Source organism: Aegilops tauschii, chromosome 6 (genome assembly GCF_002575655.3).
Source record: "Aegilops tauschii subsp. strangulata cultivar AL8/78 chromosome 6, Aet v6.0, whole genome shotgun sequence".
Lineage (NCBI taxonomy): Eukaryota > Viridiplantae > Streptophyta > Magnoliopsida > Poales > Poaceae > Aegilops > Aegilops tauschii.
This window is the reverse complement of record NC_053040.3, coordinates 464,624,075-464,695,366: the sequence shown is the minus strand read 5'-3', so window position 1 is coordinate 464,695,366 and position 71,292 is coordinate 464,624,075. Positions and strand designations below refer to the sequence as shown.

The 71,292-nt window shown below is 48.4% G+C and overlaps 4 protein-coding genes across 4 annotated transcripts; 2 read left to right on the top strand and 2 right to left on the bottom strand.

Moving 5' to 3' along the window:
* Positions 1–18,045: 18,045 nt before the first annotated feature.
* LOC109736546 (disease resistance protein RGA5-like) lies at positions 18,046–24,109 on the top strand. Its single transcript, XM_073502185.1, has 5 exons — positions 18,046–18,478; positions 20,414–20,921; positions 21,668–21,820; positions 21,926–22,394; positions 22,881–24,109. The coding sequence occupies exons 1-5, from the start codon at positions 18,046–18,048 to the stop codon at positions 23,790–23,792; spliced, it is 2,475 nt and encodes an 824-aa protein (XP_073358286.1). The 3' UTR covers positions 23,793–24,109.
* Positions 24,110–26,897: 2,788 nt separating this feature from the next.
* LOC109736549 (malonyl-CoA:anthocyanidin 5-O-glucoside-6''-O-malonyltransferase-like) lies at positions 26,898–29,227 on the bottom strand. Its single transcript, XM_020295762.2, has one exon. It carries the CDS (start codon positions 29,116–29,118, stop codon positions 27,715–27,717), a length of 1,404 nt encoding a protein of 467 aa, XP_020151351.1. The 5' UTR covers positions 29,119–29,227; the 3' UTR covers positions 26,898–27,714.
* Positions 29,228–47,920: 18,693 nt separating this feature from the next.
* Positions 47,921–53,215, top strand: LOC109736547 (serine carboxypeptidase 24). The gene is made up of 9 exons (XM_020295760.4): positions 47,921–48,502; positions 51,066–51,173; positions 51,267–51,362; positions 51,461–51,553; positions 51,724–51,809; positions 51,914–52,353; positions 52,448–52,543; positions 52,636–52,741; positions 52,820–53,215. Exons 1-9 carry the CDS (start codon positions 48,205–48,207, stop codon positions 52,961–52,963), a joined length of 1,467 nt encoding a protein of 488 aa, XP_020151349.1. The 5' UTR covers positions 47,921–48,204; the 3' UTR covers positions 52,964–53,215.
* Positions 53,216–53,306: 91 nt separating this feature from the next.
* Positions 53,307–53,762, bottom strand: LOC109736548 (cytochrome c oxidase copper chaperone 2). The gene has a single exon (XM_020295761.3). It carries the CDS (start codon positions 53,737–53,739, stop codon positions 53,509–53,511), a length of 231 nt encoding a protein of 76 aa, XP_020151350.1. The 5' UTR covers positions 53,740–53,762; the 3' UTR covers positions 53,307–53,508.
* Positions 53,763–71,292: the final 17,530 nt, after the last annotated feature.

Below are 71,292 nucleotides of genomic sequence, written 5' to 3'. Positions count from 1 at the left end.
GTTCCAGTAAAAAAATAAAAATCACGCACTACAGCCAAAGTTTCTGTCCTGCACCGCACAAACCAACAAGCATTGTAAACATCCTAAAGGCAAACCTTGGCACATTATTTTTTTAATACAATGGAATTGTACAAGGGGATAATTATTTTTATTGAAAAGTTTCTGTAATCAAGATTCACAAAGTTTCCGTGAGCATGAACAAAGTTCAAGGCTAGCTCCCACTTTAACAATGCTCGTCTTTCTCACTTTCGCTTTTCTTTTTGAAAAGTTTCGGGTTCCCCTCTTTATTTTTGTTGTTTTTAAACTATATAAAAGCACTCAACAGAAATAAATGACTCTCTAAAACTTCCGGGTTGTCTCCCTGGCAGCGCTTTCTTTAAAGCCATTAAGCTAGGCATATAGTGCTCAAGTAATGAATCCACCCGGATCCCAAGGTATATCAAAGCCAATTTTAATTAACAATGATTTGGCATTTAGTAGTGAGCACAAAGTAACATATATCATGCAACAGCAAAGTCTAACTCTCTTCCTATGCACCGGCATGTCATAAAAGAACAATTCATGCACACATAGTAAAGGCCAATGCATAGTATAAACAGTTTCTTGCAATTTTATCGTGTTGGAAACATAGAGAGGTGGAGATATAGTTCCTCTCTCATAATAATTGCAAGTAGGAGCAGCAAGCACATGCATATTATATTCATCAAAATCATCATGTGCAACGGTATAAGGCAACCCATCAATATAATCCTTAATAAGGGTAAACTTCTCCAATATAGTGTAGTTGGGAGAATTCAAAAAGATAATAGGACTATCATGCGTGGGTGCAATAGCAACAATTTCATGTTTAACATAAGGAACTATAGCAAGTTCATCTCTATGAGCATAATTCATATTGGCATCTTGGCCACAAGCATAGCAAGCATCATCAAAAAAGGATATTTCAAAAGAATCAACGGGATCATAACAGTCATCATAGCAATCATCCTTCGGTAAGCACGAAGGGAAATTAAACAATGTATGAGTTGAAGAGTTACTCTCATTAGAAGGTGGGCACGGGTAGCTAATCCGCTCTTCCTCCTTTTGTTCTTCGCTCTCCTCCTCATCGTTTTCATCCAATGAGCTCACAATGTCATCAATTTCTTCTTCCATAGACTCCTGCAAAATATTAGTCTCTTCTTGGACAGCGGAGTAGTCCTCAATATATGGTTCAACATAGGCATTAGCAACATAATTATCATAGCAATATTTAAGTATGGCAAAATTTTCAGATTTGTAAAGAGTAGCATCATACTTTTCAATCAAAGAAGCAATTTCGTAAGCACCCTTAAAAGCAACAAATTCTTCAATTTGTTGAACATCATAGTAATTATAAACACCCTTAGCATACGAAGATACGATTCCATTATCAATAAACTCACATTGGTAGGGAAGGTGTTTCTTAGGGTTTTCAGAACAACAAGTAACATCATATATTTCACATAAATTCCAAGTATAGCATTGCAAACGATGAATTTGATCCAGTAAACGTTTCCCTTTTTCAGATATACGGTGTCGCACATAACAAGCATGCTCATCTAAAGATTTGCCCTCAACTAAGCTAGTTGGGGTTTCAGCACGAGCACATAGGGATCGAAGATGATCCAAGTAATAAGCTTCAGGAGTGTGATAGATTTTGAGGGGTTCTTCAACCATTGGTTCAGTAGGTACAACTAATTTTTTTGGTATTTTGCGTTTCCTACCCATAACTAAAGATACAAAAAAACTAAGAACAGCAAATAAAAATTACTTAGTGATAAAGCAAACAAGCACACACGAGAATATTCACCCCACGCTATAACTCCCCGGCAACGGCGCCAGAAAAAGGTCTTCATAACCCACAAGTATAGGGGATCAATTGTAGCCTCTTTCGATAAGTAAGAGTGTCGAACCCAACGAGGAGCTAAAGGTAGAACAAATATTCCCTCAAGTTCTATCGACCACCGATACAACTCTACGCACGCTTGACGTTTGCTTCACCTAGAACGAGTATGAAACTAGAAGTACTTTGTAGGTGTTTTTGGATAGGTTTGCAAGATAATAAAGACAGCGTAAATAAAAAGTAGGGGCTGTTTAGACAAAGACACAACTAAATTAGTTTTAGTAAAGAGCTTTTTGTCACGAGAAAGTTATTTGTCCCTAGGCAATCGATAACTAGACCGGTAATCATTATTGCAATTTTATTTGAGGGAGAGGCATAAGCTAACATACTTTCTCTACTTGGATCATATGCACTTATGATTGGAACTCTAGCAAGCATCCGCAACTACTAAAGATCATTAAGGTAAAACCCAACCATAGCATTAAAGTATCAAGTCCCCTTTATCCCATACGCAAACAACCTACTTACTCGGGTCTGTGCTTCTGTCACTCACGCCACCCACCATAAGCAAATCATGAACATATTGCAAACCCTACAGCGGGAATCCCTCACGCTTGCGCGACACGGAGAGCACCATAGGACAGCACCAATAATAAAACATGCAACTCAAACCTATCACGATCATCAATTAGCCCATAGGACAAAACAGATCTACTCAAACATCATAGGATAGCCATACATCATTGGGAAATAATATATAGCGTTGAGCACCATGTTTAAGTAGAGATTACAGCGGGTAAGAGAGAGGTTACACCGCTGCATAGAGGGGGAAAGAGTTGGTGATGATGGCGGTGAAGTTGTTGGTGAAGATTGCGGTGATGATGATGGCCACGGCAACGTTCCGGCGCCACCGGAAGAGAAGGGTAGAGGGGGCCCCTTCGTCTTCTTCTTCCTTGACCTCCTCCCTAGATGGGAGAAGGGTTTCCCCTCTGGTCCTTGGCCTCCGTGGCGTGGGAGGGGCGCAAGCCCCTCCGAGATTGGATCTGTCTCTCTGTTTCCCTCTGTTTCTGCGCTCCGTTCTGCTGCCCTTTTACCGTTTCGTATATATATATGGAGATCCGTAACTCCGATTGGACTGAAATCTTCGCCGTGATTTTTTCCTAAAAATTAGCTTTCTTGCGGCCGAAGAAGGGCATCAACCGCCTTACGGGGGGCCACGAGGGTCAGGGGCGCGCCCCCCTGCCTCGTGCCTCCCTCGGGCACCGTCCCGCGTGGATTTTCCTTCCCATATTCTCCGAATATTCCAAAAATAATCTCTGTCCGTTTTTATCTCGTTTGGACTCCGTTTGATATGGATATTCTGCGAAACAAAAACATGCAACAAACAGGAATTGGCACTGGGCACTGGATCAATATGTTAGTCCCCAAAAATAGTATAAAAAGTTGCCAAAAATATATGAAATTTGTAGAATATTGGCATGGAACAATCAAAAATTATAGATACGACGGAGACGTATCACTCCCACGGATTGATAAACCTTAGGTCATCCACTTGAGGGAAATTTGCTACTGTCCAACAAACCTCTGCACTTGGAGGCCCAACAACGTCTACAAGAAGAAGGTTGTGTAGTAGACATCAAGCTCATTTCTGGCGCCGTTGCCGGGGAGGTGAGTGCTTGAAGGTATATCTTTAGATCTTGCAATCGAATCTTTTAGTTTCTTGTTTTATCACTAGTTTAGTCTATAAAAGAAAATTACAAAAAAATGGAATTGAGGGTGCCTCATATGCTTCATCTTTTTAATGTCTTTCGTGAAAATAAGGATTTTGATAATTGTGCTCAATTGCTAGAGGAAGAATGCATTAAAATGTTTGGTACTAAATCTTTGAATGATGAGCATGATTGCAATGTTGTTAGTATGAATTCTTTGAATACCCATGATGCTAATGATATGCAAAGCCACAAGCTTGGGGATGCTATGTTTGATGAAGATGATATGTTTAGTCCCCCAAGTTTTGATGAGCAAATTTATTATGATGAAAGCATGCCTCCTATTTATGATGATTATTGTGATGAAATTTATGCTATAAAGAGTAATGATATCCATGAAACTTGTCATCATGATTTTAATGCTCAAATTTATTATGTGAATAAAGTATCACATGATAGTTATTTCGTTGAGGTTGCTCCCACTACTATTCATGAGAATAAATTTGCTTATGTGGAGAGTAGTAAAATTTCTATGCTTGTGCATCATGAGAATAATGCTTTATGTGATGGTTATATTTTTGAATTCATTCATGATGCTACTGAAAATTATTATGAGAGAGTAACATGTGCTCTTACATATTGCAATAATATCAAGTTTCCTCTCTATGTGTTGAAATTTTTGAAGTTGCACTTGTTTTGCCTTCCTATGCAAGTTGATTCTTGTTCCCATAAGTTGTTTGATCACAAAATCCCTATGCATAGGAAGTGGGTTAGACTTAAATGTGTTAGTCATATTCTTCATGATGCTCCCGCTATGTTTCAATTCTTATCTTTTATGTGAGCATCATTGAAATCATCATGCCTAGCTAAAAAAGGCATTAAAGAAAAGCGCTTGTTGGGAGACAACCCAATATTTACCCTTACTGTTTTTGTGTGTTCACATGATTATTCTACTGTAGTAATCATGTTTTATAGATTTTGTTTCAATAAAGTGCCAAGTAAGACCTTTAGGATAGCTTACGGTGATAGTTGTGTTGATCCTGCTGAAAATCAGAAACTTTTGCGCGTACGAAAATAGTTTTCATAATTCACAGAAGCGTGCTATTGATCTGATTCCTTTTGCATCTGATTTGTACACAAATTTCTTAGGTTTTCCTAATTTGGTAGATGTTTTGGAGTTACATAAGTATTCGCGAGTTACAGATTACTACAGACTGTTCTGTTTTTGACAGATTCTGTTTTCTATGTGTTGTTTGCTTATTTTGATGAATCTATGAGTAGTATCGGAGGGTATGAACCATAGAGAAGTTGGAATACAGTAGATGTTACACCAATATGAATTTAGAATGAGTTCGTTACAGTACCTTAAAGTGGTGATTTATATTCTTATACTAACGGAGCTTACGAGTTTTCTGTTGAGTGTTGTGTAGTGAAGTTTTCAAGTTTTGGGTAAAGATTCGATGGACTATGGAATAAGGAGTGGCAAGAGCCTAAGATTGGGGATGCCCAAGGCACCCCAAGGTAATATTAAAGGACAACCAAGAGCCTAAGCTTGGGGATGCCCCGGAAGGCATCCCCTCTTTCGTCTTCGTTCATCGGTAACTTTACTTGGAGCCATATTTTTATCCACCACATGATATGTGTTTTACTTGGAGCGTCAATTTATTTTGTTAGGATTTGCTTTCTGTTATTTAGAATAATGTTTTGCATCTTTATTTTCAATAAAAATGTCAAGGATAGCCTTTACCATGCTTATTTTGCAAGTATACATGTTGCTGTTTCAAAACAGAAAGTTTATCGCTATTGCAAAATTCTCTAGAAAAGTCAGAATATGATAAAATGTTGAAACTTTTTGCATATTGAGCTCTGATAAATTTTCTACAGTGTGGTAGAATTTCATAATGTTTGGAGTTAGGGAAGTATTGATAATCTTGCATTCTTTACAGACTGTATTGTTTTGGCAGATTGTTGTTATGTCTGCATTGTTTGCACATGTTTGCTTGTTTAATGATTCTATTTGAGGATAGGAGTATTAAATAGGCAGAGGCATTTAGTATGCAATGTTGAATAATAATTTTTGTGATTTTTTACAGTGGAGAATGATAAGGTTTTTGCATTGGTTTATACTAACTTATCTCACGAAATCTTGTTGAGTTTTGTGTGGATGAAGTATTTGAGATTTAGGGAAACCGAGATATAAAAGGAATTAAGGAGACATAAAAGCTCAAGCTTGGGGATGCCCAAGGCATCCCAAGATAATATTTCAAGGAGTCTCAAGCATCTAAGCTTGGGGATGCCCTGGTAGGCATCCCACCTTTCTTCTCCAACAATTATCGGTTAGTATCGGTTGAACCTAAGTTTTTGCTTCTTCACTTGATGTGTGCTATCCTTGAAATGTCGTTTTGTTTTGTTTTGCTTGCTGTTTGAATAATATCCCAAGATCTGAAATTCTTAAATGTTGGAGAGTCTTCACATAGTTGCATAATTATTCGACTACTCATTGATCTTCACTTATACCTTTTGGAGTAGTTTGTCATTTGCTCTAGTGCTTCACTTATATCTTTTTAGAGCACGGTGGTGGTTTTATTTTGAAGAAAAAGATGAACTCTCATGCTTCACTTATATTATTTTGAGAGTATTAAACAGGATGGTAATTTGCTTTGGTTATGAATTTAGTCCTAATATGATGGGCATCCAAGGGATATAATAAAAACTTTTTTATAAAGTGCATTGAATACTAAGAGAAGTTTGATTCCTTATGATTGTTTTGAGATATGAAGATGGTGATATTAGAGTCATACTAGTGAGTAGTTGTGAATTTGAGAGATACTTGTGTTAAAGTTTGTGAGTCCCGTAGCATGCACGTATGTGTGGAGGTCGGGATCGCGCGATGGTTAACTCCTACCAACCCTTCCCCTAGGAGCATGCGCGTAGTACTTTGTTTTGATGACTTTTAGACTTTTGCAATAAGTATGTGAGTTCTTTATGACTAATGTTGAGTCCATGGATTATACGCACTCTCACCTTTCCATCATTGCTAGCCTCTTCGGTACCGTGCATTGCCCTTTCTCACCTCGAGAGTTGGTGCAAACTTCGCCGGTGCATCCAAACCCCGTGATATGATACGCTCTATCACACATACACCCACCATATATCTTCCTCAAAACAGCCACCATACCTACCTATTATGGCATTTCCATAGCCATTCCAAGATATATGGCCATGCAACTTTCCACCGTTCCGTTTATTATGACACGCTCCATCATTGTCATATTGCTTTGCATGATCATGTAGTTGACATCGTATTTGTGGCAAAGCCACCGTTCATAATTCTTTCATACATGTCACTCTTGATTCATTGCACATCCCGGTACACCGCCGGAGGCATTCATATAGAGTCATATTTTGTTCTAAGTATCGAGTTGTAATTCTTGAGTCGTAAGTAAATAAAAGTGTGATGATCTTCATTTTTAGAGCATTGTCCCATGTGAGGAAAGGATGATGGAGACTATGATTCCCCCACAAGTCGGGATGAGACTCCGGATGAAAAATAAAATAAAAATAAAAAAAGAGGCCAAAAAAGAGAAGGCCCAAAAAAACAAAAAAAGAGAAAACAAAAAATGAGAGAAAATGAGAGAAGGGGCAATGCTACTATCCTTTTACCACACTTGTGCTTCAAAGTAGCACCATGATCTTCATGATAGAGAGTCTCCTATTTTGTCACTTTCATATACTAGTGGGAATTTTTCATTATAGAACTTGGCTTGTATATTCCAATGATGGGCTTCCTCAAAGTGCCCTAGGTCTTCGTGGGCAAGCAAGTTGGATGCACACCCACTTAGTTTCTTTTGTTGAGCTTTGATACACTTATAGCTCTAGTGCATCCGTTGCATGGTAATCCCTACTCACTCACATTGATATCTATTGATGGGCATCTCCATAGCCCGTTGATACGCCTAGTTGATGTGAGACTATCTTCTCCTTTTTGTCTTCTCCACAACCACCATATTCTATTCCACCTATAGTGCTATGTCCATGGCTCACGCTCATGTATTGCGTGAAAGTTGAAAAAGTTTGAGAATACTGAAGTATGAAACAGTTGCTTGACTGAAACCGGGGTTGTGCAAGATTTAACTATTTTGTGTGATGAAGATAGAGCATAGCCAGACTATATGATTTTGTAGGGATAACTTTCTTTGGCCATGTTATTTTGAGAAGACATGATTGCTTTATTAGTATGCTTGAAGTATTATTATTATTATGTCAATATTAAACTTTTGTTTTGAATCTTTTGGATCTGAACATTCATGCCACAATAAATAAAATTACATTGTGAATTATGCTAGGTAGCATTCCACATCAAAAATTCGGTTTTTATCATTTACCTACTCGAGGACGAGCAGGAATTAAGCTTGGGGATGCTTGATACGTCTCCAACGTATCTATAATTTTTGATTATTTCATGCTATTATATTATCCATTTAGGATGTTTTATACGCATTTATATGCTGTTTTATATGATTTTTGGGACTAACCTATTAACCTAGAGCCCAGTGCCAGTTTCTGTTTTTTCCTTGTTTTTGAGTATCGTAGAAAAGGAAAACCAAACAGAGTCCAATTGACCTGAAATTTCACAGAGATTATTTTTGGACCAGAAGAAGCCCACGGAGTATCGGAGATGGACCAGAAGAGTCCCGAGGCACCCACGAGGGTGGGGGGCACGCCCTACCCCTCTAGGCGCACCCCCTACCTCGTGGCCACCTCGGAGACCCCCCTGACTTGTTCCCGACGCAACACCTCTTATATATACCCAAACTTCCAGAACATAACCTAGATCGGGAGTTCCGCCGCCGCAAGCCTCTGTAGCCACCAAAAACCAATCGGGACCCTGTTCCGGCACCCTGCCGGAGGGGGGGATCCATCACCGGTGGCCATCTTCATCATCCCGGTGCTCTCCATGACGAGGAGGGAGTAGTTCGCCCTCGGGGCTCAGGGTATGTACCAGTAGCTATGTGTTTGATCTCTTTCTCTCGTGTTCTTGATTTGGCACGATCTTGATGTATCGCGAGCTTTGCTATTATAGTTGGATCTTATGATGTTTCTCCCCCTCTACTCTATTGTAATGGATTGAGTTTTCCCTTTGAAGTTATCTTATCGGATTGAGTCGTTAAGGATTTGAGAACACTTGATGTATGTCTTGCATGTGCTTATCTGTGGTGACAATGAGATATTCACGTGATTCACTTGATGTATGTTTTGGTGATCAACTTGCGGGTTCAGTGACCTTGTGAACTTATGCATAGGGGTTGGCACACGTTTTCGTCTTGACTCTCTGGTAGAAACTTTGGGGCACTCTTTGAAGTTCTTTGTGTTGGTTGAATAGATGAATCTGAGATTGTGTGATGCATATCGTATGATCATGCCCACGGATACTTGAGGTGACATTGGAGTATCTAGGTGACATTAGGGTTTTGGTTGATTTGTGTCTTAAGGTGTTATTCTAGTACGAACTCTATGATAGATCGAATGGAAAGAATAGCTTCGTGTTATTTTACTACGGACTCTTGAATAGATTGATCAGAAAGGATAACTTTGAGGTGGTTTCGTACCCTACAATAATCTCTTCGTTTGTTCTCCGCTATTAGTGACTTTGGAGTGACTCTTTGTTGCATGTTGAGGGATAGTTATGTGATACAAGTGCAATACCGTTTACGCTCACTTTTATCATTAGTTACCTTGCTGTTTTTATATTTTCATATTACAAAAACCTATATCTACCATCCATATTGCACTTGTATCACCATCTCTTCGCCGAACTAGTGCACCTATACAATTTGCCATTGTATTGGGTGTGTTGGGGACACAAGAGACTCTTTGTTATTTGGTTTCAGGGTTGTTTGAGAGAGACCATCTTCATCCTACGCCTCCCACGGATTGATAAACCTTAGGTCATCCATTTGAGGGAAATTTGCTACTGTCCTACAAACCTCTGCACTTGGAGGCCCAACAATGTCTACAAGAAGAAGGTTGTGTAGTAGACATCACACTCCGGGGTTGCCGGATCCTAACACGCAGTAGGTGACTATAATTTGCAAGATCGGATCAAGAACACAAATATATTCATGGAAATATAAAGGGTTCAGATCTGAATTCATGGCACTCGGACCCTAGTGACAAGCATTAAGCATAGCAAAGTCATAGCAATATCAATCTTAGAACATAGTGGATACTAGGGATCAAACCCTAACAAAACTAACTCGATTACATGATAAATATCATCCAACCCATCACCGTCCAGCAAGCCTACGATGGAATTACTCACGCACGGCGGTGAGCATCATGAAATTGGTGATGGAGGATGGTTGATGATGACGATGGCGGCGATTTCCCCTCTCAGGAGCCCAAAACGGACTCTAGATCTGCCCTCCCGAGGAAGAACAGGAGGTGGCGGCGGCTCCGTATCGTAAAACGCGATGAATCCTTCTCTCTGATTTTTTTTCTCCCCGAACATGAATATATGGAGTTGGAGTTGATGTCGGTGGAGCTTCGTGGGACCCACAAGCCAGGGGGCACCCCCCACCCTTGTGGATTGGTGGTGGGTCCCCCTCTCTTGATTCTTTCGCCAATATTTTTTATTTATTCAAAAAAATATTCTCCGTGAAGTTTCGGGTCATTCCGAGGACTTTTATTTCTGCACAAAAATAACACCATGGCAATTCCGCTGAAAACAGCGGCAGTCCGGGTTAGTTCCATTCAAATCATGCAAATTAGAGTCCAAAATAAGGGCGAAAGAGTTTGGAAAAATAGATACGATGGAGACGTATCAGGCACCATAGCAACACATCAATTTTGTGTTGTTGCTATCCATAGGGCGTAGCAAACACACGGGCACTAAATTAGTCTGATTAAGATGGAGTACGTGTTTCGGTCTTATATAAGCCCTAAGAGCAACTCCAGCACATCGACCCAAACGGACATGCGATTGTCCGTTTTTTGTCCGTTTGGGTCGGCCGCCCGCTCATCGTCCGCCCCTTTTGAGTTTGGATCGGCCCTACACCCAACGCGCAGACGCATTTTCGTCCTCATGACGGGCCTGCCGTGTTTTCTTTCGAACATATCGAAATTTGACCATAGTTTACATAATTCAAACAAAATACAAACATCTTATATAGTTTCACAACCAAACAAATATATCATAGTTTATAAGCCAAATAAAATTTAAATTGTCTCAAATACATTTAAAAAAAGATACAGTAGTCAACGTGAGCCCACATATGCTCAAGCAAATCATTTTACATCTGGATGTGAGTTTTCCAAAGACGCATTTTGATGTGACCTCATATACCGTCGCTAATAATGTTGTTAATATGGCTGACAAGGGAAGAAAGGAGAAATATGTAGTACCTGCACTGCGCCATAATAGAAAGGAATATTTTCTTCATAGCGCCAACCGGGCTGTACACGAGTCGAGCAAGTTTTATCATGACAACAAAAGGGTGACACATATTTTTATTGGAGAAATTGCAATCCAAATTTTAACTACAGATGAAGTTGAGCCCAAGTTCAGAACACCACCATGTTGACGTGACGGAGTACTGTAGGTGCGTGTGCTAGCTATGCAATTCAAGAGTACTAGTTCGTTTGGACTTTTGTGATCAACGTGGCCGAATTTTTTTAAAGTTTGTTAATTAGAGATTAGTCAAGGTAGTAGAAAGAGTCCTGGTATTTCTCTAGTGTAAGTCCGTTTCGTAACCAACTTAGAAAATCTCTCAGGTTTACCGCGTCGTGTGCCTGCGTGCACCATAATAAAAGAGGCTGCGCCTCATGTAACGGGGGTACTTTTTGGCTATCAGGTTATTTTTCCATGGCATGGACAGAGTCAAGTCGGGGTATCTTCCCGTGACTAGTTGATACAAGTTGAAAAGCTGAATTCTTTGTGTGTTTCGGCGAGGAGGTTGGAGGCGAGGCCTCTAGTTGGCTGTTGGTTCTTTCAAAACCGTCTACGTTCTTCCCGCAGGGGGTGTGCGTGTTGTTTGATTAGGTTTGCATCTGGTAAACCTAGTTTTTAATTTGTTTAGTGTTGTTTTGCTACTTGATTGTTTGGAAAGTTAGACGAGGAAGGATTGCATCTAAGATCAGTGTACCGTGAAAGATTGGGAAAATTATTCGCGCCGTCGAATTTCTGTCGAAGGTCCCATCAAGTTTATTTGCTCGTTGCTGCAAATGCCCATGGTTTCGATGGCATAAGCACCCTTATTTTCTTCTCATCCTTTTCCCCAGTACCAAATCAATCGCTCATCACCTATGAACTAGATATTTTCTACTTGCAAGCACTCTACATCACTCTCCATCCATCTTACAAGGAAGGCTAGGCATGACGCTGCACATCGTCAGTTCACGGAAGCCATGAGCCTTCAGGATTTGGGCAATGGCTTCCCAGCCAGGAATGACACCAACATCCTGAACGTCCTCCTTGGCTGGAACGATGGCACCTCATGCCCTGCGCCTCTCACCGACGCAAATGTCAGCCCTTCATACACCTCAGACCATCCTCCTACCTTCAAATGCAAAGACGATACAGTGTCACTGCAATATTATTATTGCATAAAGTTCAAGTGCAGAACAGCAATGGCATCACAAGTACCAGACCAGCAGAGAACCATGGGGACCAGCGGATCTTAGTCTTCAGACCAAGGGGTGGCTGAGCAAAAACCTCGTCGCGGTCACCGGGACAATCGAATCCGTGTCGCCGCTGCACTTGGCATTGAAAACATGCTAGACCGACTTGATTGCATTGTGTGCTGCATCGGAGGAAAACTTTGCCGGTTTCAGACTCTTGAGCTTACCTGAACACCCATATTCTGATCCCAGCCTTGATCAGCATCCTGTACGTCGGCAGCATCGACAACTCAGAGTCGCTCCATGTCTTGAAGAGCACATCATTGTCAATGTCAAAACATCCCCTGCTTGTTAATTTATCTTCAATGACCCAGCCATAACAAGAACAGAGAAGAAAGTTTGTCTGAAACTGAACCTGCAGGCAGTCCATCTGTAGGGGATCCTTGTACTGCTGGCGTGCATAGCTCTGCACGTGGAGCCGGTTGTAGTACTTCTCGGCGTAGGTCTCGGAGCAGGGGGCGTAGCTGCGTATGAGGGTGTCCTTGAACCTGAGCACTGCACGGCAGTGCCTGCGGGGTGCGGTGGAGTTGCCAGAGGACGACGACGAGTCAAAGGCGGCGTGCCAGGAGGGGGTGTAGATGTTGTACTGTCGATGTTCCCGAACTCGTGGTTCATGGCATAGGTCACTCATGGTACGGTTGCAGGCATTCAAATCATCGGTGCTGGTGAAGTTGCAGAGCTTGGCTGGGTACCGGATGGATCCCGCGAGCTTTGGCGACGCGCTGGGCGACCCGGCGGCTCCGCCGCTGCCCCGGCCCCCAGCCGCTCGCCGGCGCCCTCCCCGGCCGCTCCGCCGTCGACTCCCCCCGCCGCCCCGTCGCGCGTGGTATGGGCGGACCTCGCTGAGGCCGACGACCTCGCCGCGGGGCGCCCCGTAGTCTGCCGCGACCGCGTCCCCCCCAAGGCACCTGCTCGGCCGCCTCGGTCTGTCCCTGCCGGTGGCCCGACTCCCAGGGGTGGGAGTTCGGCCGCTCGCGGGGCTGCCCGGCGCCGGCGCCAGCCTTCGGGCGAGTCTCGGGCGGCGGCAGAGAAAGGTGCGCCCTTGGGCATGGGCCCTCGCCCTCGGGGGCGCCGCTCCGGTGGATGGGGTGTCGCCGGCCGCGCCGACCGCGGCCTCGAGCGCGCTTCCTGGAGGTCCTCTGCGACGGCTTCGTCCTCCCCTGCTCCGGCCTGCGTTCCGGCGACGTCCCCGACGGCGCTCTCGTTGGTGGTCTACCGGCGGTCCCCCTTTCGCCCGTTCATCTCGGCCTTCGGCGCCGCCGTGCCACCGCCTCCTGGTGCCCTGCGCGCCCCGCCGGCGACCTCCGCGACGGCGCCTGGGGAAACCCTCGCCCCTCGCCTGGTCTCCCCTGGCTGGTCCTACCGGGCCGCGCTCGTGGTGGGCCGTCCTGTGGGCCGCCTTCCTGGCGCCTCCCCACGGGCTTCGGCTCCTGGGCCGCCGCGGGACGCTCGGGCCGCCGCTAGGGTTTCCTCGCCAGCCAGTCTCCCTCCCGTCGCCCCCCGCTCCCCCCGACGTAGTCCTGCCCGCCGCCACCCCCCTGCTCGTCGGCCCCGCCGGTCCCCGCTCGCCCTCCCCTCCTCCCTCGTCGGCCATGACCCGAGAGTGGGGTGACGGGGCGGGCCGCCCCAAACGCCGTGCGAACGACCGCCGCGCGCCTCCTCGTCCATCGCCTGATGCGCTCCGGAGGGAGGCTGACCTCCGACAGGAGCTTGACTCCAGCCCGGCTCGGCGCTCTCCGGACCGTGACGCCCGCCGCTCCCCCCCCCCCCCCGCCCCGCCCGCCGGTCCCCTGCCCGGGACGATCGCCGCTCCCGGTCCCCGGCGCGCCGCTCGCCCCCTCGGGCCGACTCGCGGGATCGCGGCCGGTCGCCGGCTGGGGGGTCCCGGCAATCCTCCCGGCGGCGGTCCCCCTTCCCGTCTCGCCGTCGAGACCGTTCCCCATCTCCCCGTCAGCAGTCCCTCACCGCCGCCACCACCGCCCCGGCCACCCGCCGCTACCAGCCCCCCCACTCCCAAGCTGCGTTCCCGCCGTCCAATGGGGGCAACGGGAACCGGGGGCGCCAGGGCGCCAAGAAGAAGAAGAAGGGACCTCCCCTTCCCCCGGCAGCCGCCTCCTCCGCCGGTGCGGCAGCTCCACCTCCGGGCTCCACTCCCGCCTCTGACGGTCCGCCGTGCTTCAATTGCGGCCTGACCGGGCACTTCCAGGTGGCTTGCCCCAACCCTCCGATGTGCTACCTCTACAAGGACGCCGGGCACCCCGCAATTCTCTGCCCGGACCGCCCGGTGACGGAGGAGATCATGATGTACGGCCATGGCATCGAGGACATGGGCTTCTTCCACATCGAGGTCCCGGAGATTCCCCCTCCCTCCCCCTCGCTCCTGGCTCTCGTGACTATCGTCGGTGAGGGCGTCGCCACCCCGGAGCTGATTGAGGCCGAGCTCAACCACTTGTGCAGGTGCAAGTGGGATTGGCAGGTGACCTCCACCACTGCTAACGCCTTCACGGTGATCTTCCCCGATGCTCTGAGCATGGGCTTCTGTACCCGCAGCAACAACATCACCTTGGCCCTCAACGGGATTGTGGTGAACATCTCAGAGCTGAAGTGGGATCCCAAGGCCGTGGCGGTCCTCGACACTGCTTGGCTCCTCATCGTCGGCCTGCCGGATGTGGCCCGGTCTGAGCGGGTCATTCGCAGTATGTCCAGGATCCTGGGCAAGGTGGTGGTGGTCGACGAGCTCTCTCTTCGCAAGGAGGAGGAGGTCCGGGTCAAGGTGAAGTGCGTGGACTCCTCCAAGCTCCATGCCACGATTCGGGTCTGAAGGAAATATGCCCTAGAGGCAATAATAAGGTTATTATTTATTTCCTTATATCATGATAAATGTTTATTATTCATGCTAGAATTGTATTAACCGGAAACATGATACATGTGTGAATACATAGACAAACAGAGTGTCACTAGTATGCCTCTACTTGACTAGCTCGTTGATCAAAGATGGTTATGTTTCCTAGCCATAGACATGAGTTGTCATTTGATTAACGGGATCATATCATTAGGAGAATGATGTGATTGACTTGACCCATTCCGTTAGCTTAGCACTCGATCGTTTAGTATGTTGCTACTGCTTTCTTCATGACTTATACATGTTCCTATGACTATGAGATTATGCAACTCCCGTTTACCGGAGGAACACTTTGTGTGCTACCAAACGTCACAACGTAACTGGGTGATTATAAAGGTGCTCTACAGGTGTCTCCGAAGGTACTTGTTGGGTTGGCGTATTTCGAGATTAGGATTTGTCACTCCGATTGTCGGAGAGGTATCTCTGGGCCCTCTCGGTAATGCACATTACTATAAGCCTTGCAAGCATTGTAACTAATGAGTTAGTTGTGGGATGATGTATTACGGAACGAGTAAAGAGACTTGCCGGTAACGAGATTGAACTAGGTATTGAGATACCGACAATCGAATCTCGGGCAAGTAACATACCGATGACAAAGGGAACAACGTATGTTGTTATGCGGTCTGACCGATAAAGATCTTCGTAGAATATGTGGGAGCCAATATGAGCATCCAGGTTCCGCTATTGGTTATTGACCGGAGACGTGTCTCGGTCATGTCTACATAGTTCTTGAACCCGTAGGGTCCGCACGCTTAAAGTTCGATGACGGTTATATTATGAGTTTATGTGTTTTGATGTACCAAGGGTAGTTCGGAGTCCCGGATGAGATCGGGGACATGACGAGGAGTCTCGAAATGGTCGAGACGTAAAGATCGATATATTGGACGACTATATTCGGACATCGGAAAGGTTCCGAGTGATTCGGGTATTTTTCGGAGTACCGGAGAGTTACGGGAATTCGTATTGGGCCTTAATGGGCCATACGGGAAAGGAGAGAAAGGCCCCAAAGGGTGGCCGCACCCCTCCCCATGGACTAGTCCGAATTGGACTAGGGAGGGGGGGCGCCCCCTTCCTTCTCCTTCTCCCTTCCCTTCTCCTACTCCAACAAGGAAAGGAGGAGTCCTACTCCCGGTGGGAGTAGGACTCCCCCCTTGGCGCGCCCTCCTCCTAGGCGGGCCGCCTCCCCCCTTGCTCCTTTATATACGGGGGCAGGGAGGCACCCCAAAGACAACAGCAGATCTCTTGATCTCTTAGCCGTGTGCGGTGCCCCCCCTCCATCATAATCCACCTCGATAATATCGTAGCGGTGCTTAGGCGAAGCCCTGCATCGGTAGAACATCATAATCATCACCACGCCGTCGTGCTGACGGAACTCTCCCTCAAAGCTCGGCTGGATCGGAGTTCGAGGGACGTCATCGAGCTGAACGTGTGCTGAACTCGGAGGTGCCGTGCGTTCGGTACTTGATCGGTCGGATCGTGAAGACGTACGACTACATCAACCGCGTTGTGCTAACGCTTCCGCTTTCGGTCTACGAGGGTACGTGGACAACACTCTCCCTTCTCGTTGCTATGCATCACCATGATCTTGCGTGTGCGTAGGAATTTTTTTGAAATTACTACGTTCCCCAACAGGGTCTTCTTCAACGACGACGGCTACGACCTCAAGATCTGCCCCGAGCCTCCGAACCACATCGGCCGCCCTCGATTCGTCGATGACAGCCACCTGGGGGGCGGCCCAGCCGACGCCGACGACTCCCGCCGCCGCCGGTCCCACCACTCCCGCCTCGAGGACCCTGAGGATGACGAGGACTTGTCTGAGCACTCCCGCTCCCCATCCCGCGAGCCCGTCAACCCACCTTTGGGTCGTGGCGGCTCCGGGGCGGGATGCACCCGCGTGTCGGCCACTGACCTCGCGGTGGCCCTCCACTTGGCCTCCACGCCGGTCGCGCCCTCTTCGCCTCCGTCAGAGTCGGCCAGTGACACCTCCAGTGTGGGCCTGTTCGTCGTGCCGCCTTCGTCGCCGCGCTCCCCCTCCGCCGACTCCGCCCCTCGCGCCTCGCCGTCGGACCCGGACCCCCCGGCCCCCTGGTTCGACCTCCCCGTTCCACACGGGTGGCGGCGGGTGCGCCCCCTTCGGCGCGCCGGCTCCGTCCCTCCCACCCGCGGGCATAGTGGCTGGCGACATCCTGGAGCTCGCCGCCCCGCTCCCCTCGCCTGTGGCCCCCGACGCTCTCCTCGCTCCGCCTGCCTCCCCGACCGCGGCGGTGGCCGTGGTCGTGACCACTCCGGCCTCCGCTCACCCTCCGCCGACGGTGGCGTACGCCAGGCGGCCCCGCTCCACATCGACGCCGGTGACGGCGTCCCGCCGCAGCGCCCGCCTCGATGCGACCCGCCCGGCGGACTCCCCGGCTCCGTCCATCGCCGAGCGTGCGGAGCTTCGGGCGGCGGTCCGGAACCTCGAGTCAGGTGTGGATCCTGTCCTCCCCGGTTCTTCCAGTTGTTCCTTTTCCGCGCTTGAGGCCGTTCCTCTTGGCCACCTCGCCAAGGTGGCCACTGACTCAGCCATCGTTTTCAGAGGGGAGGTTGGTCCCCCCTTAGAACAGATCGCGGCCATTAGGGCTCGTGAGATCTTAGATGGCAAGCTGGCTGAGACTCGGGCGCGCTTGCTCCGGCCTCCCCAGGATTCGACCGCGACCCCCGCGGGTCAGGTCCTTCCAGTGGCCGACCGAGTGATCCGTGGCCGCACCCGCTCTCGCACTGTTGCTCTCCGCGCGCAAAGCGCCTCCCGTGTCCTGGGGTCAAGCAGCCCCCCTATGGGGGCTTAGATGCGGGCCCTTTTCTGGAACATCCGCGGCTTCGGTCATGATGGCCGTCGCCGCCAACTCATCGAATACATGCGAGACGAATACATCGACATCACTGAGTTCTCCCACCACGAGCTTGAATGTCTTAGTTCTCACCTCTTCGCTTGGCATTGGCTCCCTTCTAGTGGGACCACAGGCCACTCCGGCGGCATCCTTTTAGGGGTAAAGGATGCCACCTTTGAGGTGGGTGGCATGGACCGGGGTGAATTCTTCGTTAGTATGGAGATCTTCGAGCGGGCTCTCAACTTCAAATGGCAGGTCGTGATTGTTTATGGACCGGCGGACCATCGCCGCTCCCCGGCCTTCCTAGAGGAGCTACATCTGAAGATCTCCAACTCCCTCCTCCCAGTTGTTGTGGGCGGAGACTTTAACCTCATCCGATCCCCGGACGAGAAGAATAATGACCGGATTAACCTCCCCTGGATACATTTATTCAATGACTGGATCACGGAACTGGGTCTCCGTGAGCTGGATCGGACGGGTGCCAGGTTCACTTGGACAAACCGTCAAGCTGACCCGACGCGATCCGTCTTGGATCGCGTCCTAGTTTCCCCGGAATGGGAATTATGTTGCCCCCTGGCCTCGCTTCGTGCGATCACCCGGATCAGGTCTGACCATGTCCCCCTCCTCCTCTCCACCGCTGACGAGCGCCCCCCCCCCCCCACCCTGCTGCGTTTTCGGTTCGAGCTCTTCTGGCTCAACCAGGCCGGCTTCCGGGAGGCGGTCGCCGCTCGCTGGATCTCCGCCCGCTCTTCCCCTCATCGCGCCATGTCCGCAGTTGACTCGTGGCACTTCTGTGCCAAGCTCGCCCGCCAATTCATGAAGGGTTGGGGTGCCAACCTTGGCCAGGATCTCCGAGAGCGAAAAAAGGCCCTCCTGCTGGCTATCCAAGCCCTGGATGCCCGTGCTGACACGTCCGGAATCTCCCCGGATGAGTGGATGTTGTGATATGACCTTGAAGACCAGCTCTCAACCATCTACACAGATGAAGAGGCCTACTGGCGTCTGCGTGGTACCCAGCGGTGGGTACTACGGGGTGATGCCAACACCGCCTATTTCCAGGCGGTGGCGAACGGCCGCCGGCGTCGAAATTCCATCCACTGCCTTTGGGATGGAGATACGCCTCTCGTTCGCCCCTCGGCCATCCGTGCCTCAGCCTGGGCGTTCGGTCTTTTCGGTTTGTTCGGTTCGGTCTTTTTGGTCTTTCAAGAATTCGGTCTTCCATAATTGAAGACCGAAATAATTTCAGTCTTTTCGGTTTTCCACTATTCGGTCTTCGGTCTTTACATACCAATGTTCGGTCCCGACCAAACAGACCAAATTTAGTGACACAACTCAGATTCATATACATTACTTCCAGTATTTGTACATATTTATTTATGCAAAATTGAGACAACAAATGTATGTACAGAGGTGCGTGTGTGTATAAGAAAAATTAGACAAGTGTTAGACAACAAAAGTATGTAACAGGCTAACATCACAAATTCTGAACAATATAGCTTTGCACATACATAAGTATGCGTTAACATAGGTACGCACACACATTCAATAATCTGGACATGACACAAGGCTCTGCACTTAGGCATTATTGGCCGATCTGATGCACTCATGCACACACATAAGAGTCACTTGCTCATCTTCAAGCTTCAGTTGTGAGGTAAAGCACCGGAAAATGACAGTAGGCGGCGGCCAGCTTGGAAGAGACGATGGCGACGGATTGACGCCAGTGCAGCAGCGTGGAAGGGGACGGGATCTGAAGCACCACTGGCGGATGCGATTCGCAGGCTATGGAGCGATGTACGGGAGGTTGGGTTGCCGGGCGGTCGTCACCGGTCACGGCAGCGGATCGGCGCGGATCTCACCGGTCACGGCCGCGGATCGGAGCGCTCCTTGGGGAGGCGGTCGTCATGGGGCCTGGTCTCTTAGCGGTGGCTAGGGTTGGTCATTGGCAGAGAAGGGGGAGGAACGAGAGTGAGGCTGCGGTTCGTGCCTCTGTGTCGCTCGTCGTGAGGAGGTGAGGTAGTGTCTCGCTCGTGAGGATTGGGCTAGCCAGTTGGGCCTTAGGTAAACATTGTTGTGCGTGTGGGCTTTTAAAATAGATCGGTCTATATGGTCTTTTCGGTCCTGCAGGGTAGAGGACCGATTTGACCGTATTAAATTCGGTCATGTAGTTTTGCAGACCAAAGTTTATTCGGTCTTTTTTAGTTCGGTCTTTTCGGGTTCGGTCTCGGTCTTTTCGGGTTCGGTTTTCGGTCTTCGGTTTTTATGCCCGGGGTGATCCGTGCCCATGTAGATGGCTTCTATAAAGCCCTATTTACCCCCACCCCTCGGGGTGGGGCTAGTCTCGCCCCCGACATTTGGTCGGGTGCTCAATTGGTCTCCGATGCGGCCAATGCAGCTTTAGTGGCCCCCTTCACCGAGGACGAGGTTCTCGCGACTATTAAAGGGATGAACCCCTCCTCGGCCCCGGGACCGGATGGTCTGCCCGTAACGTTCTTCAAGATGTTCCGGCCGACCATCAAGCCGGAGGTCATGGCCCTGTTTGAGGAATTCTCTGTGGATATTGATCCACGGATTTCAGTGATCTACAAACACGCTGCTGCACTTGTGGGTACTGATGGACCAAAGAAGGAGGTTGTCAGTTTGTTAACGGTCACCGAGAAGAAGCTCAAGGTGGTGTCCATCGTGGGATTCGGGGGACTGGGGAAAACTACCCTTTCTAATCAGGTGTATAATGATCTCGATGGGCAATTTGACTGTAAGGCATTTATTCCCGTCTCTCAAAAACCAGACATGCCACGTCTTCTCAATAGCCTAAGATTAAAGCTTGGGATAAATGATTCCTCTGGTATTTGTGAGGTCCAAGACATCATCGATCAACTTAGAGAACACCTTGCAAACAAGAGGTACAGTTACATCTTTAGTTCTACAAGCATTCTTGCATTTCTGCAGGATAGTTTTGAGTAATAGTTTAACTGGAGTTAAGTTTACACCCTGTGTTTCCAAACGTATTTTGGTTGTTCACATATGACTTTACTATGATTTTTTTTACAACGAAAGACAAATCATTATAAAATCATCAGAATTGGAAAGTGTGTTTCAACACTGATCCAACAGTATCAATTGGTTGTATCATTACTCACATAATATTAGATTAATTGTCTATAAAGAATTTGAGAAGTCAAAATGTACCTGACATACGGAGAAACCAAGGGAGGAGTGCAAGAATGCCTTACGGTCAAGTTGCCCTCCAAGATCATGAGCCAACCGAAGGGTCATGTATACAGAGAGAGAAGTCCATATTACAACCTTAACTACCACCAAAGTTTAAAAGACAACCCTGAACTACGAAACCATCTAATTTACAACCCTCTACTTCCAAAACCGGACAGGAAACAACCCTGAGGTGGTTTTTGACTTTTTCTAACTGGTTTCGACCGGTCAACGTCTTAGTCAGCGCCTAGTCATATGCCATGTAAGACCTGCTATTTTGAAAGTCAATTTTTAACACGCACACAGATATGTCTAACTTATCCATAAGAATGGCATTTGTGTGGCATGTTTTTCCCAAGGTTATTTGATTTTATTGATTCTTTAACCTGCAATATTTTTAGATGCCTTCTAATGCAATTTATAACACCATATTCAACAGGTATTCTATTATAGTCGATGACTTGTGGGATGAAGAAGCATGGGACATTATAAGATGTGCCTTTCCAGAAAATGGTAATGGGAGTAGAGTAATAGTAACCACACGAGTGGAAGCCGTTGCAATCTCAGCATGTTCTTATCACTATGAGCACATCTACAAAATGAAGCCCCTCAGCTCTGAAGATTCAAGAAAGTTATTCATGGGCAGAGTATTTGGGTCTGAGAACAAATGTCCATCTAATTTTGAGGAAGTTTCAAATGAAATTCTAAAGAAGTGTGGCGGATTGCCACTTGCAATCATTACTATAGCTAGCCTATTGGCTTCCCGTCGAGAGAGATCAAGGAATGATTGGGAGAACATACAGAATTCTCTAGGTGCCCAGTTTGCCATAAACCCCACTCTGAAAGGGATGAGGAATATATTAAACCTCAGCTATATGAATCTTCCTCTTCATCTCCGCACTTGTTTTCTTTACCTTGGTATGTATCCAGAGGACTATGAGATTATGAGGGATGATCTAGTACGAAAATGGATAGCCGAAGGCTTTGTCAGTAATTCACATGGAAAAAATTTGGAGGATGTTGGGATAAGTTATTTCAACGAGCTAGTCAATAGAAGCCTGATTCAGCCTGTAATTGACAGATTAGGGCGGGTGTGTTACAAAGTACACGATATGATGCTGGATTTGATATTAAGCAAGTGTGCAGAAGACAATTTTAATAGTGTGGCATATACTCCCTCCGTTCCTAAATAGTTGTCTTTCTAGATGTTTCAAATGGTGACTACATACGGAGCAAAATGAGTGAATCTACACTCTAAAATATGTCTATATACATCTGTATGTGGTGACCATTTGAAATCTCTAGAAAGACTTAGGAACGGAGGGAGTACTTCTGAAGAGATGACAAGACCGACTAACTGCACATACATGATCCGTCGATTATCGCTGATCTCAGCTATTGATAGAACAAGTGAGACATTATCATGGACAGTTTCGGATAGCACATCACAACTTCGGTCATTGGTGTGGTTTGGAGATTGCCGGTCCATATCTCGTCTCATTCAGTTGAAGTATATCCGTGTGTTATCCTTTGAAAATTCATATTTACCTTGGGGTTCACATCTGGACCTCACTGCTATCAGCCAATTATTTCAACTGAGGTATTTGAAGGTTTCATATGATTGCTATGCAAAGCTTCCCACTGAAATTCAGGGGCTTGTGCATTTGGATACGTTGGATGTAGGATATGGAAGCATCCCGTCAGACATAGAGCACTTGCCCCGCTTGTCTAATCTGACAATGGGTTTGAATGGGAAGATAGGGCTACCTGAAAGGATCGGGATCATGGAATCACTTCGCACACTCCATGGTTTCCAACTGCAGAGCAGTTCGCTGGAGGCTATTGAGGGCCTTGGTAAGCTGACTAATCTGAGGAGTCTGAAGCTTTCTAACTTTGATGGTGATGATTCCAATCTGCTAGAGAAGGCGAAGTTTGATGCTTGGGTCTCTTCTATTTGTAAGCTACGAAACCTCAAATATCTCCGGATGATAGGCTATCATGATGATAAGGACGACATTTTAGGCTCAGTTTCAGATCCTCCTGCCCTTATCGAGGAAATGTACCTTGGTAGCTGGAAGATGTTGGGAGTTCCTAAATGGATCGGTGATCTCCATTGCCTGCATAGCCTGGAATTATCTGTTTGGGAGACCAGAAATGATGCGATTACTATTCTTGGAGGACTGCCATCCCTCGTCTCCCTCGATCTTACAGTTGTGACATGCCCTAAAGAAGGGGCTGTAATCGTCAGCAAGGGATTATTCCCAGTTCTGGAGCACCTTAGATTCTACTCTAAAGAAGATGTTACAGCATATCTGGGGTTCGAGGCAGGAGCTATGCCCAAGCTACAGAAGCTCATTCTGCAACATAATGAGCGGTCGTGGGGTGGAGCTGCACCAGTTGGCATGGAGCACCTCTTAGCCCTCCAGCAAATCAGTTTATTTGTATTTGGCAACGAGAAGGAATCTCGTGAACAAGTGAAGCTCAAGGTCCAGTCTGCGTTGAGGAACGCCGTGCAACTGCACCCAAGGCGTCATTCCTTGGATATTAACTGTGGCTGCTACTGAGTGAAGCATCAACTGTTTGAGAAATGGCCGGCAAAACGGTTAGTTTGTTACTACTAGCTATAGAGGGTGTTTGTTTCCAGGGACTTATTGGTTTAGGGACTTAAAAAAGTCCCTATAAGTCCCATCTAAACCAAACAGGAGGGACTTATAGGGACTTAAAGTGGGCATTTGGGACTTATGAAATAAGACTCTCAAGAAGAGTCTTATAGGGACTTATAGTTGTAATATGGTATTTTAGTCTATGTTAAGTCCCAGGAACCAAACAGGTAGGGACTTTTTAGGGACTTGGGACTTATAAGTTGGGACTAAAAAAAGACCTAGAACTTATGAACCAAACAGGGCCTAATTTGCACGGACAACCTTAGAACTGGTCTTTGAAAAGCCTGAAAGTGATTTGAGTCTGATTATTTTCCAGTCTTAGTTTCTGTTTTTATATCTTCCACTTGTGCTAAAGCTAACAAGCTGTCACCTGCCTACTGATTACTTACTGCACATTGATGTCTGCACTTACCTCGTCAATAAGATGTCTCTGCACTGTGCAGCTCATCACTAACAAGGATGGGATAGAAAGTCGATCGAGCGGTCGAGTGACGAGTAACGATTACTGGAAGCTACTATAGTAGCTAGCGTCTCCCACGAGTGTTCTCTGTTCGCTGACTAACTGAATTAGCAATTGAGATACATACATGACCGTCAGGCTCTCAACGCAAAATCAGGGGAAACCATGCCGAGAAGCAGTGGGCATTGCGGCCGTTGTAAGTGCTCTTCAGGCGGCGAATGCAAGTTTGCAGAAGATTCAGAGTGTTGGCCAGGTCAGGCACAGGATTGAAGTGGTGGCGTGTTTCTGAGCATGGCTGACTCAAGGCAAAAAAGTATGGCTCATTTCATCCGGTTACATTCAAGCTGTCGGCGAGACCGTCCATGTCGCCGCCGTCGCCGATGGTGATGTACACGGACGCGCGGCGGTCCTGGGTGTCACGCATCTCACCGTCCATAATGTTGTACCTGACGTTGGACACCCGGTGGACGGTCCACTGCTCAAACTGCGCGCGCATCGCCAGGTAGTGGAAGCTGTAGCTCTTGTATCACGGCGAGTGAATGAGTACGACGGTCCACGGAGTCAGTTTCCCGGTCAGCGTGCGTCCTGCAGCCACATCCACTGCGGCTTGTACTTGCCGTACGCCGAGTAGGATGCCACAAAGACAATATGCGGTCTTGCTACTATTTTCCTTCCAAAATAAAGGTCAAAGGCCTTGATCTATTCATTACAAAAATTGTTTAAATACTTGGAGCAAGTTTAGCAGAGTGGTCGTATGTGTTGGATAATAACCACGCGCATACCGATTTCGGTTTAAAAGGTTGATCCATCAAAGTCGCCAATCACTGACGATTTCCACAACTCATTGTAGCACCGCGTCCGGCCGTCCCCTGTCCCCGCCGATGACGCCATGGACATCGCATCGACCCCCGCAACTCATTCCCTTGGTTTGGAGGTGGATCTCACGACTTCCTCGTCTGTCGCGCCTCTTGCTCCTCCATGGGCCTCAAGGGCAGGCCACCACTGCCTAACTTGTAGTATGTGTTATCACCGATGTCGTCAACTTAGGGCGATGGCCTCCCCCGCCAGCGCCGCAATGCCCCACAACGAAGAAACATAGGTAGAAGACGGCGGCGTCCCACATCCGCCTCCTCCATCCTTCATCTCGGTGGAGGGCGAAACTCAGGCGCCTACCCAGCCGGACGCACTCGAAGATTTGCTGATGAGGTTATGAAAAACATCCACCATTGTCTTTTGTTTCGATTGGTTTGATTGAATGCAATGTGACCATGTAAGAATGCTTGTGTTTAACGATGATTTCACGCATTTTGGAGTATCGGTGGCGGATAACGAGTCATTCCTGATAGTATGATGCGCTATTTTTTTGCGACTAATGATGTCTATCTTGATGGCCCAATGGTGTAGCACTTTGAACAATAAGATGTCGAGGGCAAAGACACCAAATTGGATCAATCCCAGCCCTCTAGTTTGTCAAGGAAGAAGAAATTTGGGTCGCAAACTACGCCACGGAAGTAGAAATTTCTCTTGTGAGGGCATGGCAAGGCATCACTCTTGAGAGATCAAATGGTGCAAACTATTGGGGGTACATCGAGGAGCATTTCCATCAACGCCTTGGGCATAACTCGAATTGTACCCTTAAATCTCGCACAAACCAATGGGGTATGATTGAAGTGATGTACAACCATTTGGCGGGTTGTTTGGACCAGGTGAAGCACGCTCCTCCTAGCGGTGTCACCATTGACCAATATGTTAGCACTCACTATTTTGATCGCCACATTTGCATCACTTTGAATATTTTATTTTATTTAGCATTTGTATGTTGTATGGTAATATAGCGCAAGAGAGGTGGTGGCAAATGGCCAAGTCGAAGGGCAAATCATTTGTCCTCCAACATTGTTGGAATGTGTTGGAAGAATGAGAAGTGGAAATCAAGGAATGATGAGGCTCCTCCAATCATAGGAAGTAGTAGAGCAATTTCTCTCTTGATTTGGATGACGCCTAGGAAGATGACGGTGATGGAGAGAAAAGGTGAAAGTGCAACTCTCTTCCAAAGTGTGTTAACAAGCCCATCATCATTCTTGAAGTAGTTACATCACAAAAGCTCTAGATTTGGCACGCTTTCTTTGGCATGTCCGGGTCTCACAATCACAGTGGTATCCGGTGTTTGTTAGGTTGACTGAAGGACAAGCTTACCTATACAATTATACTGTCAATGGTCATGACTACAACATAGGCTATTTTAATGATATTTGTCCTCTATGCGCGACCTTTATCAAGACCATCTCTAAGCCAGTTGGTTAGAAAAAGCTCACTGATAAGGAGGTAGAAATGATGTGGATAGGCATTTGGAGTGCTCCAAGCATGTTTTGTAGTTGTTCGAGGACCTGCAAAGATATGTTGTTTCATCATGTATAACATGATTGTGGAGGACGACGGTGAAGGAGCTGTAGGAGGTCTGAAATTTGAGATCACTGGTCTGGAATTTGAGAACACGAGTGATCATATCCAACTTGCAATTCAAAGTCCGGCAATGTTTGAGGAGTTGCTTTTTCTTTTTGCAGTTAACGTTTGAGGAGTTTGTCCAGATAAATCAACAGATTTGACGTCGAGCAACTCATGAGCAGTTTAAGAAATGAATAGACGAGCATTTGTGGACGATTAAAGGGGACAACTAGAACATAAGTTGGATTCAAGTTTAGTTATTTTATTTGGAACTTAATGTTTGGTTTGTAATATTTAAATTTGAACTAGTTTTGTACTTAAATATTTGTTGCTTCAAGAATTATGCTCATGTATAGTTATTTTGAAGTGCCGCGGACTTAACAAAAAAACAGAGACAAACATGGGCGAAAGTTTGATGGATAGGATACATGTCCGACTTTCGTATTCGTGTCTGCGAACCCATAGTGAGTCCGATTCGAAGGCGGGGTTGAAGATGGACTTAGACTTAGATGCTTGAACCATTTGACAGTAATCTTGGAGTTTCGAAGTGCTTCCTGCAAGTACACCCGGTCGTGCATTCATGAAAAGTTCAGAGACGAAAGGAGAAACGATCTACACTAGCAAAACGCCTTGCAACCATATTGTGTACGATAAGTGCTATGGCAGTACATGATTGATATTCACAATCGACACAGCAGTTCGTACGCTCTGCACCACACAGACAGGAGTGTCCCCGCGGAGCAGGAGCTAGTGGAGCGCGCAGGAGACGTCGCGTCCATCCACCTGCTCCAACTCGTCATGTCTTTTGTTTTGTGTCCCGCGTCGAAAAGGTGGCGAGCGGTCTACCGTTGCACTCGACGTCGCCGCCCCGCCCACCGTGTCGCTTTCGCGTAGTACGTGCCCGCGCGGTTCTCGTACGCTTCACCGGAGGCCGGCGACGAGGTCGCCGTAGAACGCGCGGAATGCCTCCATCTCCCCTCGCGGCAGCGCCACCCCGACCTCGATGCCGCCGCGGCCGTCGTGGTTCTCCGCCAGGGCCAGCGCGCCCGTCCGTTCCACGGAGACGATCTCCACCTTTCGCGGCCGGCCCCAGGGGGCGCCCATGTCTGCTGCCGCGTAAATCCCAAGCTTCGGCGACCCGGCCACGGTCACCGCCCGCGCCGCCGCGCACTCCCGCACGAGCCGCACCCACCCGCGCGCGTCCCGCAGCGCCCGCCCCTGCTCCGCGAGCTCCTCGATCGCGTGCCAGATGGCTGCCGATGCCGCCGACGGCGTGAGGCCGACGCCGTGACCATCCTCCGCCTCCTCCACGCAGCAGAGACCCAGGCAGTTGCCGAAGTAGTTCCCCGGCACCGGCGGGCTCGCGCGGGGCTTGCACCCGGTCACGAACCCAAACTGATGCCGTGCATTGCAGTTGCTGCCGTTGCCACCGCGCGCATGCACGATACCGGCCCACGCGGCGCCGCACGCCACCGCGTACGGCGAACACCGCCGCGCCGAGGTCTCCGACTCGACGCGCTTCCCCAACCGGCCTAGCAGCTCCTCCGTGAACCGGAACGTCGCGAGGACGACGCCGCCGCTGCCCGGTCGCCTGCTCAGGTCCCAGTCATCCAACCGCTCGTCGCCGGCCTCCGCGAGCTCACGGACGAACACCTCCCGGAGACCGGAGTCGTCGCGCACGACGCCGCGGTCGAACAGCGGCGGAACAACGTCCACCACCTTCTTGTCAGCGCCGATGAGCCGGCGGTGGATGGCCGCCCACGTCCTGAGGAAATGCACGTAGCTGGAGCCGTCGGCGACGGCGTGGTGCAGCGTGGTGCCGACGCAGATGCCGGCGCGAGGGAACACGGTGACCTGCACGGCAAACACTCCCCAAGACCCCCGGCCGCGGCTCGGCAGCGGTGGCAGCAGCGGCCGGAGCCTCGCTGTGTCGCGCGGGTGGTCGCCGGCGAGATCTCCAAAGTCATCGCCTCCGACAGCCACCGTGAGACGAACAGAGTCGCCGTCGGAGCACGCGACCTCGGGCTCGGCGGGCAGCTCGCACGGCAGCCTCCCGGCCAGCGGGTAGAAGTGGTGCAGCGCGGCGGCCAGGGACGCCTTGAACAGCGGCAGCTCGCGGCGGAGGAAGCCCGGGACGTCGAGGAGGTCCCGCTCCGCGCTGCCGTAGAAGAGGACGCGCTGCACGGGCGGGAAGTCCCAGAAGACGAGGTCGAAGTACGTGAGCGGCAGCGCGCGCGGCTGCCCGGGCGCTGCCGGCGGCGACGGAGAGACCTCGCACCGGTCCAGGACGGTCACGTGCTGCAGCGGCGCCGGCGCCGGCGCCATCGGTGCCTCGTGGTCTGCTACCTCGAATCGTACTGGGGTGGCTAGTGCTACAGCGCGAGGCGGGACACGAGGTTCACGAGAAGGCCAGCAGAGCAGGAGGCGTGGACGCGCAGACTGTACGAAATTGACGTTATGTTTGTTTTCTTGGCGCCACCTCAATAATTTTACTGCCATTAATTTTCAATGCGGCAAGCTCCTGGCGCTTTGGATGCAGTAGACAAAGTGCACCTTGTCGGTAGCGTACATTTGATTTCAAAAAATGCAGAGAGATACAAACACGAAGGAATGGCTATAAAACAGTCCACTGAAAAAATTTAAGCGGTCAATCTCAACCGTTAGACCTTGATTCAACGTGCACAACTTCATCTTCAACCTCGATCTATCCCCGATCCGCCGGCCCCCGTCGCCCGCGGCCCGCGGCGCTCCCACGACTGCCTCGCCGCCCCGCCATTCCTTGAACCTCCTCCCACCATCGTGCTGTCGTCGCCCCCGGCCATCCCTCTAGCTCCTGGGATGACCGGATTTTTTTTCTTCGGCGAATCCCCACCACCGCCATGTTGCCTCCCCCAACCCCAATCCTAAGATAGATCGTGGGATAGCCTGCCAGCGAGCTTCTTCCTCCCCTCTGGTTGTTTCTCCCTTCAATTAAATTCGATTGACCCGAATTCGAAAGTCAGGCGACTGACCTGCATGTATTGCGAATGCACAAAGATAGCGTACATATTTTTGAGAAAATGTAGAGAGATACAAACACGACGCATGAAGTGCACCATGCAGCAACCTTGTCTACATATTTTTGAAAAAACTGTTTTTTAACACATGAACAACTGCTTTGGATGGGTCCCACCGATATAGGACCCTCTTAGCTGACGGGCATTCACTCTGAACAATCATACTCTCTATTTCGCACTGTGCACAATAACCTACCTATATACAATGATGTACACTAAACTGATGATAAAAGCTTTATGTAAACAAGTGGCTCAACATTGATTTTCGTATTGTTCGAAATTATGACCATAATTTTTTGAGAAACACCTTGAGTGCACTTCAAAAATCATCCCTCCTTTATGTTTTTGCGCAACATCATTTATCATGTTGTTTATTATGTGGCATCGTGTAAGATTTCAAGAGATTTGTTGATGTCGTCGTGTGTGTGCCTTTTCTTTTTCTCCATTTTCTGTCTGAATTCTTAGCAGATGGAGTGCACAATGGCATTTTCGCCCTAGTAACTCTGTTTAATCTTGCTCATTTTGTATTGGTCAGATTTAATTATTTTTAATTAATCATATCTTTCAAATCCTAAATCCAAATCTAACATTTCGTTTATGAAAATCCCTCGGAAAAATGTGTAGATTTCAAATATGTTATTATCCTGCATGTTACTCATTTATAAAATTATGTTTAGGGTGTAACCTTAATTAATACCTTCTTATATGGGGTATTTTGAAAATGCCTATTATATATGTTTCCAGACCCATTTAAGTTGAGTAGATATATATGATATTTGATCCTCTCATAAGATATTATTGGCATCATAAGGGATGTTTATTCCTACCAGCTACCATATGCTGGTTATATTAGGTACATAAGAATCTCTTTATTTGCACAGTGCATAATAACCAACCCATACGATGATGTACATTAAACTGCTGATACGAGCTTTAGGTAAACAATTGTCTTAACTTTAATTTCATATTAAAATTGTGAACAGAAAAAAATTGGAAACACCTTTATTACACTTCAAAAAAGCATCCCACCTTTATGTTTTTGCGCAACACCACTTATCTGTTATTTGTTATGTGGCATCGTGAAAGATTTCAAGGGATTTGTTGATGTCGTTCAGTGTGTGAATGAGTGGTGATTTTTTTGTCCCATTGCAGCGCACGAGCATGTTTGGTAGTAGAAGAAAATAACACAATTCATCCAGCATGTTTTTGCAAATATTCCTAGCACACCAATAGTTCAAATGTAAATATTACATTCGAGATAACCGGATGTTCACCAAGTTTTTTGAATTTAATGATACTCTAGTCAGTCGACAAAGGTCCTCCCACACACTGTTGCCCTTGAGCTTCATCCAACAATGTATGAGCGTAAATGACCTGTCCTCGGTCCTGTAGTACTGTGCGCTCGGGCTATACAATGTAATGATTATCAAGTTGGAACACTGAGTGAATTAATGAATTGACCAACATGTCGAGCAACAAGAAGCAAAACTTAAGATTTTCATGGTAGACGAGACTGATGGTCACATTGCATCCACTCGTGCAGTCGCAACGCAAACCTTCATGACCGCACATGCGACATCACACGAGGAGGGTGCGAATGCAAAGCAAGGGGGCAGGGGCAGAGGGGTATTTGACTGGGATGGAGGCGTCGGACTCCTACGTGGCGGCGGTCCAGACTCCCGCAAAACCCTCCTCAGTTTCGCGTCCGGTTTGCGGGAATCCGGACATCTGGACAGTTAACGGACCAATGGGGTACCGCGTTGGATGGCAAATTACGACCGGACAGCTTGATCCGGACGGTTGCGGCGTTCCGAGAGTCGATGGTGGATATGCCTTACACCTAGTTCTGTAATGAGAATGAAATGGAGTCCAGTCCACCCAAATCATGAAACTCTCGCATGTAGCGCCCGTCGGGGCTATATCTCGCTTATTGCGAGATATAACATGGTGTCTCCTCCGCCGATTGATTAACAGGCTAGGCCTAACACTCTAGCTCATCTGAGCTGGTTTCACCTGTCTTTTTCTTTCTTTTGTTTTGTTGTGTTGTTTCTAATAGTTTTCAACCGGTTTTCTTTGTTTTCTGTTTTTCTTTCTTTCTTTAATTGTTTTATTTGATTTTTATTTTTCTGTGTTTCTTCATCGGTTCTATTTGTTTTTTTCCTTTTCCTTATTCTATTTTTTTTCAACACATGTATTGTGCATTCTTAGGACACACGAGGGAAAAAAATGACGCACACTGAACATTTTCAAATACAACATGTATAATTTTCAAAATAAAGGATATACTTTTTTTACATTATATGTTAAACTTTTTTCAAGTACACATTGAACATTTTTTAATCGCACGAAACAATTTTAAAATCCGCATGAACAGTTTTTGACGTTGTATATTTTGTTAAGAATTTTTTGAGTGGTACGAAACAGTTTTTGTACAATCAAAACATTTTCTTAACAATTTATTAATTTGGAAAAACTCACGTACATATTGTTGAAACATGTAATGATATTTTTTTTAATGCCACATACACTCTTTTGAGTTGTATGAAACGTTTTTGAAATGTGTGAACAGTTTTTACATTATATAATATATTTTTAAATCGCATACATATTTTTCAAACACTTAATTTTTTTAATGTCATATATACTCTTTAGAGGGTCATGGTACTTTCTTCTGAGTTATGCGAACATATGTTTACACTATATAGAAATATTTGTATTTCCCAAAGAAAAGTGGGAAGTATGTGAATATTGTTTCGGAAGTGCTATCTCCATTTTTTCTAAGGTTGTGCGAACATTTTTAAACACTGAATGAATATTTTATATATGAGCGATTAATATTTTTTAAGATTGAAATAAGATATGTTTCCATTTGAGAAATATTAAAAAATATATAAAAATCAAACAAAACATGCGCTAGGAGCCAGAGCTCCCTCCCATGATGGGCCGACCCATTTAGGGGCGCCTAAGGCTAGGGGTTATTTCATCTCACAATAAGCAAGACAAAGCACCTCCACGGTCATCGCTATGCAGCTGACGGCTATATAATCTCCCATGGCTAGCAAATGTAGGTGGTGAATCAGATGTGGCTGAAGATAACTGTCCATATATTGCTTCCTTACTTTTTCTGCAAGATGAACTAGACAGAGGGAAACGAAGTCAAAAGGAAACTAGACACAAGGAAACACTACCATTCTCGTTGCATTTACCAACTAATCCATGCCAACTCATTCGAATTCATGTATCTAGAACTAGGCCGTTAATAGTAGTAGCATAGGTTCTCGTGATTTTGGATCAACTGTTGGGCGTAATAACCCATCCGCAAAGATGTCATTAGAACTAGTCCTGAAACAGAGCCCAATCGGCCCAAAATTATGAAACTCTCGAGGCCATACTGGATGGAACCGCGAATGCCATATCTCTCCTATCGGACCTCCTATGCGCCTTAAGTGGTGGTTGTCCCGCTGGCGTTCACATGCTTCGTGAGTTGGTATAGCCCATTAACACGAACGCTCACTCGATCCCTCTGTTGACAAGCAGGTTCCCTTGCTCGCTCGATTCTTTTACAGGTTCAGTCGTTTGTTAAGCACATGACCCTTAACCATTGACTTTTCCAAAATTTGATAAAATACAGATATTTTAAAAAATGTTCATCCAATTTGCAAAAAGGTTTACTGAATTTGGAAAAAGGTTCATCAAATTTTGAAAAAAATTCTCAAATTTGGAAAGTGTTCATCAATTCTGGAAAAAGTTAATCGATTTTAAAAAAATTCATGGACACTGAAAAAGTTCGTAAATTTTTAATAAAGGCAAAATGGAAAATTAAAGAAAAGGCGAAGAAAAATAAAAAATAAAAAATAAAGATTGAAAATGAAATTAAAAGGAAAAATATAAAATAAAAGTAAAATGGAGATAAATTAAATAAAATGAACAAGAACGAAAACACTAAACAAACCCGGTCCAAGAAAACAAAAAATCTATATCTATACCTACTAATAAAAGAAATAGGTATTCTTAGTCCGTTTTGCTATTTTATAGAAAACCCCCTAATGTTTCCGACATTAAACCTGCAGTACATATCAAATGTTTTTTTAAAATACTCATATCTTCTAAATCGTAACTCCTAATTTAACATGTTACATATGAAATTTGATTAGAAAATGTGTAGAATCTGAATATGATGTTATTTTACCTATTAAAATTAAAAAATACTATCTAGGCTGCAATGTTAATCAACAATGTATTATCCGTCTTTCCTTCATACCGGTACTGATTCAGATTGGGGATGAACGCCTCAGCAAAATCAGGATTGGACATGAAATTGAAGATAAATTTGCTAGAGACACCCAATAAATAAGGACATGCATGACAAGAAATAAAAAAAAGGACCCAATAAAGATGGGATGTCCACTATAAAACAAATAAAAGAGAAAATGCAGAGAAGATCTGATAAAGGTGAGATGTTGAGAAAATGCAGAGAAGATCTGATAAAGGTGAGATGTTGCGCTATTCTCCTATATATAAGAAGAAAAAGGAGAGGACATGCATGAAAAAAGAAGTAAAAAGGGGGCATGGATGACAAAAAATAAAATAAAAAGACAAATTTGATAAGATATAAATAGTGATAAAACAGCGACCAATACCTATGACATGTATGGCAAGAAATAGTGATGAAATAGGGGCGCAAATACCTGCGTCCACAGGAGACCATACAGAAATGTTTTTTCCAGACAAAAAAAACTCTTTTGATGATTAAAAAAATCATGTATCTTTTTAACAACCTTTTTAACAACTCTTCAAGTATTTAAGAAATATGCATGTGAAAAAAGTGTTCAAGAGTTACCCTAAGTTGGTGATTCTTAAACTGAAAACTGCCATTGATGCACACATGTCTCCGTTGTGTGCTAATGTGTCATCGTTTGTTTTTGTCGTTTTTCTTTACTCACCCGTAACAACACTCCATTCCGAACATGACATAAATAAATGCATGATCACTTGCCTGTTTCTTTGTACGGATTAAATCTACATGCACGCCATGCTGAAATAGAACACCTTTAGAATCTTAAATTGCGCTTTTATAGGTTAAGACCATTTTTGTTTGGGCCGTAGCTACAAATTCTCATATTATAAACCATTTTTTGTAAAGGGAAAGTAGTGGCTGCACCACCTTCGATGCACCCATGATGCACCCACGCAAGAGAACATAGCAAAAAATATCAAAAAATTCTGAAACTTTATGAGAATGATCATCAAAAAATGTTATGCGGGCTTGCCAAGTTTGGTGGTCAAATAACATTCGAGAAGCTCTCTACAAAAAAGACAAAATTACAAAATCTGCTCAAACAGTGCACTTACATTTTGACTAATTTTCAGTGAATTTGTCTTTTTTGTAGAGAGCTCCTCGAATGTTATTTGACCACCAAATTTTGCAAGCATCTCTAACATTTGTCGATGATCATTTTCACAAAGTTTCATATTTTTTCAAAACGTTTTGATATGTATTCTTGCGTGGGTGCACCGTGGGTGCACCGAGAGTGGGTGTAGAAGAAGAGCGTTTGCTATCTTTTTCTTCCGTTGCAACGCACGGGCCTTTTTGCTAGTAAAAGAATAAAAACGGTTGGCAAACTTCTGGAAGCTTCCCAAAGCCGGTGATCGAACTATCTAATATACCTTTCAAATGGGCCAGCCCACGCAGCACCGATGGAGATGGGGGTGTGCTCCCGTTGCCGCCGATTCCTTTAACCGGCGCAACGGACGCCGAACAGGAAATACCCTCGCCTATGAGCCTACCATATGTCTCGCGTCAAGGGCTCACGCATATGGGCCGCCCATTAGCAGTGTTGCTCGGTCGCTAGTTTAGCCGTTCGCTCGCTTGTTTTTGGGCGCTCCTATGTCTCGCATTAACACACAGAGGGAACCCTTGTTAAAAACGTGCTGCAAGTTGACCGTGTATTAAAAAATGATAAAACAAATTTGATCATGTATATAAAAATGTTAATGAAGCATTTAAAAAAATGTTGAACAAGTACTTGAAAAATGTTAAATGTGTATAGTAAAAATTATGATCATTTATTAAAAAAAGGTGGTATTTTTTTATCGATGTATATAAAAATATTAATCATGAATTTCAAAAAAAAAAACTTGAACAAGTGTTTGGAAAATGTTGATCAAGCATTTGAAAATGTTACGTGTGTTTAGAGAAAATGTTGATCATGTGTTCAAACATATTAATATTAAATTTGAAAATATTAATCAATCATTTGAAAACTTAAATTTAAATAGAACCAATGTTGACCATGTATTAGAAAACTATTAATGAAGCATTTGAAAAGGTTTGAAACGTGTATAGAAAAAATGTTGACAGTGTATTAAAAAATGTTAATTAAGCATTTGAAAATGTATGTGGAATAAACGTTCACTATGTAATAAAAAATGCTACATTCATATTGGAAAAATATTAAACATGTTGTCGAAAAATGTTGTTGACATATGCTAAAATGTAGAACAAAAACCAAAAACAAAGACACGAAAAAAATAAAAAAAATAAACTAAATAGATCAAAGCGAAAAAAACAAAAAAAATGTAAAAAGAATGAAAAAAATGAAGGAAAAAAGAATAGAAAAAGTAAAAAAGCAAACAAAATAAAAGAGAAGAAATGGAGAAAGAAAAGATAAAAGCATTGAAAACCAAGAAGGAAATAAAAACCGAAGAAAATAATTATAACAAAATGTGCAAAAGTCGTCTCTTTTTATTGTAGTAGACCGTGCCCTATTAATTGTAAGGAACTCGAAGTCAGCGCTAATTGTGCCGCTATGCAACGAGTAGATCCTAGGATCGGTCCCTTGTGGGCTCCTTTTTCAACTCCGTTTTCCGGTAAATATACGCTAGCGGGATAGCCTGATACCATAGCCTCAACGCGAGAGGTGCTTCGGTCTCACTTAATGCGAGATATAGCACTCGTGCTTGTTTAATGTATGGTCTCGTCCGTTTATTTCCTTCGTTTTTCTATTTTTGTTTTCTTTTCCTTTTGCTTTCAATCTTTTTCTCTTTAGTTGTTTACTTTAGTTTCTATTTTCATCTTTTTTTCACATTTACCATTTTTTCTATTATCTCATTTTTCTTTCTTATTTGGTTTACTGTAGTTTTTTATAGTCCTTTTTGTTTACTTTGTATTTTTTTTGTGTTTCCTTTTTGGGATTTATAGGTTTTCTTTGTACATTTGTTGTATGCACCAGGTTTATATTTTGAACTTACATGATTGCAATTTTTCAAACATATATTGTTATGTCTTCCGTAAACATTGTACATTATTTGTATACATCAGAAATATTTTATATATACATGTTTATCATTTTCAAAATTCATGATTAAATTTCTGAAACTTATTTTTATCTCTACTTTGTTCGTATACATTCCATTATTTTTTCTATACATTAGGACATTTTTATATACACATTAACATTGTCTAATACATGATTAACAGTTTAAAAAACTTATATATTTTTGATGTCTACTTTTATCCATGCACATTGTCCATTTTTTTTATACATTTTTCGTATCATTGGAGGCATCTTTTCTATACACAAGTAACAGTTTTTAAATGCATGATTAACATGTTTTAAAATAATGCAAACCTAGTTTTTTTATTTATATTTTTTCCATACGCATTGTACAGTTTTTTTGTATGTCTGACTAACTTTTTCAACTTTTTTATATAAAGTGAATTTATAGTAGACATACTCATTATATTTCGAAATGTAAGTAATTGTAGAAAGAATACAACAAAAAAGAATAAAAAAGGAAAAAATAAAGAAAGGAAAAACGTTGGAGCCCCGTGTCCGCGCTGGGCTGGCCCAATCCGACGGCTGCCTTCAGTGTGACATCCATCGAGTCACTGGAGCCCGTGAACGATCTAGAAATAATAAAAAAGCACACAAAGTAGTAAGTAAAGAGTTAATTCCATTACCGAGCTAATGACGATGACAGAGCGCGAGCCCCGACCCTACTGGGTAGTGGCTACTGGAGCCAGTCCATCCTGCACAGCTGTAGTGCACTAAGTTCTAAAAAAAATAGCTTTAGTGCACTAGCGATTCTCGAAAAAAATAAGTTACAGTGCACTAGCTTGCCGAGAAGCGCCGAGTCTTGTTAGGGCATCTCCAACGTTGACCCTCAAACCGCCGGCATCCATTCAGACCCTGTTGTCCGGATCGCGGAAGCCATCCAATACGGTCCTGTGTCAGTCAGCAGCGCGGTCCAGACGCACTTTCTCCCGTAAATTGAAGACAATGTGGGGAGTTCTGCGGGAATCCAGAGATCAGACACATAGAACTCTGACATACCCGGTCCACCCAATCCCCCTCCCCGTCCTATTTCCTTTCACTCCGCCCATTCTTCCCCTTACTTTGCATCTGCACCGTCCACATGCGTCGCAATTGCTGTGCGCCTCTGGCCGCCACATAGGCATTGTCAGACGTCCGCAACCAGCAACGACGCGCCCGCTCGCCTCTACGACGGCATTGTCCGCCCTAGAGCTGTTTGTACCCAGGTACACAACGCCCCCCTGTCGACGACCTCCATGGTGGACACCACGCTTAGCGGGTATTTGGTCAAACACCATTGAGCTTATTTTCGATCGCTATGTCGTTCTTCAGAGTACGAAGGATGGCGAGCTACTCGAACATGGAGGATGAGTTCTTGTTTGATGCATGGTTGGTCGTATCCGTGGATTTCGTAGGTACGAGCAGGGGGGGGGGGGCTTCTGGCTGCAAGTGCATGAATGTGTACATCATTCAACAACACAACGTCAGGTTGTTGTCGCATCACTGGTACGCAATCCATATCAGTGTCACCAAGTTTTGTGACGTGGTTCGTCAGCTAGAGGCAAGGTGACCATTGCACGTGGCAGAGGACAAGATTGTAAGTTTTGCTTCCTTTTGGTCAACTTGTCGATTGATTCATTCACTCAATGCCGGTCTACACATTACGTAGTCCGCACGTACTGTCGTGGTGTATCACGGGACAGAGGGACGACCATTTACGTAGACACACTGTTGGATGAAGGTGAAGGAGGAGTATGTATGGAAGGGCATGATCCGTTAATGAAAAACTTGTTGAACATCCGGTTAATCTAGTCGAATTTGAGGCATTGTTGTACTAGACTTAGTTTGCATGCTATGTATGAAAGATTCATACTATTTTCGATTCAAACTTCGATGAATATCAGTCGGTTTGCATAAATTTCGTTAGTTTAGTTTAAATGTGGGTTAAAATGTAAGCGACCAACATTGAATGCCGGTTTCTTGCATCCATTTCCGCGGACTGGTCTCACCTTATCCACGGACGGCTCCGCGAGGAAATTTGTGGATTGCCGTTAGATATGCCCTTACCGTTCTAGACCTACGTCGATTCACATCTCCTTATACTGCGTGCAAGTTGCGACTGGCACTCGAGAAGCAAGCATGAGCAGCAGCTACGGCACCGTGTTATGACGCGAAAAAAAAGGAGAGAAGACCTTGTCGCGCCATCGGTCAGTCGCATTGTCGTCATCGAAATTGGAATGGCGGCAAAGTGTCCTTGAACGGATGCGCACCACGAACACGATATCTTTATCCGCGTGGCACGAGCGGTTCGCTATCTAAAAAAGAAGACGTATCTTTTATCTCCAAAATGGCATCCAGATCCAGGCATGCAGGCACCACGAGCGGTGCCGGCCGGCCGGCCTTTTGCTACGTTGGGACCGGACGACGAGAGGGTTCGAGACTTTTGATTTGAAACGTACGTGCTTTGCATGGTCGCGGCGTGCAGGGCCGAGCAGAAAGACACTAGTGGCGGTGCGAGCCAGCGAGGGGCGCACACGGCCGGCCTCGCCACTGGCCCTCGCCATCATGGTTTCTTCTCCGTGAGTCCTTGGCGGCCGTCCATACGCGACGACATGTCAGGCAGTACCGTCCGTTCACCCACACCGTACGTACGTCCACCGCTCGATCCGGGGCATGGCAAGTTGGCTACGTGCTAGAATAAGTTCTACCAGCCGGTCGTCGGGCATGCGTACATGCCGGATCGCCGACATAGACCACCACCACGAGGTCCAGACGGACGATCAGATCGATCATCGGGTGGCCGTCCCGTCCCCGTCCCCGTCAACCCCCACACCCCCAACAGCGCTAGTTGCTGTCTCCCATGCATGCATGCGTGCCCTCGTGTGAACCTCACGACCGGCCGATCAATGCAACTTGGAGCCGAGTTCCGTCCCGTTTCGACGTCCGAAATGATGCCGCATCCGAACAAAACAAGTACTCCAACAGTCCCTAGCACCTCCGACATGGTCACCACACGGCCATTATTCACCGGCGAGTTCAGTTGGCATACTCGGAGAAAGCCTCTTTTTCAGGATCTGGCTAGCCCGGGTGCGTGCTCTGCTTGCACAGTCGCATGTCATGTGGATGGTCCTGTCGATCTGAGCCATGTGTGTTTGTGGGCACAGCCCGCACTGCTTATTAGCTGGGGCGCGCGCTCCTGTGCGCGCGGTGCGTGCATCCGGTCGAACGCGCGTGCCGCACACCTGCTGGCCCGCTTCATTTTGAACGGCAATGGTACGTACGCCATGCGTACTTCCGTTCCGTGGCCAGGCATGTCGTCCTTCCTCTGAAGAAATGCTCATCGGTGAAACTTCACGCATGGTTGGTGGTACGTACGGCTGAAGATTGACGCTTCGGCGTGGCAGTGCTAATCAAACCTATATTTCCAAGTGCATGCATGCACGATCTACTTATGTCAACCACCCAACCTCGGCCCCTCTCTTTCGTTTATGTCATCCAATAATGATCAATGATCATGGGAAATATGGGCGTATCGTGCAAGATGCATAGATCTGCAAACAGTGTTGCTCATTATCTCAGGGCTCCTTCATGAGCTACTTTTTCTTTTCTTTTGGTTTATATATATGTGGGGCCTCGCAGGTACTCGTTACGTAGATCACATTTCTAAAATGCAGGTTTGCATGGTATGAAAAAAAAATCACTAATGTAGATTGTGATACATTATTTGTATTTGTAACTACTCCTTCCGTCCCATAATATAAAAGCGTTTTTTAGGGTCAACGTTGCTGCCTTTTATTAACTAGGTGGCCTCAGGCACTATAACGCCGCAAATACAATCCGGAGGAACAGAAAATCAAGTCTTACATAATTTATTAAGGTAGCCGTATCTAGCTAGATTAGGCGCCGCACGGTTGAGGGAGCGTCTAGCCCAAACCGCACGGAAATCATCCTGAGAGGCGAGTAGTTCTTTGATCTCTTCGACGAGAGGACCATGCCGGGATCTCAACAGCTCTGACCTCGACAAATCTTGCATCGCACCCTGGTTGTCCATCTCGATGAAGATCTTCCGGGCGCCCACCTCCAGTGCAAGCTGGATCCCTCTCCGACATGCCAACAACTTTGCGTGTTTAAAAAAAAGGAGGAATCACCCCCGGCCTCTGCATCTGGGAGATGCATGCGGTCATATTATATATTATTCACAAAGATCTTGCAAAGTAATACAATAGTAGGCCCGAGGCCACCATCTAGACGACACCTGTCGCTACTTCTATCCTCTTGATGAAGGGGTGCCGAATGTCTGGGCCAAATACCAAACAGACATCGCACAAAAGTCTAACATCTAACGCCGGATGCCCCATCCAAGCCACATAGACGGGACTGAGTAACACTCCGGTCTGGCGCACTCTCAATGAGTACCACAGGCACACGCTGCAAAGGGCCGTCACCTCCGTCTTCCCTCGGTCCATCCTCAAAGCATGCACTGACACATCGACCTTGTCAGGCCTCCACTGCACTCTCAATGAGCACCACGACACCAGACAACGTCGACCTCCTGCGCGTGTCCATCGCCACACATCTGACGCCAAGCCTCCACTGCACCATGCCGCCGAGAACCGCCGCCACGAATATGTAGAAATAAACACCGCTCCACCGAAGAAGCCATCCGCTGGTCCCTCGAGCACGAGTGCATCTCCAAGAATGCCGCCCCCAAGGGGGCAACGACACATGAATGCCGCCGTCATCCGATCAGCTGATCTAGGGTTTCCCCCGGAGGTATTGGGTGGGGTTGGGAGCTTCACCTCGATGATGCCTTCATGAAAGAAATGATGATAAGGGCATCGTCATCACCGGCTCTGGCCAACGACCGAAGACCAAGGTTTCACCCGGATCCGTCCCAAGGAAACCACCCGACAACCTGTGCACTGTCTCGACCGCCTTCAAAGCCCTAGATCTAGCCGCCTAGATCCGGCGACCAACCGCAACAGCAGTGCCACCATAGGAGCCCTGGCGCACCGGCCACTGCCTGAATGCGCCACCACTGGAACCTGGGAGGAGGGCTCCCACCCCACCTCGCCAAACTGCGAGAGCCGCCGAGATGGATCCCGCACGCTCACCACCGTTTCTGACCTGAACCAATCCGCGGCAAAACCACGAGATCGGTGATGCAGATCCGCCTTGGATAGGTACAGCACCACGCCATGCCGCCGCGGGAAGCCCGAGCTTCACCCGCCATCACCTTCCAGGGCCGCCGCCCCGGGATCCAGCCGTCGCCGACAGGCCGCGCCGCCGGCCACCGCGACCAAGGCCGCCATGAACCTGCGAGCCCATCGAACGCCCGGCGCCACCAGATCCTCCTCGAAGCCTAGCAGCTCTGCCGCCCCTGCCCAGCATCGCGCCGCCACCTTGCGCCATCGCCCAGGACGAACAGCCGCGCTGCCGCGACGCAGATCGGGGGAGAAAAGCGCCCCGGCGCCATGGGTGACCCGCCTCACCTGATCTGGCGCGGGGGGAAGAGAGCCTCCGCCGCCACCATCAGCCGCCTGGGGCTTCGCCCGACGACCTCCTCTAGCGGCGGCGGAGGGGAGGGGGAGGATGGACGTGCCCGGCGGCGGGGGCTAGGGTTTTCACCCGAGCCGCCCTAGCGGGAGGGCGACGCGGGGGCGCCCATCTATGGGGATATGTCAAAAATAAATAAATAAATAAAGGGTAAAAATGTTGACAACAACAAACCGAAATCCGTAAGTCCACGTTATAAGATGCAATGCATTCCCACCGACAAGAGTTTCATGTAACATGGTTGCGATTTTTTGAATCATCCCACGTTTCTAGCCCTTCAATTAAGAGGTACAGCAGATCACCCGGCCCTACCTGACAGCTATACCCATACCAGTTGACAGGTGGGCCTGAACGCAAGTTATAGAATGGTCCTCGTGTCAGTCAGCTATGCCAATTCCTCGCAAGCTGCATCTTCTTGCCATGAGAAAGAGGAAAACATTGGCAGAGCAGTAATAAACCGGCATTAATCCGTGCGCCAAACGCCTGCCGATTTGTTCATACGACCGGGAGGGAGGTGCGGCTCCCACCCTGCGCCACCGGAAATGGAACCGCCATTACTGCTCCCTCGGCCCTCCCAACCGGAAAGCCTACCACAAAAAGGTCTCAGCTAATCGGAAAAGTTTCAGCGCGATATCTGTACTGCAGGGTCCTATCCTATCTTCCTAGCTAGGCCGGCCAAGCCGCAGCGGCTGCCCGGTCCTCCTCCTTCACAGGTCGGGATCACACAAACCATCAATTCCCATTGCCATGCAACGACTTCAATTCCGCCGGGCAGCTACGTGCTACGAGTAGTATCACTCTAGCTACCACAGTAGCTCACGGCTGATAAACTATTACTACGGCCTTCGTACAGCGATCCGTCTTATCAGCCTGACACCGTTGCCGGCCCTGTTGTGCTAATTCGTCGCACCCACAAGAGCTGAGCACATTTGATTAGTACCTAGCTTGCTATACTAACTCGGGATTGCTAGTTTTGGCTCTGCGCTGTTATAGAAATAATGCACCATACCCCATGGCCGGTGCAGCAGCGCGCAGGGGCATCTTCTGTGTTCTGTGGATCATCGAAATGGCAGGGACATAATTTCCAAGTGCGGCGAGTGAGGCCAGGCACCGGCGTGTGTATCAAGGAAGGAAGGAAGGTGGCACTGCTGGCTATAACTATATGCTTTCCCGATCTCTGTTGCTTGCGAATGCAGACACGCCGTGTGTAGATAGCACTGTTTACAGAGAGCAACGCAACACAAACATGGTAACGGGGGCCAGGGCCAGAGGCTTCTTGGAGCCGTGCGACAGTGAGAGAGAGGCCCGGGTCCGCAACTCTGCATGCATAGAGGGTACGTACAGTTACACAAACGGAAATGCGTGGTGCTTGCTTGCTTGCTTCAAGGGAAAGGGTGTGATCAATGCGGAGATAATCCTCTACGGCTCTACCCTAGCGAGGAGATATACTAGGTGCAATAAAAGTGTAGCGGGGTCATGTTGGGGCGGGGACTGCTCTGTTTGTAGCCAGGCAGGCGCGGTTAATCAAGCATGCATGCATGCGTAAAGGAGCTGGGCATGCATCCCGACAAGACTCCGCAACAGAACAGAGATGCCGCGCGCCTACTAGGTGCGTACTTCCACGCAACGGACTGCGTAAGCTTAGTCTAGGCAATAAATTAGGAATGTTAGCATCCATGGAAAAACACCGTTATAGAAAAACATTCAAATTTATTCGAGGTGCCGAAGTATTCTTCCTCGTGCAACCATTGGCGATGCGTCCGTGAGTGAAGTTCGTCGTCGTTTTGGGGGGTTTTGGTTCCGGCGAACAAAATAACCCATGAGCTTGTAAAAGGAATAACAGGAAAGTTGTCGATGTAGACGAAAAGATGCTGGGGACCATGATCTGTGTAGCAAATCGCCGTCCCGGAGAAGAAAATGTCGAAGAGGGCTTGTATAACGCCCTAGATCCGGCCACAAGGAGTCGAAGAATGCAACTCCCACATGCTCCATGACGAGGTCGAAACTAACCAATCTTCATTGGTCGAAGCTGGTCTCAGACCAAGATGCACACAACCGCGCCATTCACTTCCTAGGACAACATCATATAGACAAGCCTGAAGAAGCATCGTCAAAGCAATGAGGACCAAGACGCACATCAGCAGATGGACACCTAAACCTAAATTAGAAATCTCACCCTACCATCATCGGTTCAAAACAGCGAGGGTCCTCGCCCCCCACCGCCGCCCTACATCCTAGGGTTTCGCTGGAGGAGAGTGGGAATGGAAACGCTTCGTCAATAGGAGGTGCATCTGACCTGAACCCCAAGTCTTAGAAGAGGCCATCATCTTCCTAGCTACGTGTACAAGGTAGTGTGGTTCATCTCATCGCCAAAAAAAAAAGTACGGCTCATCTGCTGGGTGCGCGGTTTCATTCGTTATCAACTCCAATAATTATGCTCTCTTTTCAGGATGAATCATGGCGCGGGACAAATGGTAAAACTCAATAATTGTACGGGCACACCACGGGAGCTTTCTTCTTGCCATTTATGGGTTAGTACAGCGTGAGAGCTTAACAAATGATATCGTACGTTTACGGAGAGCGAGACGTGACGGGCATCATTCTCGCCTGCCTCTCGCCAGGGGACAGGCGAAAATGATCCTGCCAGACGAAATTATTGGGCCCTCATGGCCGCGGGACACACGGAATAACTTTGTTTAATCGATCCGGCGGTCAAAATTGTCAAAACGTCAGATCATGGATAGCTAGCTGCTGCCCCTGATTCCCCTGAGCTGTACGTACGTGACGCGAAATTAAATATTTCCCGCGCGCAGGCATGCAGCGCGCCGTACGTGTCAAACATCCTCCCGATCCTTTGCGCGCTCCGGCCGCTACCTGCAAAGCGCCATTGACGAAGAAATTTGACGGGTTGTGATTGAATAATAAGCAGGGTCGTAGCGTTTGTCTAGCTACGAGCAGTGTGGACAAATCAGTGGTTGGAGTCACAGGAATGGGAAGATTCGAGCTCGGAGCTCGACCGTGTCCGTGTGTCGTCGTCACTGCAAATCCGGCTACGCACGCCATCGCCAACGCGCGCGCATGTGAGCCTCTTGATATTATCTTCCAAGAAATTCGACGGTCCAGTTTACATGCATGCATGTGAGCACGACGACGTGGAGTACGGGGGCATGGCATGGCATGGTATGGGCTCCTTGGTTCTCATCGATCGGTCCGTCCGTATGCGTCGGCACAATGCACGTCGGAAGCAATGATCGGCTGATTTCCAGGTGCAGGTGCAGGGACAAATTTGACAATTTTAACATGTGGATGAAATCATTTCACGAAATGAACTGTTCTTAAAAAGAATCACTCAGCTGATTTTTTTAGTGGCGCCCGACACGAAGGCGTCACACTACACTGTGCAACGCCTCCCAGATAGGCGCTACACGCCTGGCCAGCGTCGCACCCCGGACTACCTAAAAATTACTAAGTCAATGTGCAGCGCCTAAGAGCTAGGCGCCACACTATACAATGTAGCGCCTAGCCTCTAGGCGTTGCACTAGTGGTTGCTTCATTGGGTAGGCAACCACTAGTGCAACGCCTAGTGGCTAGGCACTACACGCCTGGCCAGCGTCGCACCCCGGACTGCCTAAAAATTACTAAGTCAATCTGCAGCGCCTCAGAGCTAGGCGCCACATTATACAGTGTAGCGCCTAGCCTCTAGGCGTTGCACTAGTGGTTGCTTGCAGTGTGGCGCCTAGCTCTCAGGCGCTGCACTAGTGGTTGCCTAAGCAACCACTAGTGCAACTCCTAGAGGCTAGGCGCTACACTGCATAGTGTGGCGCCTAGCTCTCCGACGCTGCACACTGACTTAGTAATTTTCGTATCACACAGGTGCGATGCTGGCCAGGCGTGTAGCGCCTATCTGTGAGGCGTTGCACAGTGTAGTGTGGCGCCTTCATGTCGGGTGCCATAAAAAAGGTCAGCTGAGTGAAAAAAAATTTAGAGGCAGTTTATTTTATGAAATGATTTCATTCATAAGTCAAATTTGCCAGGTGCAGGTGCAATAATACACAGTATACGATCGAGCAGGACGAACCCAACCCAGTCAGACCCTCGACTACTCTATCGCTTGCTTGCTCCTTACCAAGGCGACTGATCGAACCCATCCGGTACACGCTTCCCTGCTGTCCTCGTGCTGTCAATGTTAGCATGTTGCTTGCCACGTACGATCCGATGCTGTCTTCATTTGTCCTGTGTACGTACGGGCCACCTGGCCAACGAGTAACGCTACATCTACAAAGGTTTATTTTAAGATTTTATGTAGAAATGAATGTGGAGGATTGTGATTGGCAATAGGGAGGTAAGGGGCTCATCCCTACCTAAAATCAGGGGAGACAGAAAACAGAGATGCTACATCGACAGAGCCTTACAGGGTTTTACAGTGTTCGTTCAAGGTGGCAAATTGTGATTGGACAGAGGGATGGGAGGGGCCTCACCCATCTGAAAATTAGGGGAGGGGGGAGGGGCATGTTTAGTTGGTTAGAAAGGAGTCTGTAGAAGCCTGTATGACCCCGTACGTCTAGCATTCTTGGAGAGAAAATTACTTTGAAAGGTTAAGTAAACCTTTGTAGTAGGTTTTTGTAGCTCTAGCATTATTGACCGGCCAACCACCCGACGCCACGTACCTACCACGCATCAACGGAACCCATCATGTTGTGCACTCGTCCTACTAGTAAGACAAGGGTTAGTGTGTCACTGTGTCACACAGACACAGTGACTTTTATTTCGCTTGTCCCACACAGAAAGCTCGTAAAACCTTTCCACTCGTAAATCCCATCTGCAGCCGGGCCACCTTTTGCCCTGTTTCATAGCGCATGGAGCATGCAAGAAGCACTCATCAACAGTGAGGAATCACCCGGCGCCGTAGAAAGCGACCGAGAGCCCGCAGTGCACCAGTGCAGTGCCCAGTGGTAGCTGGAGTGTGCAAGCCACCGCATTAATGCCCTCCCGTGGTCAATCTCTAGCCAGCCAGCCAGCCAGCCTCCCCCCGCGCCCCGTCTCAAGCGACGCACTCTACGTAGGGGTATACCCAAGGTCGTCGACGGGACGGAGGGGTATTAATGGCGGCGTAGGCTCCCCTCAGCTACCGCCCGCAGCGCACCGCAGCGTAGCTCACCCTCACCTCACTCACCTGCCCTCCGTCCTCTCCCCTGCCCACGCCATGAACGCTCACACCGAGCTGCTGCTGAGCTCCCGGGCTTAAATGCTCCGCAGAGCCGCCCATGCCCGTCCGCCCGTCGCTCTCGCCCGATCCGATGCCGCATTATTGCGTCTGCATGCGCGCCACCACCCCCACCAGCCACCTCTCTCAGAGCTGAGCTGAGCTCGCGCCACCACGATAAATACCACTGCGCCCCGCGGCCGCGGCCAGCTCGTCTGCACGCGCTCCATCCCGTAGCTAGTACCACTACCACGACATTCCGACAAGAGCTGTCTTGTCAATGGCGACCCGGCGTGGAGTGGCGGGCGGCGGCGGCGTTGTGGGCGCCGTGGCGAGCGTCCTCGTGCTGTGGCTGGCGGCTGGAGCCGCTGCCGGCCTGGTCGCCGCCGACCCTGGCGCGGAGCAGCGGGCGCGGGACCGGGTGGAGGCGCTGCCGGGGCAGCCGGCGGTGGCGTTCGCGCAGTACTCCGGGTACGTGACGGTGAGCGAGCGGCACGGGCGCGCGCTCTTCTACTGGCTCACCGAGGCCGCCGGCGGCGACCAGGCCAGCAAGCCCCTCGTCCTCTGGCTTAACGGCGGTAAGCAAACCAAGCACATTCCTTAATTCCTTCGTATGCTTGTCCCATGATTTCGTCTGGAAATCACTGTGTGCTTGTTTAGTTTAGTCCTTTCTTCACTCACTCTCACGGTCGGTTCAGAGTCTGACTGATCGTGTTGACCGAAACCGTTCCTGCGGTCTCCCGATCATGATGAGCATCCTACGCTTACTTTCGCCACCTTTTGGAGTTTTTAAAAGGATGAAACTTTCCGGGGCTTTCGACACCAACTTCAAAGTTGTTCAAACTCGTTGCCAACACGCCTGGGTAGCCACAGTAACCAAGGGAAAGCCCCATGATTCTCCTCTGCCTCTCCAACAAATTACAATATACTACTCCAAGTCCAACCTTAATGCACAGTTGCATTGCACACACACAGATTAATGTAAGCAAGATCCAACGGCCACAAGTGTACGAACTGAAACTTGACATAGTTCCAGGCTAGCTTGGCCCATTCCTTCCTTGGTGAAGGACAACGTACTGGCGATTTTTTTTTCGTTTTGGGAGTTTGGGGCGGCTGTACATCCGTATGATGGGGATGGCACGTACGTGGTAGTGAATGCGCGCGCAGGCGGGTAGTAAATGTGCGAGCGAGGACATGACCGATGCCTGAAACACGAGCATGGATCGCAGTCGCAGAACGCAGGGTGCCAGCTTGGCCTTTGCCCGTGCAACATGCATGACAAGTTCTATCGTACTACTACGTTTTGCTTAGCTTTTTTGATATGAAGCTTGAGGGGAGAGAGTCAGAGAGAGAAGGAACATAGACCATTAGGCATTAGAGGCCAGGCAGACTGACAATGGCTGTAATTAAACTCCATTCTTGGATGCTTTTGCCGTAGGAATGAGGCAATAAATAAGCCCACCTCAGAGTAGCTTACTGCGATTTCTGAACGTGGTCTTCAGTATCTTGGTCACACGCACGTTCCATTATCAGTCGTAAACAACTCGTCTTACATAAGTAAGTACCCACTGCCTGCACATGCTACCGCAGAGAGAGTTGTCCTATGCACCTGCACGCAAGGACATGGTGTTTAGCCTCTCCTAATCACGCCGCCACCACTGCGTACAAAATCCAAATGGCTCTCCAGACGGCTGCGTGCCTGCATGCATGCCTCTGCCTTGCAAATGCAGTCCCGGCTGTCCTGCGCTGCTGAACGGAGTACCACACTACACTACACCACACCACACCTGCGCGACAGCGCGGCGTCGTCCTCGATGACGCAGAGGCCAGCCGGCCAGCCGTCGCCGATGCAGAGCCGTCCAGAGCTCGATCGGGCCGGAGCCTGATCCCTGATGAATGAACCCCGTCCTTGGAGATCCGCGCGATCTTAGCCACAGGGCTGGCTGCTTCCTCATGTGAGCGTACGTGACTGGTGCATGCGATGCGATGCAGGGAGGGCGGGGGCCAGCCAGGGCCACAGCAGGAGCCATGGACGAAATGATGAGCTACGTTGTGGTGGGCGTCGTGCAGCCAGCCGGCAGATACGTGTTTGGTTGGTTGCGAGCGCGTGCGTGCGTGACCACCGGAAAGGAAAAAAGGCTGCGCCGGCGAGCGGCAGGCCAGGCCACCACCTTTGTTTCCTCCAGTGTTGTTTTACGCTGCATGCTAATCCTTTTGTTGCTAATGCTACAGTGGCCGCTTATTCCTTCTGCTCCATCTCTGGTCATTATCACTCACGCGCCGACGGATCGGGCGCGTCCAGGGGCTAGACACCAAACCAGAACCCTCGCCCCACACTGCCGCATACCACCAAGCATTTACAAAGGCACAAGGATGTGCGATGTGTAGTCATTGGGTTTGTGCACTGTGTAGTATGCAGTTGGGCCACTACGTACGATCGATCTGCATCGGCGCCGGCAGATCTGCGTGTTCGTGCTGTGCGCATCTGCCTTGCCTGCATCCATCCGCGTCGCGTGCATGCAGATGGCGACCCTGTGTGCGGTGGCCTTTTCCTCCTTGAACGCAGACGCATGGCATGGCATTGGCGCCGAGTGTGAGAGTGATCGATCGACGCGCTGCCGCCGGCCGTGGTTTGTTTTGCTTTGACCTGCCTCGGGAATTGGGGGCAGGCGGAAACGGCCGGCGCACGCCTCTGCTGCTGGCTGCGCCCCTTTTCTTCTCCCTTGCGATTAGGATACGCTTTGCTTGTCTGAAGAAGAAGAAGAAGCATATCTTATCCGTAGTAGTAGATGTGGTTTTAAAATGACAAGTGTTCACCGTAAGCACTAGACCATTTACTGCTGTTGAACTGCCAGTGTCACTTTGGCTCGTTCATCCGTCGCCCGTCGGCACCGATCGATCATGATTGTGGTCTGCTCTGAATCTCTGCCATGCCGTCTGTCTGTCTGGCCCTAGCTTTTGCCTTCATGCTCTGTCAACCACAGTGTGCATGGCCCTACTTGACGCGCACATTTCACTTGCTGCATCATGACAACTTCCTTGCATGGCAACACAAGATGAATCTTCAAACGGGAGTGCAAACCTAGTACTGTATTTTTTTTATTTACTTTTTGCAGTTCTCTGAATAATTTTGCTACTCAGGACCTGGGTGCTCCTCTGTGGCTTACGGCGCGTCCGAGGAGATCGGCCCGTTCCGGATCAAGCCCAACGGGACGGGGCTCTACCTCAACAAGTACTCATGGAACAGAGGTGAGTCGCTAGTACCCCTGCTGTTGTTATGCCTGGAGATGTGTTCGGCACAGGTGACTCACTCAACTAACTGAATTTTCTTGCTGCATGCAGAGGCGAACCTTCTCTTCCTGGAGTCCCCGGCCGGCGTCGGCTTCTCCTACTCCAACACCTCCTCCGATCTCAAGACCTCCGGCGACGAGAGGACCGGTAATCCTCCATTGCATAGCCCTTGGGGCTTGGGGTCATGTAAATTTTTTACTGTTGTAATCTAGAGGTTTTGATGTGCTTGTCTGAATGTGATGCAGCGCAAGACTCGCTGCAGTTCTTGATCAGCTGGATGTCGCGGTTCCCGCAGTACCGGCACCGGGATTTCTACATCGCCGGAGAAAGCTACGCCGGTGAGTTACTTGTGATCTCAGTGGGGTAGCCTTCTTTCCATAGTTCTCTGGCTTTCACAGCACCAGGAGAAAAATTCCAATAACTGTCACACCAGCACCATGATAGGAATAATGACCCAACTGAAAAAGTACTTACATTCATTCTTGGGATCAATTCCTTTTATCTCCAGGCCACTACGTGCCCCAGTTGGCGAGGAAGATCGTCGAGTACAACAAGGCTTCGCCGAGCCCCTTCATCAACCTAAAGGGAATCCTTGTGAGCACCACAGTCACACTCAAAAGCAGCTACAGCATTACACCAGTGGTGGATCGATCGCACTGAATCTTCCATCCTTTTGCTGATCGTGATGATGTGCCCAGGTGGGGAACGCGGTGACCGACAACTACTACGACAACATCGGCACGGTGACCTACTGGTGGACGCACGCCATGATCTCCGACAGCACCTACCGGGCCATCCTCAAGCTCTGCAACTTCACCAGCGCCAACGTCTCGAACGCCTGCAACCGCGCCATGAGCTACGCCATGAACCACGAGTTCGGGGACATCGACCAGTACAGCATCTACACGCCCTCCTGCCACGCCACCTCCGACTCGTCTGCGGCATCCGGCAACTCCACTGCACCCCGCAGGCACCGCCGTGCCGTGCTCAGGTTCAAGGACACCCTCATCCGCCGGAGGTCCAACAGCTACGACCCCTGCACCGAGACCTACGCCGAGAAGTACTACAACCGGCTCGACGTGCAGAGGGCCATGCACGCCAACACCACCAGGATCCCCTACAGATGGACAGCCTGCAGGTTCAGTTTCAGACATACTTTTCTTCTCCGTTCTTGCTATGACCGTGCTATTGAATTGAAGATTAACAAGCAGGGGATGTTTTGACATTGACAGTGATGTGCTCATCAAGACATGGAACGACTCCGAGTTGTCGATGCTGCCGACCTACAGGATGCTGATCAAGGCTGGGATCAGGATATGGGTGTTCAGGTAAGCTGAAGAGTCTGAAACAGGCAAAGTTTTCCTTCAATGCAGTACAAATTGTTTCAGTGGATGTAACCTATTTTGAATGGTGAATGCAGCGGCGACACGGATTCGGTTGTCCCGGTGACAGCGACGAGGTTTTCGCTCAGCCACCTTGGTCTCAAGACTAAGATCCGCTGGTACCCATGGTACTCAGCCGGTCAGGTACTCATGATGCCATTGCTACTCTTCACTTGCAGTATATACAACAAAGCGGCACTGTAAACCACTTTGCATTTGCAGGTAGGAGGGTGGTCTGAGGTGTATGAAGGACTGACATTTGCGTCGGTGAGAGGCGCAGGGCATGAGGTACCATTGTTCCAGCCAAGGAGGGCCTTCAGGATGTTCGTATCATTCCTGGCTGGGAAGCCATTGCCCAAATCCTGAAGGTTCGTGCCTGCCATGGACTGCTGATGTGCAGCGTGATGCCTAGCTAAAGGTCTGAAACTGTGTAAGATGGATGGAGAGAGTGATGTAGAGTGCTTGCAAGTAGTAGAAAATAACTAGTACTAGTTCATAGGTGACGAGTGATTGATTTGGTCTGGGGAAAAGGATGAGAGGAGAATAAGGGTGATTATGCCATGGAAACCATGGGCATTTGCAGCAACGAGCAAATAAACTTGAAGGCTCTATTCTTGATGTTGTCTTACTATCAGTTTTCACTATGAAATTTTCATTTCAAGAATATTGCATCTTCCATGCCAAACAAAGCAGAGATGGGCAAAAAATATGAACACCAAGAAAATTTCTCATATGGTAACCCATAAAGTCAGTCATCAGTAATTTATTTCCCATGGAAACAGGTATCAAGCTCGCTAACCATTAAACCATACAGGCACAGCATTGAAAAACAAGACAACAACTCTAACTGAATCTCAAATAGCATGTTCTGCAACATCCATGAAAGCAAATGCAACATCCTCAGAGAAGAATCAGACCTTGAAGCCCTCGGCACGGAGGCATTGCTTGTGAGCCTCGATCCACTTGGTGCACGCAGACTCCCCGTACTCGACGATGCACTCATCTCTGAGCCTCTTGGTGTCAGGGCAAGCGCAGCATATCTTCTTCTTCGGCTTCGAGTCAGTGGCAGGAGCTGCTGGGCCACTGTTCACAATCGAGCACACAGGTGCTTGCACGGGCGTTGGGGATTCCGTGCTGCCCATTTCAGCAGCAGCAACTCAGGTATGATCTGCAAAACGGGGGCGGGGAAAAGAGAAAATCCACTTCAGCCTCCGTTTTTTTTTGGAACGAAGGCTCAAGAAGAGCCCGGCTTTGAATTAACAAAGATATCAACCGGCCAGGATTACAAGGACAACCGCTTACAACGCAAAGAAAAGGAAACCGAGCGACGGATACAAGGAACTCAAGCAAAACAACTCAAGGCAGCATCAGAGTGAGCCAAGGCATCACCACGCTGCTACCAACACCCTACTGGACGACCTACACCAACAGAACAAAACTAGGGTCTTGGGAGGAATGCACGACCGCGCAAGCTTCGTGATCACAGCCACCCTCGGAGCCAGCCATGGACCAGACCACCATCTGTTACTGCCTCTGCAAAGGGCCCCTACCCCTTCATCCTGGCTCGAAGGATGCCGTACCGGCAGACGGCGGCTCGGTTCACCCCAGAACCCAAATGGATGGCCTCCAAGCTGCAAGGAGAAGAGACTAGAGCAGGACCTCAAGCCCAGGGCACACTACCAACAAGCACCATCGTCGTCTGCGGCTCAGCCGCACCAAAGGGCGAGAGCTGCCGGCCACAGTCGCAGAAGCAAGGGAAGCAGCGATAAGTAGATCAAAGGGTAGCGCTGGATTCGCCGGAGCACAGTGCTCCCACCAAATGGTATATCGTTGTCGCCGAAGAGGGGAACCCAATCCCCTCTTGCCCAGGCTCGTGGGCATCGACCCACCGGCAACGTCGTCAGGGACCCTCCAGCCAGCAACCTATGAAGAAACCAAGCTGTCTCCCGCCACCATCACATCCACAACCAAACTCTCTCGCCGCCCCTGCAATCCCCAGACGGTGCCTCCAAGAAGGAACACGACACGGACGTGCCGTCGCCGCCCGAAGCAGGGGACCTAGGCTTTCACCTAGCAGGGGACGGAAGGAGGGGGGAGGATCCACACCACAGCCTCCAAGGAGGGGAACGGCGCCCAAGGCGTCGCCTTTGGTGTGACCGCCGCGCCAGTCAGGGGTTTCCCCCGGATCCAACCCCGCCCGACGAGATCCGCGCAACCAGCAACCGGGAGTAGCGGCCTAAGCCACCAGGACCCAGATCTGGCGAAGGAAGGAGCAGATCGGGGCGGAGGGGATGGGCTTCATCAGTGGCATACCTACGGGGAGGGATGCACACCAGCGACCGCCGACCGCCGCCACCTCGTCACCCGCGAGACCGAGGGGGCGCCTAGCTCGCATCGGTAGGGCGGCCCGCCGCCAGGGCCACCCCACCCTCACCTGCCGGGGCCGCCGCCCCGCGTGCCGAGGCCCTGCCCGAGATGAGCAGCCGCCGAATCCCCGCCGACACCTTCATCGGTGTCGAGCGCGCGCTGGAGCACACCTCAGGCGGCGGCGGAGAGGAAGGAGGGGGAGGAGGGGGCGCGGCTGTGGCGGCTAGGGTTACCCCCGGGTCGCCTCGGAGGAGAGGAAGGAGGGGGAGGAGGGGTTCGCTTAGACGACGCGCGATACAAAGCACTTCAGCCTCCGTTGATCATGAGATATCTGTACATTACAACGGTAATAACCAAATAGTATTATGTCGTTCTTTGATTACAATCTAGTGGATAACAGGACAAGCTTATATTGGAACAGTGCAGTGTTCTCTGAACTTACTGACGAACAAAAACTGATAGGTTTACCCGCAATTTTTTTTTTGATCATTTCGGTGCAGCAATAGGAATTGCGCGAGATGAAGCAGGGATATGAGATAGCCCGAACTCATGCACCAAGGTTCAAGTGTGGAACCACAAGACTAAATGTCACATCTTGATGACAACTATGATAAATCTATGACAGAGCAGGCGGCTATCTGAATTTCTTTTCCCGAAGGCCCAAATCATGGAGGAAATCTTGCTCCACTGCTGGAATGAGCAAGGATAACCACGAAAACCGAGTAATTTAATCCTAAACGCGCATAACAGCATCGGATCAGCCGTCGATTCACGCTGCTCTTTGCAGAGCCCACACCACAAGTACGCCCAACCGCGGCGACTAAACAGAGGTGTATGCGGGGATTGAAGGGACTAGGGAGGAGAGGTTACTTGCCTGGACGAAACCGAGGAGCGCCGCTGCCGTCTTTGGTCTGTGCGCCGTGGGCGGGCGGATTTTCTGTGTCGACGGCGGCCGCGCGGTGGCCGTGCGTCTGCCTCTTCTTCTTCCTGGGGCTTAAGAAAGAAACACGATTATTTTAGGGAAAGGAAAAGAAACACGTAGTGTAGGTGGGTAAATGGAAGCAAAAGGCCGGGCCGGCCCAGCCCAGGAGGCCACACTTCGTGTTTTTTTCTTCTTCCGACAGTGCACCCTTCCTGTTTTTTTGGACAGTGCACACTTCCTGTCTTTTTTTATTTCTCTTCGGTATTCGAATTACTCCCTCCGTAAAGAAATATAAGAGCGCTTAGATCACTGAGTAATTTTGTAAAGTTTGACCAAATCTACATTAAAAATTATCAATATCTACAATACACAAATGTATTTCATGATGGATCTAATGATATTGATCTGGTGTTGTGAATGTTTTTGTTTACCTATAAACTTGGCCAAACTTAAAAAATATTGACTTAAGATAAACCTAATGTGCGAAGTCTAAGGATATGGAGGGAGTACAAAGAGGAAATTGTTCTGAAAGTTATTTTTCTTTTGCCTCATTTTGGTTAGGATTTTAGGCACCGATGATAAGTTGATTTTCTCCACTATTTCGCCGTCAATCCTCTCCCTCTCCCTCTCATGGATTATGTTAGTTGTGACACATGAAAACTTAGATCGACTGTGGGTCGTGACGACCAGGGAAATAATTGGTTCGTTGAGAAGATCATAGCTTTAACTGCAATTCTTCTTTGTGATGACTCTAATGCATTGCATGATCTAACGTATTCCTGTGTTGTGACGAAGTTGGTGCCTAACTATTTTGGGTGCATCCGAAGCGGTAGATTAAGGGATGTTTCAGAAAGAATCTCCACTATTAGGATAAATACGTTTGGAAATAACCCCTGCTACTACTAATTAAATGCTTCACTAGTTAATTAAATGTATTAATGGCTCAGTTCTTAAATCGATTTGGTGCAAAAAATCCCTATTTAAACAAACCTAATTAATTGCATGTGTAATTAATTGTCTAGTTAATTAAGTGCATTAATGACTTGATTTCCAAACTAACTCAGTGTTTGTTTTCCAAATTATTTTTGCATTAATGTTTGCGTGTGAAATGACGACGTGCCAACTATACTTTAATACTATAGATGAGCTGAAACATGGCACGTCAAACCACTCTGCGATGTTTCCTCTCACCAGTGATATAAAATATGTGTTGTCAACCTTTGCTTCCTACAACATCTCCACTAGCGGCAGAAAACGGACCGCCAAGCAAGGGTGGCCCAGTAGTGGTAATTACCCGTTGCAAAAAGGATGAAGAATCAACCGACCACCTTTTCAAGTGTCGATACGCCATTGGGATTTGGTAAATGATCAAGTCTTGGCTAAAACTTCACCACTTGGATACTTCCACTTGACAGTTGCGATGCTCCACAAAAAAAAAGGTGGATTGGTCTTTTCGAAGCCCCTTACCAAATAGCAAGGCCATGGCATCCTCAACCATGCTCATCTCATGGTCTACATGGAATGAGAGAAACACACTTGTTTTCTGCAAAAATGGAGTTCCACCGTCGATCTTACTAGACAACATCAAGAAGGAGGCCTTGATTCGGGTGGTCGTGGGAGCAAAGAAACTAAGGACGATCATGTCGGGAGAGTAATTCCTTTAATAGTAGAGATAAGGGGTGTTTATTTGTAACATAACCAAAGCAAACTATTCTTCTCTCTTAATTAATATACTAGGCAAGCCTTTTGTCCCCGTTTCAAAAAAATATCGACATAAAAGGAAACACTTTGGCTCACGAGCTAGCGGCTAGAGTTAGACAACAAGAAAGACCAGACTTGGATTGCGGATGTGCCTCGGGAGCTACGTCCTCTGCTACCTCATGGGACATGTGGTTAGCAAACTAAAAATCCATTCTCCGCAAAAAAGAAAGCAAACTAAAAATCCATATAGCTTCGTCCTGTGCTGATGGCAGATTGTTTTGTGCAATTCCTATTTTACCTTTGTTATTAGGTATTTTACCTTTGGTATTAGGCATCTAAAAAAAAGTGTGTGCTTTCTAGCCAAAGACAAAAAGAATGCAAGGTACCCTTTAATTGTCCAATTTCTCACTACCCTTTTTTTTTCTAATATAAAAGGAGCCCCACCGGACCCTATATCTAGGAAAACCAGATACGGTGGGCCTAAAACCACCGCGATCCAAGTCTGTTCTCTGGCCGGCCCAGCCCAGCCCAGTCCCAGTGTGAGCTTGAGAGTTTATATAACCGTCCTACCTCGCTCGGTCGCCTCTTTGGTAGAAGAGAAACCCTAATCTAAGCACCAGTCGGCGGCGGCGCCCAGTTAGAATGATCTCGACAGAAAAGAGGATAGTGGCGGCGGGGGAAAAGACGAGCGCGGAAGCTTTGAGGGTGGAGGCGGAGATGGAGGGGGCATCCGGGAAGCTCGCGGGGCTGCAGTCTATCGTTTTACCTCCCGGCCAAACGACTATGGAGTCTCGTGGCAGGAAGAATCATACGCGTGCAGATATGCTGGTAAATATACACAAGGCGCTTTTAGTATTGGAAGGCATGATGATGGCTATAGCACCGGATGAGTTGAAGGACACGCCCGACAGTAGTTCGGGTGAGCAGATTATCCGGATGGCGGAAGAAAAACGAAGTAACGAAAGCATAATAAAGCATAAAAACAGAGCAAATCAGGTCCTGGTTCTGTTTCCCCGGAGGGCCCAAGCCGAACGGGTCCAGAAACTATTTTTTTTAGGGATGAGTATCCAGAAACAAGAACGGAAGGGAGCTAGAGGCGTTCTCAGCGATTAAGGATTTTCGGCCGTCGGATCCAGATGCTTGATGGGATTCCGGGCGTCGGATCTAGAGGTGGAGGGAGCTGCGCCGTCGGATCGAAGCCCCTTCCTGTAGCAATGAATAGTTACCATTTTTCCTCGGTCTCGCTCACTCCATGGCTTCGACCGGATCCCGCTGACGTGTGGGGTCGCTCGCGTGTGGGCCCCCTTTGTCATCAACTGTGGCTGTGAGTGCGGCCTGTGCGTCCCGTCGCGCGCACCGGCGGGTAAATATCCCGCGCCACCGCAGGTAATATCATGCCCACGCCGAGGGTATTTTCAGTCTTTTCGCGTCCAGGCTTTGTGCGTGGTGGATGGTGGTTGGCCCGTGCGGCTTGCCCTTTCGTGGCCTCGTCCCCAATCGGCGAGACGCCTCGGGTTTCTGTCGCCCCGTCTCACTTCCCTCTCTCTCCCTCGCATCTCTCGCACATGAGCAGCCGCCGCTCCTTCTTCTCTCTGGCACGAGCAGTCGTCGTTCCTCTCCGCCTCCCTCCTCCTCCACACAGGATCGCGCCCTGCCCTCCCTTGTGCTAGCCTCTCACGGCCATGAAGCGCAGCGAGCTCGCCGTTGCCGTCATCGGGAGGATAGCGACCGACGGACCAGGAGCATCCCCATCGACGGAAGGAGCAGGAGGAGCACAGGAACCGACGGCGTCCCTCCGGCGACCAGATCTTCTCCCTCGCCCGTTGTTGTGCCGCCCCAACCCCAACTCCGGTGGCCTCCTCTCCCTCCAGCGCCGCCGCCCCACCCTCTCCAGCGTCCCTCACCTTCTATCCCATGGGAGGGGAGGGGAGGGAAGGGAATGCCCCAGATCGAGGATCGAGGGACGAGGTGAGGCAGCGCCCAGATCCACGGCGGCATCGGCGCGCCGTCGTCGACCTGAGCCGCCACCGTCCTCGAGGTCGGCCATGGAGGGGGGGGGGTCCGACCCGGCAGCAGCCATGGACGGAGACGCCCCAAATCCTAGCATGGGGACCGAGCCGCCATGGATGTTCGAATGAGGCACTACACCGGATCCCTCTCCTCTTCCTCCTTCTTCCATGGATTTCTCCTCTCTCTTTATGTCCCTCTCTCACCCGCGGTCTCGTCTCTGTAGGAAGGAGGCCAGCGGCCAGGACGACGCCATGGTCTCACCCTGCTTTGCTCCTTCCCCACCATGACCACGCCATGGAAGGTTGTTGGGGAACGTAGTAATAATTTAAAATTTTCCTACGTGTCACCAAGATCAATCTAGGAGATGCTAGCAACCAGAGAGAGAGAGTGCATCTTCATACCCTTGAAGATCGCTAAGCGGAAGCGTTACACGGAACGCGGATGATGGAGTCGTACTCGCGGCGATTCAAATCGCGGAAGATCTGATCTAGCGCCGAACGGACGGCGCCTCCGCGTTCAACACACGTACATCCCGGGGACGTCTCCTCCTTCTTGAACCAGCAAGGGGAGAGGAGAAGTTGAGGGAGAGCTCCGGCAGCACGATGGCGTGGTGGTGGAGCTTGCGGTTCTCCTGTAGGGCTTCGCCAAGCACTACGGAGGAGGAGGTGTTGGAGGAGGGAGGGGCTGCGCCAGGGGAAGGGTATGGAAGCCCTCCCCCCCACTATTTATAGGGGGAAGGGAAGAGAGGGCTGGCCCCCTAGATCCCATGTACAAGGGAGGGTGGAGGTCAAGGGGGGAACTTGCCCCCCAAGTTTGGTGGGAGGCGCCCCCACCCCCTAGGGTTTCCAACCCTATGCGCCTTGGACCCTTGGGGGGGCGCACCAGCCCACTAGGGGGGTGGTTCCCACCCTTGTTCAGCCCATTAAGTCCCCCGGGGCAGGTGGCCCCACCCGGTGGACCCCCGGACACCTTTCGGTGGTCCCGGTACCGATAACCCCCGAAACCATTCCGGTGACTGAAACTGGACTTCCCATACATAAATCTTTACCTCCGGACCATTCCGGAACTCCTCGTGACATCCGGGATCTCATCCGGGACTCCGAACAACCTTCGGTAACCACATACAATTTCCCATAACAACTCTAGCGTCACCGCACCCCCACGGGTTCGGGAACCATGCAGACATGACCGAGACATCTCTCCGGCCAATAACCAATAGTAGGATCTGGATACCCATATTGGCTCCCACATGTTCCACGATGATCTCAGCGGATGAACCACAATGTCGGGGATCCAATCAATCCTGTATACAATTCCCTTTGTCTATCGGTATGTTACTTGCCCGAGATTCGATCGTTGGTATCCCTATACCTTGTTCAATCTCGTTACCGGCAAGTCTCTTTACTCGTTCCGTAACGCATGATCCCGTGTGTCGTGGAAGTGTCACGGCAGATGTCCTCATGGAAGGACTTAGTTGTGGAGCCATTGCGACGAGGTTAGCTTAAAGGGGTTAAACGGGACAAAGGACACGAGGAGTTTATACTGGTTCGGCCCCTTGCGATGAAGGTAAAGGCCTAATCCAGTTTGAGGTGGTATTGCTAGGGTTTCGATGACCAGGGAGCAAATACGCTTTGCCCGGCTCTCGAGTTGTTGTTTCTTGCCCCAAGCCGCCGCCAGGTCATCCCCTTATATACACGGGTTGACGCCCTACGGTCTACAGAGTCCCGGCCGGCTCATACAACGTGTCCGGCTCGGTGACTTATCTCATATGCCTTACAACACAAGTCTATAAATACATGACGGTTTATAACCATGGGCTTTAAGCCGCCTCTGGGCTTGGGCCCTCTACTTAGCCTATCTATGAACCGCCCTTCTGGTTACACTCTTGGGCTTCATTGAGATGGATTGTCATCAGGATGACCCGGCCCCTCCTGGCGGGTCATGCCTGATAGTCATATCCCCAACATTAGGCCCCAGGTTGATTTGAACTTGTTCATGTCAATCTTCAATATTTAGAAAAGTCCTTCCTCATCTTGACTGTGAAATATTGTAACCCGCCATGACGTCATCACCCGAATTTACGGTAACCCGCCATGACGCCACGTGTCATTAAATGCTTCATAGAACCCAATAAATCTCTTATTTTACTGTCTTTCCGGAAATCGAGGCGCCCGCATCGTCACTTATCCATTTTTTGCCTCCTCGATTTTCGCGCTTGTCGTTTGTCCTTCCAGGCTTTATAAATAAGACCTCGGGCTCTCCTCTCATTCCCCTCTCTTTCCTTCTCATTTTCTTCTTCCTCCTTGCGACGCGCCGACCTGCACGAGCTCTGCCGCCGTCGATCTCCGCCTCCGTCTTCCACTCCGGCCACTGCATCAGCCTGAACGGACCAGAGAACTGCGGCACTTCCCCGCCATCTCATCACCACCGGTAAGTCCTTCTTTCCTCCGCCATAGATCTGGCATTAGGGTTTCGGTGTTCTTCAGTGTTCATTGGTGCTCGTCAGTGTTCATTGTCTACATTCGCAGATTAGATCCAAAAGCCACATGAATCTGGTGGGCCAGTAGCTTTCGCACCTGTTTTTAATATTAGAACATACCCTCATCGCTATAGATCCGTTCCAGAGCACTGCTGTTTTTCCGCTGTCGCCTCTGTAGGTCTCGAATTTATTCCCTTTCCTGCGCAGTTTTCAGATCCGAATTCATAAATGTAATCTGTGAAACCTGTTCGTCCAACACTTAGCAGAATTTTTTACCCTCTGTCTGATTTTGAATACCTGTACCCTTCATGGCGGCTTACACATCCGGCTTACCATTATTCATATACCATTAGCCCTCTCTTAAGTCGCAACTCTGAATGTATACTGTCAGCATTTAAACTGTGATTTCACCAATTAACTTGAACCGGCAATTTTTCTTTCCCTTAGGCTTTCTTTCACAATGTCGCCAAAAATAGTGTACACATGCAATTGGGTCCCTTCCATCGTCACCGAGGGCACTTTCAAAGATTTTGTCAAAGTCGGGTATCTACCCACCAAGAGTGTGATGCATTACCGTGCTCCTGACCCGGGAGAGGATAAACCTCAGCCGAAAGACGACGAAGTCATCGTTTTTACTGATCACATGAACCGGGGCATCTCCCCGCCCGGCTCTAAGTTCTTCCGAGATGTTCTGCACTTTTTCCAGCTCCACCCTCAAGACATTGGACCCAATTCCGTGTCAAATATTTGCAACTTTCAAGTATTCTGTGAGGTGTACCTTCAAGAGGAACCCAGTGTTGAACTCTTCAGAGAGTATTTTTACCTAAACCGCCAGATTGAATTCACCAATGGTCCTAGCTTGGAACTCGGCGGAATTTCCATTCAACATAGACGGGATGCCATCTTTCCTTACACCTGCTTGCCGAGTCACCCCAAAGACTGGAACCAGACATGGTTTTACTGCAAAGATACGTCTTCGGCTGATGAGAATCCGCTGTCGGGTTATCATGTTGACCGCCTGGACCCAAAACACAATCTTCTTGAAAAACTTACTACTGCTGAACAGAAGAAGATTGCACCTACTATTGTGGAAGTCAAAGCTCTGCTAGGAAATGGACTGACGGGTGTCGACTTAGTCAGGTGTTGGGTTTCTTGGCGGATCATCCCGTTGAGCCGTCGTACCGGCTTAATGTGTACCTACACTGGTGATGAGAAAGATTCACTGCGCCACAGCTCCGCATCATTAACTAATGAAGCCATCAATGAGATGGTTAAGTCCCTCCTGAACGAAGACCCGGAAGACTGTGTCAAAGTGGGTCTGGCCCCTTTCTGCAAGCTTAACCCGCCGCCAGATGTAAGCTTCTGAACTTCACTTATCTTCACGTCACATTTAAATATCTTATTAACTCGACTTTTGACATCTTTTGTAGGCTAAGTCGGAATTCTGGAAAGTGGAGTATGATCACGAGGCTGCTAAGAAAGCCTGGGCTGCCAAGAAGGCCGCTAGGAAAGCCGCCAAGAAGACCACCAAGAAGAAGAAGAAACAAAGCGCCTCTGACCTGCTCAAGTTGGATGATACCTCTGAGTCGGAGGTAGCCTTTGACTCCCTTGGATCTTTTTTCAATTACCTTATTGACATTGATTACTCTCAGGATGACACGGGAGCCAACCAAGCAATTGAAGAAGAGGTAACTATTATTTCCTCCGGCTCAGACTCTTTGCCAAGACAGAAACTTCGACAAGTAACCCGGAAAGTAAGGTTTTCACATCCCTTGGCTTATTTAGATCCTCACTTTCTTTTGAAGCAACAGCAACATGAGAGCCGTCGTCAGACCCGGACCAGTAAAGGGGAAGAATTATCCTTCGGCTTACCGAACACCCCTGTTCCTCGGAAACGTCGAAATGAGGTGCCTTTTAATTTAAACTCCTTTCCTTTTCATTTGCAGGTCTTATTTGTCTTTTTCCTAACGCCGTTGATTCAATTGACCAGGAACTTACCCGTTCTTCGTCTGGCGACTCATCACAAACTGAGCTGCCGGCTTTCAAGACTGCCCCCAGGTAACAATAATCACTTCTTCTTCTGCATCTTATTATGTTCTGATAATTATACTGACTTGTCATAATCCATGTAGTGGACAAGCAAAGCCTACACTGCAAAAAAAGACACATCGTGACATTTTGGGGCGAACGAAAATCTTTTCTGTCATACTTATGACACTTCTATGACGATAATTGTGACAAAACCCGGTATCATCATAGATGTGGTGGGGTCCTACTTCTATGAAAAAAAATCATGACAGAAAATGGGCTTTTCGTCCTGGGCAGGCCGGAGACGCAGCTGCATGGCATTCTTTGGGCCGCCCATGACGGAAAAAACCGTGGTAGAAGCGAGGGCGCGGAAAATATCGCGGAGTCCCCGGTTACGGTGGGTGGTCGGGGGCCGAGCGATGCGCGTTTCTCTCGTACGTACGCGCGTGTGTGTGAGGCTTTGGGCTCTAGCTGAACTCGAGCGAGGCGTTGGGCTCTAACTGAACCCGAGCGATTGCACTGCAGGCTACGCGTTATTGAACCCGAGCGATCGATCGATGGCTGTTAACTGAACCCGATCGAGCGATTCCTTCGCTACTGCTGCTAACTGAAGCCGATCGATGCTGCCTTTGGATGAACAGTGAGCATTGCTGGGGGGGGGTTTGGATGAACAGTTCCCGGTGGGGGTGGATGAACAGGACCCCGTGGCGTTGCCTCTAGATGAACAGGACCCCGATCGTTCGAGCCGGTTGGGGCTGGATGAACAGGACCCCGTGGAGGGTAGGATGAACAGGACCATCCCGTGGAGGGCAGGATGAACAGTAGACGGTGGAGGGCAGGATGAACAGTAGCCCGTGGAGGGGTGGTTGAACAGGAGCCCATGGAGAGAGCTGGTTGAACAGTAGCCGGTGGAGTAGCGCGCGGTGGAGGCTGGATGAACAGGAGCCCGTGGATGAACAGTCGCAGGTGGAGGCTGGAGGAGGTCGACGGTGGATGAACAGTAGCCCGTGGAGGCTGGAGGGGGTCGATGGTGGAGATGAACAGTATCCTGTGGAGTCCCGTTTTGTGGTACGCCACACCCCTCCCGATGAACAGGACCCCCGTTTCGACCGTAGCGCTCCAACACAAGTCCGTTTCCTCCGTTTTGCGGTATGCCACACCCCTCCCGATCAACAGGACCCCCGTTTCGACCGTAGGAGGTCCGTTTCCTCCATTTTGCGGTACGCCCGACCCCTCTCGATGAACAGGATCCCGTTTTGAATGTGGCCGGTCGAACACAAGGTCGTTTCCTCCGTTCCGCGGTACGCCAGGCCTCGTTTCCATCGGCTGTTCCGTCCAAGCCTTCCCGATGAACAAGACGACGCATTCCGTTCTGACCCAGCCGGTTGGCTCCCCATGAACACGACGACGACGCTGTTTCTCCGTTCTGACCCAGCCATGTACACGAGCCCTGGCCGTACGTATGCGCGAGTAGGCGTTCGAGACCCTGCCCGTATGTACGTACGTGGCCGTATTTTCTTTCTTGCACACTGGCCGCTGTACATACGTGTACATGCTACGTGCGCGCCTCTACTACGACACGTGCGCGCCTCTACATCAACCAGTATGTACGTACACGTTCGCGACTAGACTGACAACACTACGTACGCTTCGACCAGGTGGGTCCCAACTACCGGCACTTCCTTGCGTGCGAAGATGTAGCTGGTGGGTCCCAGCAGTCAGGGGGCGAATCGTTTTTTTTGCCCGGACGCACTTCCTTGCGTGCGAAGATGTAGCAGGTAGGTCCCAGCAGTCAGGGGGAAACATTTTTTTTGCAAAATACAGTTGCCCGTCCGGTGGGTCCCTGCTGTCAGGTGGAGGAATAATTATTTTCCGCGTAATAAGGAGGCACTTCCTTGCGGCTGCCGTGGACCCAACTGTCAGCCTCTCCACGACAGTACTCTTTCGATGGAAGTCGTTCCTTGACCACGTTGACCACGCCGCGCTGAGAGCACCAGGGCGGTGGACGACGGCGAGGCCTAGGAAGGGGACGACGCGGAGCCGGGGAAGACGTGGCAGTGGATGCCCACGCGGAGAGGAGTATGAGGGTTCACTGGTTCGGCTGCGGTGTGAGGCTGCCGTCGCCGCAGAATAACAGGGGGTGTGGGTGAGTAGAGGGATGCCCTGGCCAGCGGTGGAAGTAGTAGGGGGCGGTGAGGCCTGCACGGGAGGCGGGAGCAGGCGGTCCCGCCGGCGCTAATTTGGCGGATGTAGCAAGAAGATCAGAGATTGAAGAAACACGACGACCGTTGGATGTCAATCCAACGGTTACGTCTGCTAGAATCATTTGTTGACGTATATAATAACTAAAAAAATCTTGCATACGCGTCAACTTAATAGGCCCATAAGTCGGACCATTCCCTCTTTTTTTAATAATTTATATATAGCTCATTGCGACTTCTTATGCAATTTATTGTAGTCCGTTTTTTGGTTGGCTAGGGCCAATTTCGCATATTTCTATGGGTTCCAAACTATTTTTAATACCGAAATGTCAAGCCAGATTTAAAGTACTTTGATGATATATTTAAATTAGGTTAATGCCCAGTGAAATAGGAATCTGAAAATGTGAAAAAATTCAGAAATTATAAAGTAATTGCCAATTTGTCATCTGTTTTTATATTTGCAACCCATTTCATATTACTTTCAAGATTTGCAGGCATCTTGAAAGAGTTGCAGCCCATCAGGGCGTAGAAAAATAAGTAGGCCTGGATTGGGTATTCTTCAGAAAAAATAAACTGGGCTCATTTTCACAAAGAAAAAATAGCTGGGCTGGTCACATGGTGAACATAAAATATAAACCTGGGCTAGACGGGCCACAGTCCAGTTCAAACCCTGCTCCGTCTCAACAATAACAAAAAAAAATACTGCTCGAGCTGCCACGTCCCAGGTGTCGGCCAATCTTGTGCTGTTCTCTTGTCTATTGACTATATACGCTCACAATATCGTGGGTCCCAGATGTCAGGAAAACACTAGGAGGAAGCATTTTATTTTTCCATACGCTGACATGGTGGGCCCTAATGTCATCCTCTCCACGTACTTCTGCTGATTCCTGTTGTTTGTTGACCATGTTGACAACGCGAGAGGGCGGCGCCGCAGCGAGTGCACCAAAGCGCACGGAGGACGACGTCGAGGCCTCGGACGTCGGCGTTAACGATTTAGGAGACGGTGGGGCGGCGATGCGTGCGCTGAGGCGCAGCCAGCCGTGGGAGGCGGAAGCAGGCGGCCTCGCCGGCGCTGGTTTGGTTTTGGCGGCTGGAGGAAGACAGGACTGAAGAAACACGACAGACCGTAAAAGCAGCAGGAGTACTTAACAACCTTAACTGAAACCAGCAGGGGCACTTAACAACCATAGCTGAAAGCAGTATGAGTACTTATACAGGTTCGACCGTACAAAGCACGCCTCGAACAGTGCTACTTTGCCTACAGTTAACCAAGGGTGAGGCCGCCAAGCCCCAGGACAAGGCCCAGGCACCACCCCGCGCATCCACAACCTTCTGAAAGCGGCTTCATCTCGCAATGTGGTCAATAAATTCGCTTTAGATCCATGGAAAAGCAGGAACATAATCTTCTGTCCTATTCTCCAAGATGGACGGGCCTTCATTATTTGAGACCACCAATGAATAAGTATCTTTTCACCTCCAAGGGGAATGGAGTAGGTCGACATAAACATCATGTTGTGACCAAGCGCAAGTCTGACCCGACCATGGTCAGGCATCTGTATAGGAACAATAGAACTGGGCAGTTTCTGTTTCAAGAAGATCACAGCTGTAAAACTGTGTATAAGCAATAGTTTATGAACAACATATATAACAGAAAATAGCTCGTACCATAAGTTTCTCGACACAGTTGGACCTGTTCAACGAGTGCAGCTGTGGCACACATATCCCACGTGGCCTTCCACCATTGAAACGCCCCACAAGGACCTCAAGACGATCAATAAAGTGTAGGAACTTGTGGATGTCGTCCCAGTCAACTTCAGTGCCATCAGTAACAGCTGAGTTGTTACGGAATAACAAACGAGCAGCCTGCTTAACTCTGAAAAAACCTACACGTGCCACCAATTATAAGAAAATATTAGTTAGAAGTAGCATCTTCGTGAGAGATTCGTTGCTACTTCTAAAGTTAAATTGTGATCAGTTAGACAGAATAGGTGGATTAAGAAGTAATCAAGGCAACAAGCAAGAACCAGATACAAAACTAACATGGATGAACAATTGGAACGACGTCGGGGTGGAAGATCGCAGTGAAGATGAGACCAGGTTCTGCTATTTCCATCAACATTCGTGCGCCAACTTTCAGTCCGTAACACTTGAGAAAGTTTATCCAAGTTCGGCCATAAAAAAAGCAGCGATCTTCTTGGTTCATGAACCCAACTCGAAAGTTATATCCATGGCTTGTCTTCACTGTTACCATTAAACTGGTGTATTCAGTTATGGCAAGGCTGAGCATCTTGAGTACATGTGTTCTGGCAGAGCAAGGAATGCACTGCAGGAAAAATAATATGAGAACACAATGTATTCCCTATATCCAAATCTAGAAATACTTTCCTCCTTCACGTCAGTGTTGACCATGGTACTAGTACCTTTTATCCAAATATAGCAATCCAAATTTCCAAATTAGTCGACATCATGTTCAAAAAACCCCACCCTCCCGGATAGAAAAGAGGATTCTAGGAACATATTGTGCGCGTTTTAAAATCCTGTGTTAGGATGAGAAGGAACAAGTGTGGCGTCTTGCCAAGGGCGCAGAAACCTGTAGGGTCCTCGCACTTTGGGCACTGCAAATGAAACACACTAGATTCAGTAGGAAGAAAAATGCATCAACGGCGGCGGCTGCCATCCTAGGAGTACCCGCGACCAAGGGACTTGGATTTATCGGGGATGGATGAAGAATTCGTACTAGGTTCTCCATGAGAAAACCCTATGCAATCGCCAAGCGGGGGTTTTCTCTGAACAAGCAGACAAGGGAGAAGGGGTTCAGGCCAAGTGAAATATTGCCGCTTCGTCCGTCCAGCTTACTGCTAAAGCTGGAAAGGTAGGGGTTTTTGTGATTTGACGGCTCATTGGGAATTAATGCGGCGCTACAACCGGGGTGTGTCTACCGTTCAGTTGTGCACTCTAATTTGGTGCATATGGCATGTGGACCCCGTTGCCGGATGCCCCACATATCAGCGCAAGGAAGTAGAAAGACAGGAGTAACTAGTTATTTCACATAAATATATTTTTGACAGAGAGATATTCCCTCTGTAAAGAAATATAAAGATATTTTATATCACAACTTTATACATAAGAAAAATCAAGGGGAATATATATAACATATATAATTATAAAAAAACAGAGCTTTTTTAACACGGTATAGACGAGTTGGGGATGATGGTGTGCCTGTCATCCTGCAATATAGGCCGTCCGATTTATATCTGACGGATAGGAAGGAAACTATGGCAATTTTGCAAAAAGGTACCCACACACCTCTCCGCATTTGCAAATAAGGCCTTCCCTCGTTCATACTTTTCTCTCACAAGATAAAATACTCATACAAATGCATCTTGATGTTACGTGCAACGCACGGGCATTATGGGGGTTCAGCTGAGAAATACTCAGACAGGCTCACGGTTCTGGACTTTGGGCCATAGGCCGGTGGGCCTGCATGTTTGGGGGCCCATGTGTTCTACCTCAACGCTTTTCATATTGCAAGCGGTCGGTACGACGCTGGTTTTAGATGCTGTCGCAAGGCGAATACACAAAATTGAATAAAGCACAACAGCTGTTGGAATGAAATCAAACGACAGTTCCTAACCAGCAATCAGAGTTGCAATTCTATCAATGATACTGTCGTACTACTTATACACACATGACACTTGTTTCACCATGCCAGATTATTACATCAAAATCTCTCGGCGGATAGATCAGTTCGGCAGTACTGTAGAATTTCAAAGTTGATTTGGACCAGCTCTCCTTGCCGAGAAAGTTCGATTTTGACATCATCCCCTACCGCAAGATATGATTTAGATTTGAACCTTGACCATCCTTTAGCATCAATCATCATGTGACCATCCTTTGTACTTACGGTATATTGAGCAGGTTCATTCACACCAAGGCTGCGCATGGTAAGAGAAACTTGGCCGCTGTCGCCCGGATTGTTGAACGACTCCCTCGTTGCTCTAGGAATTCTCTGTTTGCAAACAAGAAGACATACCCAAACAGTTAGATCAACACAGTGAATCATGCGAAACAACATGGAAATAAAAAAGAACGAAACACTTGGGCGGCCAATGCTTACCAAGAAGGTGGACATGTCGGTTCTTGTAAGGACTTTGGTATATGAAGTGCGAACTGCAGCCCAGTCTGTTGTCGGTGCAACTGCTTGTTCGGTTGCCGCTGCACGGGCCGGAGAAGATGCAAGTGCAAGTGTTGGTGCAGGTGCCGAAGCCGTTGCTGCTGCCGGAGATGGTGCTCCTTGTAGAGCTGGTGCCGGTGTCGATGCCCGATCCTCCGGTAGATCAGCCTGATCCGCTGACGCAGTCGGTGCCCAATCCTCAGCTGGATCAGACTGAGCTGCTGCCGCTGTCAGTGCTAGAGCAACTGCCGGTGCTTGATCTGTTGCTGAAGATGGTACCGATGTGTGAGACAGCGGCGATCGTGTCTGGTCTGGTATGATCAGCTTTCTAACTTGACTAGGCTTCGTGACTGTGATCCAGTTTTTTTCTTCATTTCTTTTAAACGCGAGAAGGACTAATTGTGGCGTTTTTGTTAAACCAAACTGCAGTTCATCACAGGGATTCAGCTTGTACTCAGACAACAAACTGATCCAATTTTTTCCAGTAATATAAGTGATGGACAGTGCCTTCGTTACTGACATGACATAAGAAGTGAAACCTGCAAAAATAGCCATCGTAGAGCAAACCAAACGGTTTATTCTGTGAAGAATGTCACATGGCAAAACCTGCATCGTAAAATTGCAGGAAAAGAAAGAAAACATGACATTAAATCAATAAGATTTAGACAGTAAATCAATAAGATTTACTTGATGTGACACGAGTGAATCCTTACCAGGAAATCACTATGTTGAAGTACTAAACAGAAGATTGATCGTCCAACTACGGGTGGCATGCAGGGGCCCCGCCTACTCCCACAAGCAGGATAGTCCAAA

Bases quoted from the DNA above. Each gene is read 5' to 3' on its own strand.
- LOC109736547 (XM_020295760.4), top strand. From the start codon at position 48,205: ATGGCGACCCGGCGTGGAGTGGCGGGCGGCGGCGGCGTTGTGGGCGCC. The intron at 51,363-51,460 runs GTAATCCTCCAT...AATGTGATGCAG, and splicing joins CTCCGGCGACGAGAGGACCG to CGCAAGACTCGCTGCAGTTC. The intron at 52,544-52,635 runs GTAAGCTGAAGA...TGGTGAATGCAG, and splicing joins ATCAGGATATGGGTGTTCAG to CGGCGACACGGATTCGGTTG.
- LOC109736546 (XM_073502185.1), top strand. From the start codon at position 18,046: ATGCGAGACGAATACATCGACATCACTGAGTTCTCCCACCACGAGCTT. The intron at 18,479-20,413 runs GTGAGCTGGATC...CGGCCAATGCAG, and splicing joins GATCACGGAACTGGGTCTCC to CTTTAGTGGCCCCCTTCACC. The intron at 21,821-21,925 runs CTACAAAATGAA...GGAAGTTTCAAA, and splicing joins TCTTATCACTATGAGCACAT to TGAAATTCTAAAGAAGTGTG.
- LOC109736548 (XM_020295761.3), bottom strand. From the start codon at position 53,739: ATGGGCAGCACGGAATCCCCAACGCCCGTGCAAGCACCTGTGTGCTCG.
- LOC109736549 (XM_020295762.2), bottom strand. From the start codon at position 29,118: ATGGCGCCGGCGCCGGCGCCGCTGCAGCACGTGACCGTCCTGGACCGG.